Genomic DNA, 72,089 nt, shown 5'->3' on the forward strand with positions numbered 1-72,089 from the left:
CCCTTTCTTAGTGAGACTGGTGAGGGGTGCAATGACTGTGGAGTACCCCTTTATGAACCTTCTATAGTAATTCGCAAAGCCTAAAAAACACTGCAAGGACTTCAACCCCACTGGCTGTGGCCATTCCAGAACAGCGGAGACTTTGGCAGGATCCATAGACAGGCCCGAGGTGGAAATTATATATCCCAGGAAGGCAACAGATGTGACCTCAAAGGTGCATTTTTCTAGTTTCGCATAAAGCATGTTTTGTCTTAATTTATTCAGCACAAACTTGACATGGGACCTGTGCTCGGAGAGGTTGTTGGAGAAAATAAGGATGTCGTCCAGGTAAACCAGGACGAATTTGCCCAACACCTCTCTGAATACCTCATTGATTAGTTCTTGGAAGACGGCCGGTGCATTACACAGCCTGAAGGGCATCACTAAGTACTCGTAATGCCCGTCGGGCATGTTAAAGGCCGTCTTCCATTCATCGCCCTCTCTAATCCGCACCAGGTTGTATGCACCCCGTAAATCCAATTTTGAAAAAAATCTGAGCGTCAGTAATCTGCGTGAATAAGTCGTCTATCAAGGGCAAAGGATAGCGATTCTTCACTGTGATTTTATTCAAACCCCGGTAATCAATGCAGGGACGCAGGCCACCGTCTTTTTTTCTTAACAAAAAAGAAACCTGCGCCAGTGGGCGACTGGGACGGGCGAATGAACCCTTTGGCTAGGTTTTCACGGATGTATTCCTGCATGGCCACTTTCTCTGGCCCAGACAAATTATAAAGATGGCCCCTGGGAGGCATACAACCAGATCAGAGATCGATGGGGCAATCGAACGAGCGATGTGGAGGTAACTTATCTGCAGCTTTGGGGCAGAACACATCAGAATACTTAGAATACTGCACGGGTACACCCTCCAAATGAACCCTGGTTTGGCCTAACTTCACCTTCCCTAAACACTGCTGAACACAATGATCTGACCAGCTAGTTAGCTGACCGGTGGCCCAATCGATCTGTGGGGAGTGGAGGTGCAACCAGGGCATGCCGAGGATAACTGTGGAGGTTGTCATGTGTAGCACAAAGAACTGCAATCTTTCTCTGTGCAGCACCCCTATAGTGACTCCCACCTCTGGTGTCTGGGATAACGGATGATTCCTCTGCAGGGGGGAATCATCCACAGCTGTAACTTGGATGGGTGGTTTTACCGGGGTGAGTGAAATACCCAGTTTCTTAGCAAACTCAAAATCCATAAAATTAGCAGCAGAGCCTGAATCAACAAAGGCTTCAGTGACCTCGGGTTTTTCTTCCCATGTGACAGTACAAGGAAGAAGCAACCGTTTATCCTCCAGGGGTAAGAGTCGGGCGCCTAGGGTGTTACCCCCTACAACTCCTAGGCGGTAGCGTTTCCCGGCTTATTAGGACAGTTTGTACTCCATGTCCCCCTTCAGCGCAATACAGACACAGCTGTTCAGTCATCCTCTGTCTTCGCTCCACCTGGGACAGCTTAGACCGACCAATCTGCATTGGCTCAGGTGGAGGCGAGACGGGAGGAGGTGAGGCAGAAGGAGATGGGGTCACTGGGGTTGTGGCGTAAGACACTACTCTGACACGGTGACTACCCCTGGTCTGTCTTTGATAGCGCAGCCTGCGGTCGATTCGAATGGCCGCTGAAATTGCCTCATCGACTGTTCTGGGCTCGGGCTGACTTAGCATCAGATCAGAGACCTCATCAGACAGTCCTGACAAGAAACAATCTAAGGGCCCTTTTCCAACAGCACGTTTGCGCTGGCTGAATCGCAAAGACGGAAACCGCTAGCGATTTTACAATCGCTACGGTTTGCTTTTTAACATAGGAATCGCGGTAGGTCATTTCCACTACCGCGATTCGTTTTTTTACGGGAGCGATATTTGCCGCGATTTTGCTATGCAGTGCATAGCATAGCAAAATGGCCCTATCAGGGCATAAGTGTCCCACCGGGCTGTAACTGACCACCTCCTAAATTCAGCTGCATAATCTTCGACCGGACCAAACACTTGAGTTTCCGCTCAGAAGTCGAGGCAAGGTCCGGATCGTCGTAAATTACTGCCATAGCTTTAAAAAATTCCTCCACAGAAGTAAGGGCTAGGTCTCCGGTGGGCAAACTGTACGCCCATGTCTGAGAGTCGCCAGATAACAAGGTTTTAATCAATGTGACCCTTTGGGTCTCGGTCCCCGAGGATCCGGGTCTCAACTCAAAATAAGACAACACTCTACTCCTAAAATTCCGAAAGTCAGATCTGTGGCCAGAAAATCTTTCGGGTATGGGCATACGTATGTCGATGCTAGGAGGAGATCGCACCTCGTCCACTGACGTCTGGAAGGTTTGTAAAGACCCTGATAGGGCATCAATTAACGCTTTGTGATTACCCAGCACTTGGTTGATGTTATCCACCGAAGTGGCAAGTGCGCCCAGATGGTCAGTGCGTGCGTCCATATTGTTTTGGTCTGGCGTTCTGTAACGATCGGTGTAACACAGAGAGGGTCTGATTACCGGTGATCTGCAGTATCACCGAGAATGCAGAATATACCCGATTATTGATGATCTGCAGTATCACCGATAATCAGATATATATTCTAACCTCTGGACACCTGAGGGATAAGAGTGTTTAGGTGTAACAGTAATACTTTGAGTATTGCACCTTAGGAGGAGGTACAGAAGCAGTAAGGAGTACTGCACAGATGTAGGTTCCTTCCGTATGCCTAGACTCTCCTGGGGAGGAGCTAGGCTGAGGATAGGAAGGACAGAATGTGAGTGACACCAGAGAGAGGGTGTCACTAACAGGTCTGGGAACTGCCTCTAACAGTAAGGCCAGTTCTCGAGGTCGGGCAATCCAGGTAATTAACACACACACAGACAGATACGGTACAGATTCAGGAGACAGATACGGAGTCCAATAAACAGGCAGGGTTTGGCAACAGAGTATCAGAATAGTGGGGTACAGAATCAGGAGGCAAATACAGAGTCCAGGAACGAGCAGAGTTTGGCAACAGGATATCAGAGATAGCAAGGTACAGAGTCAGAGTTCAGCAGGATAGTCAGGCAGGCAGAAGGTCATAACAAATAATACAGTTCAATATTCCTAACGCTAAGGTGTGAGGTCCGTGATCGTCAACACCTTTGGAAACTATGCAAGAACACAGATACGGACAAGGTCTGAGTGCTACCACGTTGTGATTGCAACACCAGACAACCAGAGAATGACCAGCACCCAGTATATATCCACTTGTGCTCTCCGGCACCTCCCTAAGTGCTGGACCAATGAAATTTGCTGTAATTGTCAGCTGACCCTCCTCTGATTGCCATAAAAGTTCTGCCTCTCCGCGCGCGCACGCGCGTCATTCTGAATCTAGGTGGACTATCAGTCCCAGCCACACCAGTACTGCTTTGCAATGTCCCCGCTGACCCATGCGCGGGGTTGGTCGCACCGCTATCTGCACCAGCGGCCGCCTCCCCGCGCTGGGTCAAAGTGTCAGCAACAGGGGCGTGCGTGCTAACCGCCGCGTCAGACGCGGCGGTTTTTCCGCGTTTCGCCATACTCTCCATGGAAACAGCCGCCTCACGCTGAGTAGAGGCGGCTGATTTTCCGCGTTTCCTTACAGTATCATTTTGAGTTGATGCAAATGTTGCATTTGGTTAGGTAAGTTTCCCGGGTGCATATATTTGCATAAAATTTGCATCAACTCCGGACCATTAGCCATCTTTACTTGTCCTGCTTTATCTCCGGTTGGGCTGGGATAACTGGTTTGCCTCCTCTGCCAGCATGTTCATGTTACTCCGACAATGCAGGAATTTAATAATACAGAAATATTCTTACCCTCAGGCAGGAGTTAGGCCTCTTTTTCCACGAACTGTTTACAGGCAGTGAAATGCCTCTCAAACTCTCACTGCTGCCTGGTAACTGCTTGCTGAGCACACAGCTCAACAGTTTGTGGAAAAGAGGCCTTAAAGGGGCACTACAGCGAAAAACTACCATTTAAAATATGTGCAAACATATATTAATAAGAAGTACATTTTTACCAGAGTAAAATGAGCCATAATTACTTTTCTTCTATGTTGCTGTCACTTACAGTAGGCAGTAGAAATATGACATTACAGACAGGTTTTGGACTAGTCCATCTCTTTATAGGGAATTCTCAGCAAGGCTTTTATTCTTTATAAAGATATTCCCTAAAAAGGATTTAAACAATGATGCTGGCCAGCTTCCCTGCTCCCTACAGTTTTTTGGCAGTTGGACAGAGCAACTGCCATTCACTAAGTGCTTTTGAAAACAAATATATCCCTGAGAATCCCCTATAAAGAGATGGACTAGTCCAAAACCTGTCACTTCTGTCAGATTTCTACTACCTACTGTAAGTGACAGCAACATAGGAGAAAAGTAATTTACGGCTCATTTTACTCTGGAAAAAATGTACTTATTTGTATATGTTTGCACATCTATATATATAATAGAGTAAGTGCCTCAACCTTCGAGCAAGAAGAAGAAGTACTTTGCATAAGAAAATTTATGCGTGCTCAAACACCAAGTTTAAGGCTTCTTTTCCACGGACTGTTGAGCTGTGTGCTCAGCAAGCAGTTACCAGGCAGCAGTGAGCAGTTATCATGCAGCAACAAGCAGTTACCAGGCAGCAGTGAGCAGATACCAGGCAGCAACAAGCAGTTTCCAGGCAGCAGCAAGCTGTTACCAGGCAGCAGTAAGCAGTTGTGAGAGTTTGAGAGGCATTTTACTGCCTATCAACTGTCCGTGGAAAAGAGGCCTACCCTAGCAAGTCTGGCTTTGCAAATCTGGCCTAATTGGCTATTCATGAGGCAATGCTCATGCAAATTTGCTTTTGCATGCCAAACTAGGCAGTGTCAAAAAACCAATACCGCAAAGCGGTCGCCCTGCTACATGCCAGTGATGAGCGAAAATGCAAAAATTTATTTCGACAAATTTTTACCGAATTTTCACCTAATTTCGTTGTGACAGGCAAATTTTCCATCTAATTTTTTTGCGTTAATTTTCGCCTAATGCCAGTCATTTTCGCGTTACTTGCGTATTATTGCGGACATTTTCCGCATAAGGGCATTAGCGTCCGCATTCAGAGAAGTTTCTTGCGCATTATTGCGGACATTTTTCAGTATAAACGTCCGCGTAAACTGAATTTCCATGCGGATTATTGTGGACATTTTTCCGCATAAGGGCATAAGCATCCACATACAATGAATTTTCGATGCTGGTCGGATTTTTGATGCGAAAATGACTTAGGCGAAAATTCGCAAGCAACACTGCTACATGCTACATTAGCACTATCTAGGAGCGCCACGGGGAGGATTCCCAATGCCCCCTTTTTATACAACCGGGGGGACCGCGGGGTCCCAGGCTCTCTCACTGCCTGGGAACTACAGCGGCACCCCGGAGGGGGAGGCTAGGTGGCGCAGGCAAACCCCCCCCCCCCCAAGCGTGGCCAGCGCCAGGGAGAGCCGTTCGCACCCACCTCCCAATATTAAAAACAGGCACTTACCTTAATGTCCATTGCGTTCTGCTACATGCGCATTAACTTAGGGGCACCACATGAGAAAGGAGTGAAGCATGGGTCACCCCGAGCTTTAGAGCTCAGGGCTGGCTCACATACAACACTCCGGGGGGAGGACAGGCGCAGACAACTTACTCCAGGGCTCACACCACCAGAACAAGCCATCCACCACCTGCCTCCAAAGGATACAAACAGCGGGGGATGCCGCTGTGGTTCCCAGGCAGTGAGAGAGCCTGGGACCCCGTGGTTCCCCCTGGTTGTATAAAAAGGGGGTATTGGGAAGCCTCCCCGTGGCGCTCCTGGATAGTGCTAATGTAGCATGTAGCAGTGTTGCTTGCGAATTTTCACCTAAGTCATTGTCGCATCGAAAATCCCGTTTTCGTTTTTGGCGAATTTTCACGAAAATCTTCAGAAATATTTGCATTTTCGACCAGCATCGAAAATTCATTGTATAGTTTTTTGACCCTGCATAGTTTGGCATGCGAAAGCAAATGCATATTTGCATGAGCATTGCCTCATGAATAGCCAATTAGGCCAGATTTGGAAAGCCAGACTTGCTAGGGTTAAACTTGGTGTTTGAGCACGCCTACATTTTCTAATGGAAAGCCTAAAGGTGGGTACACACATCAGATAAATGTCTTTGGAAAATGAAAGATCACAGACCAATTTTACCCCCTTCCATGTAGTATGAGAGCCATACCTACACAGTCTATTCTATTGAGCTGAACTCCCCATCATATAAAATTTTTTGCATTTTTTGCAAGATGCTGCACACAAAGATGCTGTACACATGCAACAGATCAGTATCTGCAAAAGATCTGTTCCTGCAAAAAAATCAGTTTCTGCAAAATGCATTCATAGTCTATGATATCTGCAGATCTCATGCTGGGCATACACGGTATGTTTTCTACCATGTAATCGAGTCGCTGATGGCTCGATTGATAATTTCCCACGTGTCCGATACCCCGCCGGATCGATTCTGCGCTCGATACCGGCGGGGAGGACAAAAGAAGAAACGAGGGGAAAATAAGAAAGCGCTCGCGGGGACGAGCGGGAATCGATCCGGGCGCCCGCGGGGACGAGCAGGAATCGAGCCAGCGGCTCGATTACACAGTAGAAAACCTACCATGTATGCCCAGCATAATACACACCTTGTTTGACGGACATTCATCTGCAGATCAGACAATCATCTGCAGATCCAAAAATCCATCCTGGTTGATCTGATTTACAGATGATTCTCCGTTAAACAAGGTGTGTATGAGATCTGCAGATATAGACTATGGGCTTGATTCAAAAAAGAGTGCTAATTGTTAGCACGGCCGTTTTCGCGCAAATTTTCGCATTGCGCGCAATCGCGAATTTTCACATGAAATTATAACGTTTTCGAGCGCAAATGCTAATTTTCGCGTGAAATCGATATCGTTTTCTCGGAAAAAAATTAAGTTTGCTAGCTAAAACGTTATCGTTTCACGCAAGAATTCGCGATCGCGCGCAATGCGAAAATTCGCGCGAAAACGGCCGTGCTAACAGTTAGCACTCTGTTGTGAATCAAGCCCTATGAATGCATTTTGCAGGAACTGATCTTTTGCAGATACTAATCTGTTGCATGTGTACAGCATCTTTGTGTGCAGCATCTTGCAAAGATTTCTATCTGATGGGGAGTTCAGCTCCATAGAATAGACTGTGTAGGTAAGGCTCTCATACTACATGGAAGGGGGTAACATTGGTCTGTGATCTTTCATTTTCCAAAGACTATGGTCTGATGTGTGTACCCACCTTTATTCTTCTTGCTTCAAGGTTGAGGCACGTACTCTATTAGATAGATAGAAGATGCGGCGTATGCTACGACGCGGGTCGGCTAGTATTTTATAATTTACAATTTTTCGCTGTAGTGCCCCTTTAAACACGGATACACACGTACTGCAAGTGTCGTCCGGCAGGGAGCGGCTCTCGATCTCTCGGGCTGCAGTTTGGCCTCGCGTTCTGCATCACGGTCTGTTGCGGCAAGAGGGTAAGAACAATGCGCTTGGTAGAGCGATCAGTAGATTGAGCGCCAGTGCATTGAACGGAGCTCTGTAAAAATGCCAGATTCTCGGCTGGATTGCTCTTTCTGGAGCAATTTCACTGATGGCAGGAATCAACACTAGTAGAACACTGATGGTAAGAATAACTCTATAGTACAGGCTATCCAACTGGCAGGCTGGATGTGGCCTGCGGGCTGCACCCCCTTACCCAGACTATTAGTGGGTCAGTCCCCCTCCTCTGGCAGGCTCACTTCACCCCTCAAAGCCAGGACACTGAAGCCCTGCCTCCTCCTGCTGAAAAATCTGGTGCTAGGCACACCTCTGCCCATGAAGTTGTACAGCACTGCTATAGAAGAACACTGATGGAAGGAATTGTGCTATAGTAGTACTGCTGATTTCTTTATTGTGCAAAATAATTTTTTCTTGTAACCTATTACTCGGTAGGACAAAGCACAGTATTGCAAGAAGCGAAGCTGTACCCGATCAGGTCTACGTGGTAGACAGTGTTACCTCACCTGGAAATCCACCTTGTTGCTGCCCTCCATCCTTTGACACTTCCTGTCTCACAGCGGACGTTCCGGGTGGAAAGCAGGAAGTATCGGCAAGATGGAGAGCTGTGGCAAAAGGCGGATATCCAGGTAAGTCAATGTTCTCTGCCATGGCCCTACTCTCAGACATGAGCGGAAACAGTCATCCTTCACTATAAATACTCTGCTCGCTTGTCAACCACGGTAGAGGAGCCTGAAGACTATGGGTACCCCTTAAAGGGATACCAGAACCCAAATGAATATGAGAAACAGGGAGCAGCCATGTATGGTGAGCTGTCCTGATGCGCACAGCTCCCCCCGCTGTAGGATGCGCGCAGCTGGGCCGGCACAGGCTCAGTGTTGCCTGACCTGGCCATCCAGGGGGGGGGGGGGGAGTTGGGGGGGCATTTAGAAGGTTCAGAAAGGCATATTTGGGGGGGGGGGAAGCAATAAGCATCATGACAGCTCACCATTAATGCCTGCTCCCCCCCCCCCCCCCCGTTTCTCACATTCACTTGGGCCCTGGTAGCCTTTAAACTGTGATGAAACTCCATATTAACTGGAAAAAATACCATCCAATAAGAAATTGCTTATTTAGCTTACATATCCTGTTTTCAGTGTTCAATGTCAGATTTAGGAGAAAAATGAAATTAAAGAGAAAATATTTCTGCTGGTTTCCATCTTTACCGTTTCTCTGTGATGCCAAAACTGATATCTTTTCTGCCTTTTTAATTGTTTTTATTTTTTTTTTTTATCAACCCAGCTCCATGTTTATTTTTCTTCCTTACTGTCCATCCCACAGCAAACATCACCTAGACAACAGGCTTACATCACTGTGTAAACTCTTCAAAGGGAGGGGTTACCTTCTGGCCATAGTGTCCTTATCTGACATAGGAACCTTTTTGTCATTTGCATGCTAAGATAAGCTTATTACTTAAACAAATAAAAAAGAAAACTACACAGTTCCTGTATAGGCACCCAGATAAGGTAAAAAAAAATGTGGGACATATAGAGGCCTATTTTAGAAAAAGGGGGTTTACATATTTTTGGGGCAAGATTTTATTGTGGGAGGGGATGTTCCAGCCCCTTAATTACGTAGATGCTCAATGATAGACTAATCTCTGCTTCTGCTCTCTGCTTCTGCTTTGCAAATTGCATGCCGACTGGAACTGGGCCAGACAAAATTATCAGGAAGTAGGGACGGTCAATCATATGCAAATGATTGGGAAAGACATTAGCAAACCAAGCTGGAATTCATAGTTACATAGTTTGGTTGGAAAAAAAGACATTCATCCGTTAAGTTCAATTGGTCACTTCCGAAGCTGCATGTATTTGCATAGAAAATTTGCATCTCATTAACCAGCCTTAACAGGAAGTCCATCCGATTGGCTCAATACTGAGCTACATAAAACTTGCATGCAAATTAGCATCTCACTGACCATAGTTAGGACAGAACATTGCAAGGATGGCATATTACGCAAGACCAGCTTTAATTTGCCAAAAACTTAGTATGAAGAGGGAGAGGTGTCAGCACTTCCAAATGCAAGATCCACATATTGCATTCAAAACAGACGCACCAAATTAACATTAATGGAGGATGTTAGCTTCCAAAACAGTTTGCATGCAGAGTAGTCCGTACTGGACCCTTCCACCGCGATGAGGTGAGGCTATCCTCTTGGAAGAGACCCTAACCCAGGCATGGGAAAACGTGGCCCTCCAGCTGTTGAGGAACTACAAGTCCCACAATGCATTGCAGGAGTCTGACAGCCACAGTCATGACTCAAAGACAAATGCATTGTGGGATTTGTAGTTCCTTAACAGCTGGAGGGCCACGTTTGCCCATGCCTGCCCTAAACTCTAGCTAATAAACTTACCTATGTATACCTGGGAGCAGCTAGCCATAAAATGGTTTACACATTTCTTGTAGACAATTTTTCCCCTGTTGAAAACATAGGGGGACTTTCAGCAAGCGTAACAAATAAAGAAAATTCAATCATTTATACAGATTTATTGAATAGATAAAAAGTTCCATTTCATTAAACAGGCCATACTTTCATACTCCTAAAGAAGAACCCCGATCACACAAATTTTTATTTTTAAAAATGGTTTGTATCCCAGTCACCACTGCAATGTCCTCGTAGCCTGCGGTTACCGTCTGGTATCTAAGCGGCGGGAATCTCATGACTTTCAATTCGGTGAGCTGGAGAATGCCGTGACGCTGATAGTCCATGGGAGGCTTGATTAGATAGCGGTATGTTCTCACGTTCTCGTTCCTCATGGCTTGACCTCTGTGTGACGCTATTTACATCCAAAACATTTTTATATTGTCCAGTAACAGAAAAAAAACAGATATACCAAGTGTACCACTTGCGGCCCAATCGTGGAAGCAGAACGCGTGGTTGAGAGTGAAATTGCCACTACTGTTGGAAGACCTCAACCGCCTGATGAAGGCACAACTGGTGTCTGTAGAGTCTGATGTTCTGGTCCATTACACCGGCATTGGGAGGCTCAGCTTCTTTCCACGAAGCACTGCGGGTGGAGTAATATAGAGACATAAAACCGTTAGGTTAGGTAGGGCTGTCGTTCTTGAACTTCATTAACTTAAAGTGGTCCTTCAAGAGGTCTATAAAATATGAAAGTTCAGCCCCCCTCCCCGAAGAAACATTACTGTGGGCTACATTTGGGATGGACAGAGCCATTTTACTTGGAGAACTACCCCTAACTACAGAAACTCACATCTGTTAACTAGAGCTATACTAAGAATATGTGAGGAACTCCGATCTTTAGAACTTCAATTGGAAAACTGTGTTCTAGACCTACACGGGGTCCATTTGCATGCCAAAAGCCACAGCTGGCCGTACATCATTTGATATATGGCCAGACTGACCATTAGACAGATCCCTCTCTGATCGAATCTGAAAAGAGGAATATATTTCCTGGCCACACACTGTACAGAGATTTCCAATAGATTTCAGCGTGCAATCTATTGGAAATCGCCCTTGTACCGGGGCCCCCATGTGTAAAGTGTGTGTTCAGTGCTCTGCGTTTTAAACCTCTCTACCAATGCACCTCCTAGCCTACTCTGATGTCTGCCATCGGGACCGCGTGACTCAGCACTTTGTGACATCACACATGCGCAAGTGCCACATGGTCCCGCCATTCTCCGTGACGGCGGACACCATTGCAGTGTACGAATCGCGCCGGCAGAGAGGTGAGACTTTAAATTACAGAGCACGTGCGGGACACACTGGCCAAGGGTCCGCCAGTCATCGCAATATCGAATGCAGCTACCGCCACGCACCCGATGGAGCCTTTGCGACCGAGATTTTACAAGATTTCTCATAGATCCGTTCAACTGAATTCAGACACAAAAATCGATTGAAAGAACGATCATGTGGCTATTTTGCAATGCACATTCTCACTCGGTTCGACAAAATGATTGAATCGTAGGGTTGATTGGGCTGCAATATGAAGTGATGTATGGACACCCTAAGAGGATTTTGGGCACAGAGTGTTTACGCGAATGGACTCTGCCTACATGGCCAAAAATAAAGAATCTTTGGTTAATAGCTTTTATTTGAAAAAGGCCCCATTACGAAGCTCCCGGCACTCCTGAAAAGACCCAAACAAACGCTCCTATATGACCACTGGCGGAAACGGAAAGTGGCAAGCTGGTCAGCGGCCAATACAATTGGCCTTAAAGAGAACCAGAGATGAAGCAACCTCATGTATTTTACCTTATAAATCAGTGGGAACATGACAGTAAACACCTAATCTGCTCTTTGTTACATTGTTCTCTGTTTAATTTGCCTGTTATCACCTCTAAGATAAGAATCCCGACTAAGCAGTCGGTCTGGCTTTGCTACAGAATAATTATAGCTGAGACTGTGTTCTTTGCTGTCTTCAAGTCCAAGCCTGCCCCCTGCTGGCTTTGCTCAGGAATCATTATAGCTGAGTCATTATAGCAAAGCCAGACTCAATGCTCAGTCCGGGATTCTTATCTCAGCTAGATAACAGACACTTTTAGCAGTGAGGATGGAACAGAGAGCATGGTAAATGTTTTCTCTAATGTTCCCACTGATTTCTATGGTAAAATACACAAGGGTGCTTCGTCTCTGGTTCACTTTAAGTAAACCTGGAGCATTTCTGAAATAAAAAAACCCAGATACTTACCTAAAAAAAGGCTCTGTGTCCTATAAAGCTTTCCCTCTCCTCTACCGGTCCCCACGTTGTCATTCCCATTAGCAGTCTCTGGCCGATGCCAGAGTCTTCGGCAGTCTTCGAGAACTCCCGAAGATGGGCGTCTCCATAGTGTGCAACCATAAGCGCTCTCTCTCGCGGAGTACAGAGCTGCCCATATTTGGGAGCACTCGGACTCCCAAAGGCTTCTGAGGCCTCATGCGGCGGGAGATTTGAACGGGGTAGACTTCGTTGGAATGAGGGGACCAGGAGAGGAACGGGAAGTATCTATAGGACCCAGAGGTTTGCTTTAATATAAAAAATGGAAGCAAGTATTTTTCCATTTTCTCTCTTTTTTGTCCCACTTTATAAGGGGCTTCCTTTTGCGTCTTCTGGCGACTGGCCTCACCTTTAGTAATGTAGAGGTAGAAAAAGTCGAAGTAGAAGATGGTCTGCACGACTCCAGAAACGACAGCAATCTGGTCATAGAAGTTCTCGGTGTGGTATCGCCAGATCCAGTTGGCCAAGTAGAGCACACGATACAACCCCAAGAAGAAGAGGTAGTGATTGGTGATGGTTTCTGCTTCTCCCGTCTTGCTGATCATAAAAAGCTGCGGCAGAATGGCCACCGACTCCAGATAAATAGAGAACGTCCAGAGGATCTAGGAGGGAAATCGGTCAGAATGGGTCAAGACCACAAGGCAGCATGAAATTTACTTACCAGTTTACTCTAAAGCCTTTTTTACACTATATGCTTTAACTTTCCATAGCAGTGTATTGTGGAAAAGCTTTCAGTTAAAATAATGTAAACTGAGCCATAGAAGAACATGGATATTACCTTGCACATCAGTTATCCTTTCAGTTATAACTGACAACAACTGATATAGGTGGAAAAGGGCCCTAACCCACTTTATGATGATGTGATGGGCTCCACTGATTTGTTAAAGGGCACTGAACTTAGAGGGATATGGAGGCTGTCATATTTATTTCCTTTTAAACAATAGCATTTGGCTGGCATCCCACTGATCTCTTTGGCATCAGTAGAATCTGAATAACTCACCTAAAACAAAAGCATGCAGCTAATCCAGCCACACTTCAGTCAGAAATGTGATCTGTGAAAGAATGGTCAGTAAAGCTAAGGTCGTATCTAAGTCAGTCTGGCAGTCTCATTGAAATACATTCATTGAGTAATGAAAGTCGCATTAATATACAATGGCTGCTTAGTGTGACGCTGCACTAATCCTCAGGCTGAGTAACAAGACAAACAACAGACAGACGGAATGCTTTGCCAATCTAGTCGCTGCCCCAGCAACGGCTAACATTCACACTGACATAGACAAGACAAACAGGTAGGAGCGTAACTAATGGCAACCGCTGCTTCAGTTACGTCCTCAGGAACAAGGCAAGGAGGATAACTACCAGTCACCAGCGTGGTGAAGGCAGTCTCCAATTAGCAGGATAGTGGACTTCACTGACCCGCCGCGGGTGCAGCAAACATCCAGCAGGCATGGACATACAAAGCAAGGCAATACACAATATTTTCACAGCATGGACCCAGCAACAACTCAGGGAGCTGTACGCTATGTCGGGCGGAGTTTGAAATGGGAGGCAGACTTATGTGGACATCAGCCAATTGATGCAGGCATGCAAATTCCCACACAGCTGAATGGTAATTACTCAATCCTGAGCTAGCTTGATTACAAGCTGCTAGCTGACTGTGAAAAAAAGACTCATAACAAATACATGCAATATTATGCAACAACATACATGTAGGAAATCCAGGGCTATCTGCCTGCCTGCAGTTCAACTGCAGCAAGCAATAGGAGGATTCATGACAGCATCCTGAGCTGCTCTGAACTGCAGAGTGATTGCAAATGACAATGAGACTTATTGCGAATGCGCAACCGAATGCAAGCAGATAAGTCAGAACTGCCCGGTTGCAGTTCCACTGCAACCAACAGAACATGCTACAGGAGAGATCCTGACAACTTCATAGCAATCAGTAACTGATACTCCCTTTCCCATGAGAGATCTTTACCTTATCTCTAAGGGCCCGTCTCCACTATCGCGAGTCTGCATGTGTTTTCTGCATGCAGATTCGCATAACCAATACAAGTGGATGGGCCTGTTTCCACTTGTCAGAAATCCTGAGCGTTTTTCTGTGCAGAAAAAGTCTGCATGGCAGAGCCCTCAGAATTCGCATACCGCTATGCAATTCGCATACAATGTATTTAATAGGAAATTCGCATTCGGTTTTGGTATGCAATTTTTCATGCAAATTCGCATAAATTTTGCATAGAAACGATGGAAAAGCACACAGGCACTGCTATGGTTAAATTCGCATACATAGTCATCCATGCGAAATCGCATGCAAATTTGCATGAAAATTTGCATATATCTGCATGCAAATTTTTTTCCTCGGCGATTCCCACCACACAAGTGGAAACAGGCCCTAATACATCATCAGAGGGTTCTGTCTGTCAGATATTGTGGTGAACATTATATAGATATGTTATGGCCAGAACCGGAGTCTGGCCAATGGCCACTTCAGGTTCTAGATGGGCAAAACTACACACGCCTTCCACCCCCCACCCCCACGGAGTTGTTTGTCGCAGCAGGGAAGCAATGTCTGCAGTGTTCCCGCTCTGCTTCTCTGCCGCGACGAACGACTCTGGGGGAATGCGGGTGTCCCGGGCTGCCAGAGATGAATAGGAGGGGGGCAGGAGGAGGAGCTGGCTTCATTTCTCCCATTGAGAGTATAAGGCAGCCGTCGGGAATCCGGAAATCTTAATTCATTTCTCACATTGGAAGCAATGTAACGGCCACTTTTAGTTTTGCCCAGCCAGAACCCGGCCAGACTTCTGGCCGTAACATATACACAATTATTCGTGGATGGATGCATTAAAAAGGGAAATGGGGCACTAGAAAAGTAAAAAACATTTCTGTAAGACTTGGTGGGGGACTAGCAACAACCAGGCCTCTAGTCTCCCGTCCTGGTCCTCGGCACCTGCCTAAGTTGTCCTGTGGATCATTCGACTTTGACTTACACATTCTATAATTTTGTCCCAATCATCCCCCCCCCAACCTCTTTGTTCTTTCTTTTGGTGACTTGACTGTTCTTGTTATGGTTTTTATAGCTCTATTTGGTACATTGCCGGGGAGAGGGAAGCTTGTTACCTCCCCTCCCATATTCCTGCTCCTCACTGATTGGCTGGGGGCAGTTCAGTGTGACAGGAGGGGAAATACACCTCACCTCTTTGCAGAAACTGCTGAAATAAGATCTATGCTGTGCTCACATGTGTTTACAAAGCAAGATAGATATGTTTCTAGGAGAAAAAAAAAAAAAAAAAAAAAAAGAGTAAGGGAGGAAATGACTTTGGATACGTTATAATATTATTCTGATTCCTTTTTTTAATCCCCGTTTTTTTTTTATTTAGCCAATATGTATTTTCTATATCTATTGTATTTGAGATTCTCCAGTCCTCTCTCAGCCTTGCTTTTATACACTATTTCTGTTTTGTTTTGACACTTTGTCCTAAGAATGCAAATCAAATTGCTACAATATTTATAATGTTATCACTCAAAAGACATCACAGGTGAATATTTTGAGTAGCTGTCATTTCTGTGCGAGTTGTATTTGTGCTGCGGAGAGAGGCGTGCTTCTTACCGCTCTCTGCTACATGCTATATCCCATGTAATCATTTTGTCAGTTTTTCGTTGATGGCAGAGACGTTCAATCAAAAGCTTATGAATCATTCAGTTCTGAATGCAATGCATGTGCAGCTTGAAATGTGGCCAATCAAAAATCGCAAGGAAGTGTTTAGATTGGCCCAATTTACGGCTGCAAAAAAATTCCATTAAAGCTGGATTGTCAGCCATAAAATCAAATTCCATGTACCCACTGCTTTGTGTTTATTATGTAGTCTACAACCTGAGCCTGCATGGCAAGCATTCCAATACAATCATAAATGTTTCTGCTGTAATGAATCTTATCTCAGGCAGACTGGCTCTATTTGGTACATTGCCGGGGAGAGGGATGCTTGTTATCTCCCCTCCCACATTCCTGCTCCTCACTGATTGGCTGGGGGCAGCACAGTGTGACAGGAGGGGAACTACACCTCACCCCTCTGCAAAAGCTGCTGAAATAAGATATATGCTGTGCTCACATGTGTTTACAAAGCAAGCTAGATATGACGGTGCAGTTTCTAGGAGGAAAAAAAAAAAGAGAGTAAGGAAGGAAATGACATCAAGATTGGCTTCAGTCAAAGGCAGTAAAGAATTAAAATGCCGGAAACACTTTTCTCTTTACTATATACAATTTACTAAAATCAGAAGGTGGACTGTACAATACATATGTTAGTAGAACACGTAGTTATCTATTTAAAGAGACACTGAGGGTAAAAAATTGATAATGATTTGTATGTTAAGTACAGCTAAGAAATAAAACATTAGTAGCAGAGATATGAGTCTAATATTGTTTCCAGTACAGGAAGAGTTAATAAACTCCATTTGTTATCTATGCAAAAGAGCCATTGAGCTCCATGACTTTCAAAGTCCCAGAGAGCTCTGTCTTCTGAAGCTTGTCCTCTCAGCTGTCAGTAACTGTATTGTTTTTTTCTCTCTCCAGAAGATAGTTCAAAAGTTCACTAGCCTGTAAAATCATTTAGAGTGCTGAGTAGTGTGTAAACTGCAAATATTAGAGAATGATGCAATGTTATAAAAAAAAACACTATATAACTGAAAATAAACATGTGAGAATATTTTCTTTGCTACTAATGTTCTAGTAATTATCCGTACTAAACAACCAATTCATTATATCATCATTTTTTTTCGCTTCAGTGTCTCTTTAAATATGTGTTTTTTCCCCTGGGATAGTATGGCTGTCCGTGCTGCTTTCAATGCGAATTCGATGCGGAAACATTTGCATTTCATTGACCTTCCCTGGTTGGTAGTGAAGCTGGGAATGGCGCAGGCGGTCTCTCACCTCCAGAGGCGTGAACTCATAGTTCTCCAGGAACGACAGGCCAATCACGGGCAACAACAGGAATTCCAGGCGAAAGGTATCGTTTTCACTATCGTAAGTCTTGCGGAAGCTCATATAGATGAGATATATTGTGATGTATGCGCAGATGAGGAATACAACCTGAAAAAGAACCATCTCTGCATTACTACGGTATCATTAGAATTATATTAACCACATTGACAACACAAATCTATGAAAACGTGCAGCCATTGCAACCAATTTAAAACCTCTGCTCTGCAAATGACCACCTTCTTTTCTCTGCTACAATTCACTCCTCCCATTCAGTATACAGGATTTCTCACAGGCCTCCCACCTCCTCTGGAATTCCCTTCCTAAACACATCCGTCACTCTCCAAACCTCGTTTGCCTTCAAGCGCACCAGCAAAATGTGAGTACGTGTTGGACGCTGTTGCATCAGTTGGGCGCCGGGTGGTGCCACTAACAGCAAAATATCTGTAGAGTGGCTGGAAAGTGTAATGGTTAAGGGCTCTGCCTCTGACACAGGAGACCTGGGTTCAAATCTCGGCTCTGCCTGTTCAGTAAGCCAGCACCTATTCAGCAGGAGACCTTAGGCAAGTCTCCCTAACACTGCTACTGCCTATAGAGCGCGTCCTAGTGGCTGCAGCTCTGGCGCTTTGAGTCCGCCAGGAGAAAAGCGCTATATAAGTGTTTGTCTTTTGGTAATGGCCTCCCTCTAGCCCATATACGGTTCCCTGGTGTCTAGTGGTCCTCCTTCCTCCCCTATACAGTTCCCTAGTGTTTAGTGCCTTCCCCCTACCTCCCCCATATTGCTTCCATGGTGTTCTAGGGCAGTGATGGCTAACCGTGGCACTCCAGCTGTGACAAAACTACAAATCCCATCATGCCTTTGCCTCCCCGAGTTATGCTGTCAGGTTATTGCAATGCCTCATAGGACTTGTAGTTCCACCACAGCTGGAGTGCCAAGGTTAGCCATCACTCAGTATAGCTTCTCTGGTGGTCTAGAGTGGGCCAAACATAATGCATAGAGGGGAAGCCACTTGAGGGCCAAATTTAATGGCTCAGAGGGCTAAATTTGGCCCATGGGCCGGAGTTTGACATGTATGGTCTATTGGTCTACTGGCCGCCAAAATGGCTAGATGCATGGCTACCTTTAAACTTGTTGCACCTGCATATCACATCAGCCCGGCTGGTAACGATATGACTGATAACACTGATTTGGCCTTGCCAAAATTCCCCGCAGTGAAGATGACTGCTTTGTGCGTTTCACTCTATAGATCCGCTCTGCTAAATCCGTTAAAGGGACTCCGAGCAGTGCAGAAACTATGGAAAGATGCATATCATTTTAAAGCTCTCTTTCTCCTCTTTCCAATGATATATAAACCACCACCCTACGTCTTTTAGTTTTCGCTATTTTCACGATTGAAATTGCCGCGGCCGCGATTTCGATCGCGAAAATAGAGAAAACTAAAAGGCGTACGGCAACGATTTAGGTGTCGTCAGAAAGAGGAGAAAGAGAGCTTTAGAATGATATCCATCAAGCCATAGTTATATTGTATTACACAGGACGACACTTTCCCCAGTGTCAGCGGCTCCATTCTGCTGAATGCAGCTGCTGACTTTGACAAAAAGTCGCCCTGTGTAATACAATATAACTATGGAAAGATGGATATCATTTTAAAGCTCTCTTTCTCCTCTTTCTGACGACACCTAAATCGTTGCCCTACGCCTTTTAGTTTTCTCTATTTTCGCGATCGAAATCGCGGCCGCGGCAATTTCAATCGCGAAAATAGCGAAAACTAAAAGGCGTAGGGTGGCGGTTTATATATCATTGGAAAGAGGAGAAAGAGAGCTTTAAAATGATGTGCATCGTTCCATAGTTTCTGCACTGCTCGGAGTCCCTTTAAAAAGCAGTGAGAGCGATCTCCAGGAGTTTTAGTTACTATTTACTTACTACTGCATGACACGTCGCCAGGGAAACAGATATCGTGGCGAACAACCAAACTGATCTGAAAACACAATAATGAGGTTTCTATTTGGGATTTGCAAAGCACCTGAAAGTCTGATAAAGGCCTTGCTCACATTATAAATGGCCAGCGCTATCGCAAGCGCTGAGCGATTTATAGAGTGATTTTTAGGCCTGGAACCCACTACAAATCGCAAATCGCTAGTACAATCATAAGCGTTTTTAATAAGCGATTTGTAAGCGACTTAATAAGCATTTTGCGGCGCTTTTGGGATCGATTTTAGTGTAAGCTTTTTGCCAGCGATTGTGTAGCGATTTGCGATTTTAATTCTAATTGGTCCTTTCAATGTATCATAATTTTATTTACAGTTTGCAATAGCACACAAATCGCTATGTGTAGCGATTCGTGAGTGATTTGCCAGCACTTCAGTACATTACATTGAAGCGCAAACGCTCTCAAAATGCTGCATGTCTTGCGATGGAGATTTTGCTAATCGCAATCGCTACTGTGGAATTTGTTACATTGATTTACATTGGCAGAGCGTTTAGGGAAAGCGCTAGCGATTCAAACAGCTCCCCAAATGCTCACAAAATCACTCTAGTGGGTTCCAGGCTTTAAAGAGTTTTTCCAAACGCTTTCTGGGTAATTTTCACTTAGAAAAGAGCTTTTCTAAGCGCTTTTGAGCAGCAGTGATTTTTTTTCACTTCCTGACGTCAGTCAGGAAGTGAACTCTTTGACCCGGAAATGAATAAATACAATGTATTTATTCATGAAAGCGCTCTGGAAATCGCAATTCAAAGTGCTTTTTCAAGTGCTTTGCGATTTCCCTATACTTTCTATTGAATCGCAAACGCTCAGAAATGGTCCAGGAGCCGCATTTGTGATTGGATAGAAAGCTCATCGCTCATGTGAGAACACTCACATAAGCGACCATTGCACTAGCGCTTTTAAAGAGTAACTGTCAGGCTGCAAAAGCTAATTTAAACCTTTATTCTCCTGTGTTAAACGGTTTAGAAGGAAGCCAAAAAGGCAATACTGAATACTGATTAGCAAGGCTGTTATTCCCAAGCTCTTAAAAGTACGAGAGGCCGCATAACATACTGCAAAGCATTCTGGGGCTGCTTCTTCCCACCTTCGGTCCTCCCCTCGGCTGCTAGTGAGAAGTTACAGGCTCAAGTTACAGCAGCTTGTAATGCAGCCCAGCTCACAGCACTGAAAAATCATGGCATGTGTTCTGTTATACACTGCAGGAGTCCGCTATTGTTCCTAGCCACATGGCTAATTAATATTCACTGCACAGTAGTGTTAGACCAGGCATGGGCAAACTTGGCCCTCCAGCTGTTAAGGAACTACAAGTCCCACAATGCATTGCAGGAGTCTTACAGCCACAGTCATGACTCATAAAGGCAAATGCATTGTGGGACTTGTAGTTCAGTAACAGCTGGAGGGCCGAGTTTGCCCATGCCTGTGTTAGACATTAGGATCTTTTTTGTGAGTCGAATAATCAGGAAGCATGGAGGATATGACATGACAATTGGCTTCATAGGAGACAGACAAACATGGAACCTGCCATGAGCTGTCAGGAGCATCATTCTCTGCAAATACTGTATAAAAATTCTGTGAAATCCAAACGTGGACAGTGAAATGCATATGTAATGTAAGTAGAGCCAATATTTAGCTACTGATATATGTGTTTTTTTTCTCTGAGACCTTATACCTAACAGCTCCTCTTTAAAGGGGAACTGAAGAGAGAGGTATATGGAGGCTGCCATGTTTATTTCCTTTTAAGCAATATCAGTTGCCTGGCAGCCCTGCTGATCCTCTGCCTCTAATACTATTAGCCATAGACCCTGAACAAGCATGCAGCAGATCAGGTGTTTCAGACTTTAAAGTCAGATCTGACAAGACTAACTGCATGCTTGTTTCTGGTGTTATTCAGATACTACTGCAGAGAAATAGACCAGCAGGGCTGCCAGGCAACTGGTATTGATTTAAAGGAAATAAATATGGCAGCCTCCGTATACCTCTTACTTCAGTTCCCCTTTAAGGTGATTTTTTTTTCAATCGCCACCGCTAAAAAAAAAAGAGAGCAAAATCACTCTTCGTGTGAAGAAGCCCTTACACCTCATCGTCTGCTCCGAATTAATTGATTGCGTTTTATAATAAGCAGGACTGTAGCGGACCTGAACTCAGAACTTCCTCTCATCTCTAAAAGATAAGCTACAGCATAATAACCTTTAAACAAAAAACATTTTTTTGTTCCAGCAGATACAAATCCTGCAATAAACCTGCAGTGTGTCTACCTCCTGCTTTCATGGAAGCAGACAAAGGGTTAACAACCTGTGTTTACAAATTAGCTGTCTGCTGAGGACCGACACATTTCTGTGCTGACACAGCTGAGAGATCAAGTTACACTTGTTATTACTTACAGATGAGAAGGAATTAGACAGGCGGCTCTTCTCTCTAAAAACCCACACATCTGCCTGAACCAGCAGCGGCGGTGTCCCACATAGGCAAGGTCCAATGCTTTTCTGCTACCCCCCCCCCCCCCCCCCCCTCCTGCAGTCTTCATCCTCCCCCAGCCCCACTATGTAAAAGTACATTCATACTTTTTGTTATGTTAAAGTGAACCTAAATTGTAGAAAAAGTAAAAAATGAGTTTAACTTACCTGGGGCCTCTCCCAGCCCCCTGCACTGCCACAGAATGATCCTCCAGACCTTTGCAGCGACCCTAAGTCACTTGGATGCGTGGCTCAGGTCCGCGTGCGTCCTCGATCATGCTCCCGTGGATGGGAGCACTCTGCGCATGCGCAGTGCCCATAAAAACTCCACTGCTCGTGCTCAGAACACTCCCGTCAGCCGGAGCGTGATTGAGGACATGCACGACAGCCCGTCAACTTGCCCAGTCAGCCGGCCGGAAGAGGGTCGCTGCAGGGACTGGGGGATCACTTAGTGACAGCGCGGGCACAGGGCAGCTGCAGGGGGCTGGAAGAAGCCCCAGGTAAGTTACACTTTTTAGTTTAGGAGATTAAATAGGAGTAAATAGAAACCGTAACCAAGAATTGAACTTGATCCCAATCAGTAGCTGATACCCCCTTTCCCATGAGAAATCTTTTCTTTTTCTCAAACAGATCATCAGGGGGCTCTGTATGGCTGATATTGTGGTGGAACTCCTCCCACAGTGTGATGTCTTCCTGTGTGTGAACCTCGTTGCATTGTGGGAAATAGCTGTTTACAGCTGTTTCCAACTGCCAAAAGAGCAAGCAGCATCTCCTTCCACTGACATCACCTGCCAGCAGTAAAAATGTCAGTGTGGTAAACGTCAGCATGTAAATCAGGGAGAGGAAAGATTTTACAATGGGCCAACCCTGACTAAATCATTTATACATAATTATTGTAAAAATGAAGCACTTTTTTTTTTTGTTTCATTATTTTCACTGGAGTTCCTCTTTAAGTGTCTTATGGCTTATTGCGCGTCGTGGCTTACCTTCATGATGCTGTTGTAGAAGGATATGAACGTAGTGAACAGATCCAAGTACCGTGTGGTGAACACGAGGGCAAACAGTAGCTGACTCTTCCCAGATATCCCTGCAACACGGAATAATAAAGATTAGACTTCCCTACATCTGACCACGTTTTAAATATCACTAAAGTTTCCCCTCCCAAACAAGTCATAGACCACCATCACTGGCAGAATCCACGCAAATGTTGTGGGTACCATAAAAGTACATTTTTTGAGAATCTTATGGACGGTACAATTCGGGGCAACTTACCTAAAGCCCAGAACCAGACTGCTACATGCCCCTCCCTCAGGGCTGCTCTGTGGGTGGGGCTATGGCTAAAGTGTCACACCTGTGCTACCTGCCCCTCCCTCAGGGCTGCTCTGTGGGTGGGGCTATGGCTAAAGTGTGACACCTCTGCTACCTGCCCCTCCCTCAGGGCTGCTCTGTGGGTGGAGCTATGGCTAAAGTGTGACACCTCTGCTACATGCCCCTCCCTCAGGGCGGCTCTGTGGGTGGGGCTATGGCTAAAGTGTGACACCTCTGCTACATGCCCCTCCCTCAGGGCTGCTCTGTGGGTGGGGCTATGGCTAAAGTGTGACACCTCTGCTACATGCCCTTCCCTCAGGGCTGCTCTGTGGGTGGGGCTATGGCTAAAGTGTGACACCTCTGCTACATGCCCTTCCCTCAGGGCTGCTCTGTGGGTGGGGCTATGGCTAAAGTGTGACACCTCTACCTGCCCCTCCCTCAGGGCTGCTCTGTGGGTGGGGCTATGGCTAAAGTGTGACACCTCTGCTACATGCCCCTCCCTCAGGGCGGCTCTGTGGGTGGGGCTATGGCTAAAGTGTGACACCTCTGCTACATGCCCTTCCCTCAGGGCTGCTCTGTGGGTGGGGCTATGGCTAAAGTGTGACACCTCTGCTACATGCCCTTCCCTCAGGGCTGCTCTGTGGGTGGGGCTATGGCTAAAGTGTGACACCTGCTACATGCCCTTCCCTCAGGGCTGCTCTGTGGGTGGGGCTATGGCTAAAGTGTGACACCTGCTACATGCCCTTCCCTCAGGGCTGCTCTGTGGGTGGGGCTATGGCTAAAGTGTGACACCTCTGCTACATGCCCCTCCCTCAGGGCTGCTCTGTGGGTGGGGCTATGGCTAAAGTGTGACACCTCTGCTACATGCCCCTCCCTCAGGGCGGCTCTGTGGGTGGGGCTATGGCTAAAGTGTGACACCTGCTACATGCCCTTCCCTCAGGGCTGCTCTGTGGGTGGGGCTATGGCTAAAGTGTGACACCTCTGCTACATGCCCCTCCCTCAGGGCTGCTCTGTGGGCGGGGCTATGGCTAAAGTGTGACACCTCTACCTGCCCCTCCCTCAGGGCTGCTCTGTGGGTGGAGCTATGGCTAAAGTGTGACACCTCTGCTACATGCCCCTCCCTCAGGGCTGCTCTGTGGGTGGGGCTATGGCTAAAGTGTGACACCTCTGCTACATGCCCTTCCCTCAGGGCTGCTCTGTGGGTGGGGCTATGGCTAAAGTGTGACACCTCTACCTGCCCCTCCCTCAGGGCTGCTCTGTGGGTGGGGCTATGGCTAAAGTGTGACACCTCTACCTGCCCCTCCCTCAGGGCTGCTCTGTGGGTGGGGCTATGGCTAAAGTGTGACACCTCTACCTGCCCCTCCCTCAGGGCTGCTCTGTGGGTGGGGCTATGGCTAAAGTGTGACACCTCTACCTGCCCCTCCCTCAGGGCTGCCCTGTGGGTGGGGCTATGGCTAAAGTGTGACACCTCTACCTGCCCCTCCCTCAGGGCTGCTCTGTGGGTGGGGCTATGGCTAAAGTGTGACACCTCTGCTACATGCCCTTCCCTCAGGGCTGCTCTGTGGGTGGGGCTATGGCTAAAGTGTGACACCTCTGCTACATGCCCTTCCCTCAGGGCTGCTCTGTGGGTGGGGCTATGGCTAAAGTGTGACACCTCTGCTACATGCCCTTCCCTCAGGGCTGCTCTGTGGGTGGGGCTATGGCTAAAGTGTGACACCTGTGCTACCTGCCCCTCCCTCAGGGCTGCTCTGTGGGTGGGGCTATGGCTAAAGTGTGACACCTCTGCTACATGCCCCTCCCTCAGGGCTGCTCTGTGGGTGGGGCTATGGCTAAAGTGTGACACCTCTGTGCTGTTATGATGTATCAAATGTCTCCTAACAGCCCTTTGTAACAAGCGGGAGAATTATAGGTATCTTTGTATTCTTTGGTAGTAATGCTTCTAGTTACCCAGAGTGGCAGTTTTAACAAAAGGGTGAAAGGACTGGGAAACTGCAAGGTTTGTGCTTCCAGCAGGACATTTCACAAAGCTTACTTATAGTTCACCTTGAAGCGGACCTGAACTCAGAACATCCTCTCTGCTCTAAAAGATAAGCAGCAGCATAATAACCTTTAAAGAAAAACATCTCTGTTACAGGTGATACCCACCCTGCAATAAATCTGCAGTGTGCCTACTTCCTGCTTTCATGGAAGCAGATATAGGGTTAACATCCTGTGTTCACAAATTAGCTGCTCTGCTGAGGCAGCCAGCTGACACAGCTGAGAGGTCATAAACCAGTTGTGATTAATCACAGATGAGGGGGAATTAGACAGGCTGTCTTTAAACACCTACAGCGAGCATTTCTCTCTGTTTTCCTTCTGTTCCATGCAAGAGTTCAGGTCCACTCTAAGGAGCGCTAAATTGTGAGTTAAAGGACAACTGAAGCAAGAGGGATATGGTGGCTGCCATATTAATTTCCTTTTAAACAATACCAGTTGCCTTGGCTGTCCTGCTGATCCTCTGCCTCTAATACTTTCAGTCATAGCCCCTGAACAAGCATGCAGCAGATCAGGTGTTTCTGACATTATTATCAGATCTGACAAGGTTAGCTGCATGCTTGTTACTGGTGTTAGTCAGACACTACTGCAGCCAAATAGATCAGCAGGGCTGCCAGGAAACTGGTATTGCTTAACAGGAAATACATATGGCAGCCGCCATATTCTTCTCGCTTTAGGTTCCCTTTAATAAGTAAGATGAGATAATTAAACAGAAAAGCCCGTACTCTCCCCTGCTTCTATGTTGTTCTAATATTGATCATTTTCAGCATTCTTAATAGAATAATGATGGACACATTTTGTATTTTGACTACTTGCTGCTTTAATTATCCCGTCACAGTCCATAGCGGCGCGTTCAAAGACCTGTTCAGTGTATTGCGGAATACGGTGCAGACTGTAAGGCTCTGTCTGGCCTGTGGCAAGTTCTGATGTTACTGCTAACAATTCACCACTCCTGATAGTATTACATCTCAGCCTGGAGAAGCTTTAACATCCACCGACAAAGGCTACAATACTGTGTAACATCGCTGAGTCCTAAAATCAGAAACCAACTCAACCGGATAGCTCAAAATCTGAATCATGTAAAGGGGACCTGAAGGGAGAGGTATATGGAGGCTGCCATTTTGATTTCCTTTTAAGCAATACCAGTTGCCTGGCAGCCCTGCTGATCCTCTGCCTGTAATACTTTTAGCCATAGCCCCTGACCAAGCATGCAGCAGATCAGGGGTTTCTGACATTTTTGTCAGATCTGACTAGATTAGCTGTATGCTTGTTTCTGGTGCTATTCAGACACTGCTGCAGCCAAATAGATCAGCAGGGCTGCCAGGCAACTGGTATTGTTTAAAAGGAAATAAATATGGCAGCCTCCCTATACTTGTCTTTTAACCTTCTTGCTGGTTATCCTGAGCTCAGCTCGGGGTAAAGTGCGCAGGAGGATTTCTCAGGCCCCGCTGGGCCGATTTGCATAATTTTTTTTTATTGCACGCAGCTAGCACTTTGCTAGCTGCGTGCATATTACGATTGCCGCCGCTCGCCGGTGATTCGCCACGCCACCCCCCCCCCCCTCCAGACCCCTTGCGCAGCCTGGCCAATCAGTGCCATGGCGACCGGGGAAGCCCAGCAGGAAATCCCGTTCTGAACGGGATTTCCTGCTTACTCTGATCGCCGAAGGCAAATTGAATCAAATCGAATTCCGATCGTACATGTCGGATTGAATCGAATCAATGAATCGAATAAAAATTTGTACGGTGTAGATGGGGCTTAATTCTCCGTTCTAAGCACTTAATGAGCCAGTGTAATTTGAGCTCTCTGCCAAGTTCTGAACTAATATGTAAACACAGGAGGTTAACCCTTTCTGTGCTCCCAGGATACCAAAAAGTAACTACACTGCAGCATCTCTGTGGGAGCTCTATAAGTTGTAACAAGGAGATATTTTCCTTTATAGGTTATTATGTTGTTGCTTTTCTTTGAGAGCAGAGAGGAAGTTCTGAGTTCAGGTCCGCTTTAGTGAAATGGTGATAAATGTATGCTTATAATGTATAGTAAAGTCTCAGTTGTACTGTTTGCACTATATCCTTTGTTTGATTGCGCTAATCTTTTTGACGTGTACTTTTTGATGGCTTCACCTTATTCAAACACTCTGTAGTGACTTATCTGCTTGCTGACACGGCTGCAGTGATCTGCAGAGTGTGACGCACTTGGTGTTCTGACAGCTCTCTCTCACAAGCAGGATTACGCCTTTCACCATGTCCTGCTCCAGTAGCTCTTCTGTGTAGATTGGTCACACTAGGCTAACCTCCTCTCCCTGTGTGCAGCAATGACCCGGGACCTGCCGTCTTAGTAAATCAGTTTTCACTGTTTGCAATTAAACTGGAACTGTAGTAAAAATAACATCATGAAAAACAGGGGCTTAACAATAGACCCTGCAAGGGACGCAGGCGCAGGGGGGCCCAGAAACCACAGGGGGCCCCGCCCTGAGAGACTGACAACTAAGGGCACGGAGAGAAAAAAAAAACTTTTTGCTCTCTGCATAATTGTTCTAAAGACTGCATTTGCTTAGCCACTAATAACGAATCATACAAAGTTTTGTAGACAAAGTCACAGTCCCTATTCAGTGTTTAGCAGGGTCTTGTGTATAGCACTGTTCTACCCCCAGCCTTTCTACCCTCCCAGAGGCCTGGAACCCACTGGAGCGATTTTGTGAGCGTTTAGTGAGCGATTCAAACCGCTAGCGATTTCCCTGAACGCTCAGCTAATGTTAATGGATGGGCCAAATTCCACTGATGCGATTGCGTTTACCAAAACGCAGGACATGCTGCATTTTTAGCGTTTAGCGTTTCTGCAATGTAAAGTATATAAAAGCTGGCGTAATTGATCGTCAAAACCTACACAGAGCGATTTAGTTAGCGTTTTGCTTGTCTGTAACGCTACCCAGAAGGCCTTGTGCTTCCCAGTCTCCTACTTCCTGGTGACGTCTGCTGGATGGTCGGAAGTGCTACAGAGCTGCAAGCTCTGTACACAGAATACATCACTCCAAAAATACTGTGGGTTATGTGTGCTTCATACAGATACAAAGTTGTATTTGAGGTTGTTTTTCGCAAAAAAATAAAAGAAAAAAAGGTGCCAAACATTAAAAAAGCAAAAAGAAAATAAAAGTTAAGTAAACTACCACTATTGTTTCTGTGTGAGTACTTATTAGTATTATTATCATTATTAATTTATTGTTTGAAGTATGTGATGCTGCCACTCATACAGGTGTGTAGTCCCCTTTAAAAGCTCAAAATATCCAACACCGGCTAAATTTGTTAAAAAAAACAAAAACATTTGAAATAACCAATCATATTGCAAATCGCTAAACGCTAATCGCGAACGCTCACAAAACACTATGCACTTTTTGCAAAACGCTCACCAAAACGCCAGAAAACGCTGATGAAATCGCTAACAAACCACTCACAGAAAACGCTAGTAATTGCGATTAGCGATTGTGTTTTGTAGTGGGTTCCAGGCCTAAGTGTTGTGTACTGTAGTGATGCTTGAGGAGTCTGGGCATGGAGAACTTTCTATGCTCTGCACAATTGTTCTAATGACTGCATCTGCTCAGCCAATAATAAAGAATCATACAAAGTTTTGTAGACAAAGATTTGCAGACAGTCCCTATTCAGTGTGCAGCAGGCTCTTCTGTACAGCGCCCAGACAGTTCTGAGGCTGGGAGCACACTGTGCCTGTTCTCTGTATGCGTTTTCTGCACACAATGGGCTCGATTCACAAAGCGGTGCTAACCCAGTTAGAGACTTTAGGTGTGATAACCATTGCACCACGCTGGTAAAAAGCCAGTTTAGGCGTGATAAGTTTAGGCGTGATAAGTTTAGATCGCGCGCAAAGTCCCCACACGCAAAGCAGCGCCATTAACCACTTTCCCCACTGCTACAGTATATCTACGTCAGCTGTGGCACCCTCCAAGCCACAGCCACGTAGATATACTGACCTTCTTGCAGCCCTGCTGTGCACGGTCGGGTGCGCTGCAGAGCGCACCCTCCGGCACTGTCAGCTGCATTACTAATTGGTGGAAGGGAACATGTTCCCTTTTGGCCAATTAGTATACCCTCCTCCCATGAATGATCGCTGCAGTAGTGAACTGCAGCGATCCTTCATTTGTCCCTCTCGGCGCAGAAATAGTTAATAAAATGCACAAGCAAGCAGCCACACTCACCTACCTCGGTCCTGCGACGAGCCTGAAGCCTGATCCTCCGATCACCGCTCTGAAGTCAGCCGCATATTGCCGGAAACCCGGGTCCCGGCTTGATGACGTCATCAAGCCGGGACCCGGGTTACCGGCAATATGCGGCTGGCTGCAGAGCGGTGATCGGAGGATCAGGCTTCAGGATCGTCGCAGGACCGAGGTAGGTGAGTGTGGCTGCTTGCTTGTGCATTTTTATTAACTATTTCTGCACGGAGGGGGCTGCCTGGGGGGGGGGAAGGGGGGATCTGGCTATGGATTCTTGGGGGGAGGGGGGGAAATGCAATGGGGGGTATAAAAAGTTACTGGGGGACATATTATTAACAAAGGGGAGGGGGGTTACAAATTTTGCACATCTGGGCACCTGGGGGGGCCCATAATGTAATACTGGGGGCACATTTGGCTATAATGGGGGGCAGCACTAATCCTGGGGGTACATCTGGCTATAATGGGGTAATCCTGATCCCGGGGAAACATCTGGCTATAAAGAGGGGCACTATTCCTGGGGGTGCATCTGTCAATCTATTCTAGGGGTGGCAAACACAGGGGACTCATCTGGCTATGCTGGGGGGGGCTGATATTAGGGACACATCTGGCTGTATGGGGGGGGGGTTGATACTGGGGACACTTCTGGATATCTATACTGGGGCGACTTTAACTGGTGGCACCGTTTTTATGTCAATCGCAATTTTTATTTTTAAACAGAAATTGATCAAAATTGAGAAATAATGAATTTTTTTATTTTTCCCCCCTTTTTCCCATTAAAATGCATAGAGGGGAACATTTTATTTGGGACCAAATACCCCCCAATGAAAGCTTAGTTTGTCTTGAAAAAAACGATATATAGATCATTTAAGTGGCACGAGTACAGGTGAAGTTATTGGTGATTAAACAGGGACACCGCTAAAGCGTAAGAACTGCTCTGGTCAATAAGGGGAAAACAAGGTCTGGATGCGAAGTGGTTAAACTCTTTGCGAAGTGCACCAGACTTTGCTAGCGCAAAACTTTTGATCAGCTGTGCACTGCGGTGCTAACCCAGTTGGTGCTATAGTTATCACGCCTAAACTTATCACGCCTAAACTGAGTTTAGGCGTGATAAAGGGCTTTTAGCACCGCTTTGTGAATCAAGCCCAGTGTGTGTCTGCATGTGTGTAAACATGCACGTTTTATCACAGAAGCTAATGGAATTGATGCAAATGCGTGTAGTGCTACATGGTGAAAGCACATTCAAGCATGCACTAGCCAATAGAATAATGCTGAATACACACGTTGCGATTTCCCGCTCGATTCGCGGGATCGATTCAATTATTTCCAACATGTTCGATATGTGTTTCGATGGATACAGCCGTCGAATCGACGGCTGTATCCATCAAAACACGATCGAACATGTTGGAAATAATCAAATCGATCCCGCGAATCGTGCGGGAAATCGCAACGTGTGTATTCAGCATAACAGATATACCTGTGCAGAAAGGAAGGGGGGGGGGGGGGCATCCAAAGTTTTGCAGGGTGACCCAGTGATTTCTAGTTACTCCCCCTGATGAAATTTTTTTTTTAAAACAATATTCATTGATAGATTATTTAGTCAGTGATTGCCCATTGCAAAATCTTTCCTCTCCCCAATGTACATTCTGACATTTATCACAGGCTGCAAAATCTTTAGTCCTGTCAGGTGCAGCTCCATGGAATGTTTAGCCTGGTACACACCTTCAACTTTAATTGGCCAAAGATTTCCTGTTTTTATTTTTAACTTCTGAGATTTCCAACTATTAGCAACTGCCATTCAGGAAATGCTTTTGAAATCACAGAAAACTTCTGAGAATCCCCCATGAGGAGATGGACTAGTCCAAAACCTGTCGGTTCTGCCAGATTTAAAGGCTTTGTTCACATCTAAGGCTCATTTCCACTATAGCGAATCCGCATGCAGGCACCGCATGCGGATTCGCATAGGCAATACAAGTGGAGGGGATTGTTTCCACTTGTGCTTCGTGCGGGTGCGTTTTGGTGTGCGGGGGAAATCTGCACAGCAGAGCCGTCAGATTTCGAGTGCGGCAGGAATGCCGGCAAATCACCCATAATGCTTTTAATAGGGAAATCGCAGCGGCTTTGTCATGCGGTTTTCCCCGCTCTTGGTGCGCCTTTTGTGTCCTATGCGCTGCGGAGACCCCGTGATCGGAGCACTCCGCATCACGTGGTCCCGACAGCCAATCAGCGACCGCTCCAGGAAGTAAACACTGCAGTGCAGTGAATATTAAGTAGCCATGTGGCTGGCTACAATAGCGGACTCTCCCCGCCTCCTCTCCGGCCCCCAAAAATAAAAACAAACAACATTACTGAGCATGTGCATATAGTCTAACGCAGCTAAAACCGCGTAGAACGCATAGCATTCTGCACGTGTAGCATTACAATGTAACACAACGTGGGTACTGAGAACAGCCTATTGATTTTTCATTGCTGTGCGTTGGGGTGCGTTACAGGCTGCTCTAACCTGCGCCTGTAACGTCCCACTGTGAAAGCAGCCTAAAATCAGGAAAAAAATCATGCTGCCAGAAAGCCAGCAGCAGCTCCAGCACTCACTCACCTCCCTGGCCTCCAGCGCTGCAATTTTACCTCCATCCTCCAGGTGGCGCTGTAACTCTGTGGTGAGATCACTACTGCGATCGCTTGCGTTTTTAATTAGTGCTTTGCAAACTTTTTTTTATGAATGTTTCTGGCTATTTTGGGAGTGATTTTAAAAAGTGTAAGCTTTTTGCCAGCGATTGTGTAGTGATTTGTGATTTTAATTCTGAATGGTCCTTTCAATTTATTAAATTGCTATGTGTAGCGATTCATGAGAGATTTGCCAGCGCTTATATACTTTACAATGACGCTCCCAACATGCTGCAAGTCCTGTGGAATCTGTTACATTGATTTACATTGGCAAAGCGTTCAGGGAAATCACTAGCAATTTAAAGCGCCCCCTAAACGCTTACAAAAACGCTCTAGTGGGTTCCAGGCCTGAGAGGTTTTTCGGCTTCACCCTGCACCCAAATTTCCCAGCGCCGTTTTTGTATGTATGCCACGGGGCCCCCAGCAAAACTTTCAGGGGCCCACAATGTTGACACTGTTTCCCTAGCCGACCCCTGGTGCAAGGGTCATAAAACAAGTGTGGGCACCATCATCTTCACACCCATAACAAGTGTAGCCAGAAAAACACCTGATGCGATGTTAAAGTCGCAACGCAAATTACAACGCAATGCCCCGAATAAGTGGCAACGCAACTTAATGCCCCGTCACGGTCACATACAGTAGAGCATACAGGCAATGAAAAGTATGTTTCCAAGTCATTACTGAGCATGTGCAAACAGTCCAACGCAGCTAATAACGTGTATAACGCACTGCATGCAGCACTTTTACTTAAAGAGACTCTGTAACAACAAAAACCTCCCCTGGGGGGTACTCACCTCGGGTGGGGGAAGCCTCCGGATCCTAATGAGGCTTCCCACGCCGTCCTCTGTCCCACGGGGGTCTCGCCGCAGCCCTCCGAACAGCCGGCGACTGTGCCGACTGTCAGTTCAATATTTACCTTTGCTGGCTCCAGCGGGGGCGCTGTGGCGACTTTCGGCACGGAAACAGACGGAATTACCCAATCTCCGTCGGGTCCGCTCTACTGCGCAGGCGCCGGAAACTTGCGCCTGCGCAGTAGAGCAGACCCGACGGCGATCGGGTATTTCCGCCTACTTCGGCGCCGAGAGGCATCAGAGCGCCTGCGCAGGAGCCAGGAAGGTAAATATTGCGTCACGGCTGTACGGAGGGCTACAGCGAGACCCCCGAGGGACGCAGGACGGCGTGGGAAGCTTCATTAGGATCCTGAGGCTTCCCCCACCCGAGGTGAGTACCCCCCAGGGGCCGTTTTGTCGTTACAGTTCCTCTTTAAAGAGGAACACCAGTGAAAATAATGTAATAAAAAAAGTGCTTCATTTTTACAATAATGATGTATAAATGATTTAGTCAGTGTTTGCCCATTGTAAAATCTTTCCTCTCCCTGATTTACATTCTGACATTTATTACATGGTGACAATTTTACTGTTGGCAGGTGATGTAGTTGCTGAATGCTTTTTTGGCAGTTGGAAACAGCTGTAAACAGCAATTTCCCACAATGCAGTAAGGTTCACATACAGGAAACTGCCAAGAGTACGTACTTTTGTTGTTTCTTGGGGGGGGGGGGGGGAGGGGTTCACCACAATATCAGCCATACAGAGTCCCCTGATGGTCTGTTTGTGAAAAGGAATAGATTTCTCATGTAAAAGGGGGTATCAGCTACTGATTGGGACAAAGTTCAATTTTTGGTCGGAGTTTCTCTTTAACGTGCCCCTTTAGTGTGCACTGTGAACAGCCCATTGATTTTTCATTGCAGTGAGTTATTCTGCATTAAATAATGTTTTAACGTGCGACTTTAACGTGACACTGTGAAAGAGGCCTGGCATTTTAGAAGACAATCATCTATTTGACCATTAGGCCTTGTGCCCTCTACATGCATTTTATGTGTGTTTTCCCTGCATGGAAAGAAATGCATTAGATCTTACACCACATGAAACTCAATGGCCTGGTTCACCCCTGCTGTGTTTGTACACCTTGCAGCCTGTGTGCTTTTATCTCTCCTGGCAGACACTTATTTGTGCACACTTTATTTACTCTTGTAACTTGAGGAAATGAGCAGAAGTGTTACAATCTCCCCCAACAAACATTCCAGGCCCATTTGCAATTCACCTTTCCACCTGAGTTTTCTCCGACCTAGGAGATCATTTTTCAAAATCTTTTTAAAATTATTTTTCGGTTTTGTTTTAATTGAAAAAGTGCCACAAAGCAGGTGAAAAAGTACTATCCGAGACACTTTAACGAGAAAAACGTCCCCTGGGGGGTACTCTCCTCGGGAGGCAGAAGCCTCCGGATCCTAATGAGGCTTCCCCCGTCCTCCTCTGTCCCACGGGGGTCTCACTGCAGCCCTCCAAACAGCGGCCCAACAGACCTGACAGCCTGTTCAATATTTACCTTTCCAGGCTCCCGTGGGGGCGCTGTTGCGGCTCTTCTGACGGAGATAGGCGAAAATAGCCGATCTTCGTCGGGTCCGCTCTACTGCGCAGGAGACTTGCAGGAGACTTGCGCCTGCGCAATAAAGCGGCCCGATGGAGATCAGCTATTTCCGCCTATCTCCGCCAGAAGAGCGGATACTGCGCCTGCGCTGGAGCCATGCAGGTAAATATTTACGTCGCCGGCGCTCCGGGAGGCTTTTCGCCGCCACCGTGGGACACAGGAGGACAGGGAAGCCTCAATAGGATCCGGAGGCTTCCCCCACCCGAGGTGAGTACCCCCCAGGGGACGTTTTTTTCATTACAGATTTTCTTTAAGGCCAAGCTGCAGGGCAGATGAACTCAGCACACAAGTTATTCTCCCCCCCCCCCCCCCCCTTTTCTCCCCACCAACAGAGATCTCTGTTGGTGGGGTCTGATCGCTACATAGTTGTTTATTTTTTTTTCTTCAATAAATATTTATTTCAATTAATTTTGCTATTTTTTTTTTCCTGTCCTGCTCCCTCCCACCCCCCCCCCCCCCCCGCCCATCAGCGTGATCGGCTGTGATACGCTTCAGCCTATCACAGCCGATCACTCCCCAGCCTATGGAGGGGACAGCCGTGTCACACGGATGTCCCCAGTACAGCGCTGCTGCACATCACAGCGCTGTACAAAAAGTGATTAGTCAGCGGTTTCGCCGCCTAACAGTCTCCGCTCGGAGACTGAAGGCGGAGCTGAGCTCCGCCCCCTAAGCAGGAGATGCGTGCGCATCCTGCGCGCGATCTCCTGCTAGCCCCATAGAAGACTGTTCACGCCACGGCGTGGAGCGGTCCTGGGGCTGCCGCACTGCTCACACCAATTGGCGTGGAGCAGTCGGCAAGTAGTTAAGGTCCATACACACATCCAATTTCACCACTTCCATATAGTATGAAAGTACACCTATACAGCCTGGTCATCGTATTCAAAAGCTGTTGGCCCCCACGCTACATGCCAGCGGTAAAATTGGCCAGTAACTTTGAGCTGAAAGGCAACTGCTGTGCAGGGCTGTGGAGTCTGAGCTCGAGTCGGAGCAATTTTGGGTACCTGGAGTTGGAGTCGGTTTCATAAACTGAGGAGTCGGAGTTGGATGATTATTGTACCGATTCCTCAGCCCTGTTCCTGTGGTATCCCAGCAACAATCACCGTGTTCCCAGCAACAATCACTGCAGCAATTGGGGCGATTAAAGTACATCCAATGGTGCACGGTGGTGCAGTGGTTTGCACTCTCCCTGGTGCCCGGTTCAAATGCCAGCCAGGGCACTATCTGCACAGATTTTGTATGTTCTCACCGAGTCTTTGTGGGTTTCTCCCAGGCACCCTGTTTTCCTCCCATATCCCAAATACATAGATAAGTGTAACACAAAAACCGAGTACTGCATTTGTGATTTTTTTTTTTTGCATGCGCTTTCGAATGCGTACACTGCACATGAAGCCAGCACAAACGTGTACATGGAACCTGTTTTCCTGAGTGCAGAACTTTTACCTGGCTGGCCTGTCACAGCTAAGACCACCCTCCCCTCCCCCACATCTATTTCTAGTATTTTAGGAACATGGCAAAAAAAAGTTAACAATAACAACACTTTAATAGGGCCCTTTTCCACTAACAATCCTGATCGCAATCACACTGCATTGCGGTTGTGCAAGCTGATTTTTACACTAGCCGTGATTGCATCGCGTAGGAACAGAGCACGATCGCAGTGAGAATAACGCAAGACAGCGATTACGTGCATGGAAAAAATGGCGAGCACTAGCACTTTCTGAAGCGGATCGCAGCTAGCGGAAAAGGACGCTAGTGCTGGGTACACATGGTACGATTTACAGTGCGATTTTCCGACCTGATCGTTTTTTCCGCTCGATACTGCACTCGATTCACTTATCTTCGCTCGTTTTTATCTTCCCTTCACTTCTGTGAGAATTTGAGCGCAAAATCGATCGGGAGTAATATCGGACATCGATCGGATGCATCTGTCGCATGGAAAATAGTACTGTGTGTACCCAGTATAAGGGCGGCTGCCAGTGGCTCATTTTAGCACAGCCAAGCGATTTTGTTACCGCACAGAAAATCGCTTGACGTTGTTTATCGTTGCATCGCGTTTAGAGCCCCGGGGAGATAGAATGTAACTGCGAACGCCGCCGTCTCCAGAAGCTGCAAGAAAACTCAATCGACCGTGGCATTTGACCAATTGACGCAAATGACATGGCACGACCGCTCCCATTCATCTTGATTAGGAGTATACGCCACGGATAAACGTCAGCAGTCGTCCGTCCCAACCGACCTTACAAGACCCCTCCAGATGCCACAGCCTTACCTGCACAGGACTTGGTCTTCCACATCTTCATCAGCAGAATGATCATCGCTAATAAATGGGAGAGATCCCCTAAAATCCTAAAAATATTCATTTTCCTTTGTGCAAAAGTTAACAAAAAGTTTTCAAAAAGAGGAAAATAATAAAAAAAAAACCCTACAGGCTAAAACAAAGTCCCTACAAGTCAAAACAAACTCCAGCAACTTTCCTATGCAACGTCCACAGACTTGCAGAAGTTTGTCAGTCCATTAAAAAAAAAAAAAAAAAGTTCTCCCAATAAACACGCCGCTGAGTTTATGGAGCAGGAAAACTTTTGTGCGAGTTTGGCCGCTGCGGGGTGCGCTGGGGTGACGGGGTGTTGAGGGGTGAGAGCGCTCGCGCTGGGGGACAGGGTGCTGGGCTGAGGGGGGAGAGCGCTCGCGCTGGGTGACGTGGCTGCTGCTTGCATGGACACAGAGGAGGCTGTGCTGCGGGGAGGGGGAGGACCGGAGGCTGCCTGGGAGGAGGCGACACATCCCTTGGTCGGTCGCTGTGCAGAGGGGGGAAGAAGGGAGAAGAAGCTGAAGTTATCTCCTGCAAAAAAGGGAAGCTCAGTTTATTATTTGCACAAACAAACACTAATCTAAATAATAACGTTGCCCCACAGCTCTCCTAGAACCAAAGGCAGCTGTACCCATCTCTAAAAAAAAAAGGGAAAGTTTAAAACTTTATCATCTTTCTAGAACTTAGGAAAACTTCACCATCCGAAGCCTAAGCTCAGGTCAAAAATCACATAGGGCCCTTTTCCACCTGCAATCGCTAGCGTTCACGCTGAACGCTAGCGATTGCTGAATCGCAAAACCGGCGATTCCCCCGACGTTTGCGGCCGCGATTTTGCTATGCTATGCACTGCATAGCAAAATCGAGGCAATTATCGCTCCGCCGCGCGTTCGCGTTCCCGACAAAAGCGAATCGCGGTAGTGGAAATGACCTACCGCGATTCCTATGTTAAAAAGCAAACCGTAGCGATTGTAAAATCGCTAGCGGTTTGCGGTTTTGCGATTCAGCCAGCGCAAACGCGCTGGTGGAAAAGGGCCCATACTGAGGCTGGATCCACGCCTTGTTCACATTAGGCTCTATTCTCAAAGACTTCCTGCATGCGGTTAAGTACATGCGGGACGTTTCCGACCAAAATACCGTCAAGTTGAAATTCTCAAAATGTTCCGCATGTTTTTCCCGCATGCGGTAAAAGTGCGGGATTCATGCGGAAAAATTTCCGCAAAAGTCGGTATTTTCCGCAATAAAAAATCAATTCTCAAAAATGTTCAGGCGCATAATTTCGTCGTTATTTACCGATTTTTTTATCACCTACAAGTAGTAGGTGATATATTCCGCAGGACCGCATCCCATTGACTTTAATGAAGTCTGGAGGCTTAAGGGCTGTGCTTGCTGGACTTTAATTTTTTTTTTTTTAAACACTTTTTCATGCGACCTTTTTACCGCATGATTCCCGCATGAATAATGGCTGTTTCCGCATCTTTTTTCCCGCATGCGGAAAACATGCGGAAAATATTATTGAATGTGGAAAAAATGAGGCGTTTACCGCTGGCGGAAATATAGAGGTAAAATTTTGCGGTGTTTTTGCCTGTTAGTGAATAGAGCCCATTGCGTTCAGTGCTCGCGTGTTCTTCCACGGTGGGCTTTTTTTCCCCCGCATTTTTTTAAAGCGTTTTCTGGCGATTTCTACGCGTTCGCTCGTTTTTGTGGGCGTTTTTTGTAAGCGCTTTTGCAGAGCGCTTTCGTCTTTTGATCCCCCCCAAAAAGTCGGAAAAAATCAATACATTGGGCTCTATTCACAAAGAGCCAAATTTTCCGCAAAATGTTACCGCTATATTCCCGCCAGCGGTAAACTACGCATTTTTTCCACATTCACTAATATTTTCCGCATGTTTTCCGCATGCGGGAAAAAAGATGCGGAAACAGGCATTATTCATGCGGGAATCATGCGGTAAAAAGGTCGCATGAAAAAGTGTTTAAAAAAAAAAAAACAAGTCCAGCAAGCACAGCCCTTAAGCCTCCACACTTCATTAAAGTCAATGGGATGCAGAATATATCACCTACTATTTGTAGGTGATAAAAAATGGGTAATTAACGACGAAATGATGCGCCTGAACATTTTTGAGAATTGATTTTTTATTGCGGAAAATACCAACTTTTGCGGAAATTTTTCCGCATGAATCCCACACTTTTACCGCACTTTTTCCGCATGCAGAAAAAACATGCGGAACATTTTGAGAATTTCAACTTGACGGTATTTTGGTCGGAAACTTCCCGCATGTACTTTACCGCATGCGGGAAGTCTTTGAGAATTCAGCCCATTGTTATTTAAAAAAAAAAACAGCTCACGCAATCGCATACCAAAGCGATTTTTTGAGCGTTTTGCTTTTTTCCTATACCTTCCATTGAGGCAAATCGTCTCAAAAATGGCTCAAGCATTGCTTTTCAAAACGGTTCACAAACGACCCGCTCAGATATGAGCTCTCGCATAGAGAATCATTGCACAAGCGCTTTCAGGGTGATTTTGAAAATCACCCGCGCTTAAAATTTTACAAAGACGCCTGTAATATGAACAAGGCCTTTAAGCGCTTTTCTGAGCGCTTGCTGAACCCTTCTGGGCACTTTTTAAAAATTACTCCCATTCACTTTCATTAAAATCACGGTAAAAATCGCAGCAATCGCGCAAACTGCATATGTGTTTTAAAGTGATTTCAACCACTTAAAGAGACACTGAAGGGAGAATAAATCTCGCTTCAGTGCTTATATTCACCAGGGGCATGTGTGCCCCTGCTAAAACGCTGCTATCCTGCGGCTAAACGGGGGTCCCTTACCTCCCAAATCCCCCCCCCCCCCTGCAAAATCTGCGACCACCTTGGTCGCAGATCTTGCTGCTCTTCCGGCAGGGCTAACGGCTGCAGCCCTGCCTCTCAGCGCCGTCTATCAGCGGCGCATCGCCGCCTCTCCCCCGCCCCTCTCAGTCTGCCTGCGCTGAGAGGGGCGGGGGAGAGGCGGAGGTACGCGTCTGATAGACGCGCATGAGGCAGGGCTGCGGCGGTTAGCCATGCCTCAATACGGAAGTGATCCCCGCTGCACGGAGGGGATTTGGGGGGTAAGGGAACCCCGTTTAGCTGCAGAATAGCGGCGTTTTAGCAGGGGCACACATGCCCCTGCTGAATATAAGCACTGAAGCGAGATTTATTCTCGCTTCAGTGTCTCTTTAAGCCCTCGGTTGTTTTCACTTTATGCATCCGAGCAATGTTCACCTCCCATTCATTAGCAAATAACTTTATCACTACTTATCACAATGAGCTGATCTATATCTTGTTTTTTTCGCCACCAATTAGGCTTTCTTTGGGTGGTACATTTTGCTAAGAGCTACCTTACTGTAAATGCATTTTAACAGTAAGAATAAGAAAAAAAACTGAAAAAATTCATTATTTCTCAGTTTTCAGCCATTATAGTTTTAAAATAATACAGGCCTCCATAATTAAAACCCACGTATTGTATTTGCCCATTTGTCCCGGTTATTTCACCGTTCCCCTGCAGGGCCAGTAGCACGTTTTTCAGAAATGTATGCTATGGTACTCTAATATTGGAGCACACCAAACAGACTGGCTGCAGAGTCGTGACAAGGTCCTCCAGCACCCAAGGCTGAGACACCAAAGTGCGGCCCTCCATCCCTCCCACCCCAGCCGTCACACACTGATTACTACTAGACTAATGCTTCGTACACACTTGCGGTAACTATCGTTTGCAAAGAACGATAGTTACCAGACGAACGATATTGGAAAGATTGGTATGCAACGATGGGATGCAGCGATCATCATACACATTTTAACGATAGTTCTCGCAGAAAAGAACGATCAGAAGGAAATGTTGCGTACATATTTATATAAAATAAAAAAAAAAAACTACCAACATGGAGTTACAATAGATAAAAATATATGATAGTTAACTTGCAAACAAAGTTTATTTGAAATTTGTAATGTAACAATCTTTACGGGTCACACTACACAGGAAGTACAGAAGTTGGGCAGAATCCAACGCAGGCGCATTGGCCCTTGTAACAATCGTTCTCGGCCGATGTCTGTACACACTATAGTTTTGTAACGATTGTCGGTAGATACGATCCGTCAGGTTGGATATTTCCATCTTCCCGATGTCGTTCTTTTGTTGTTCGTGTTAATGATCGTTGGGTAAAGTTCTTACCCGATTGTCGGCGGAACGATCGTTAATCAGCTGTTTCAAACGACCATAGTCGCCAGTGTGTACGCAGCATAAGAGGTGCCACAGGCCCCCTCCCACCCCCAACGCCAACACCTTTCTCTCTAGTTACCTGGCCTGCAGTCACTGCCATGTATCTTCAAATACAATAGGGGAATGATAGCTGAATGAGTTGTGCGCTCCCTCCTACACTGCGCCCTGAGGCTGGAGCCTCTCTCGCCTCTGCCTCGGCCCTGACTGGCTGTAAGCTCCAATAATTGTTGGGTGTCCATAACCCTACTATTAGTTACCTGGTTGTCTCTCCTTGGACAATGTGTGTTAGGCATTTAGAAATCGCCCTGAAATCGCTCGTGCAATGTTTTCCTATGAGATTGTTCACATGTGCACGTTTCGATTTTTGACAAATCGCAGACGCGCTACATGTACCATTTTTTGAGAGTTTTTGCTCAGTGCAAGGAATAGGGAAATCGCAAAGCGCTTGAAAAGTCACTTTGTATTGCGATTTTTCAAGCACTTTGTTCTTTTTCGGGTCAAAGAGTTCACTTCCTGACGTACGTCAGGAAGTGAAAATCTCAATCGCCAAGCAAAAGCGCTTTTCTAAACTAAAAGCGCTTTCAAAATGCTCAATAAATCACTCAGCGCTTGCTATAGCGCTGGCGATTTATAATATGAACATGGCCTAAAGTTACATACACGCCTCAGACGAAAATTGGTCTAAATGATTGCTGATCAACGATCGATTGATCGTCGAAGGTTAACGATCTTAAATGACCGACCTGTAAACACACATGAACGATCCAAGAAAGAAAGAATTGACAGATAATGTGGAAGTCACATTATCACATGGTCTGAGGTGCAATTAACTGAAAAGATCGATATCTTTACAAATATGAGCAATTATAAACGATTGACTGTGGTGCGTGTACACAACAAGATGCCGTTTAATCAACTGCACTGTACACATTACTTTTAATGAACAATAGTTGGTTGAAAAATTTAACAGGATGGATCACGACCAACTCTTGGTCATTTATTGCCGTCGGGGACAATCGGTTGTGCGCACTGTGCAGTTGCTTACTGAAAATTGTTAAAAAACTTGTTAATCTGTCATTTTAATAGGGTTCGAACCAATATTTATCTAATGTGTGTATGTGACTTAGCCATTGCACACAGCCAACACACCCGACCCAATGTGCCTTTTTGTTGATGGCCATCTAGTCCTCACAATTGAGGCCTTGTAAAGTAGCACAGATCCTGATGCTGGACTATTTTTTATGCTTCTAACAGGATCTTCTAGAACTGACTGTTCACTTGTTCTCCGAGGAGGCGCAAAAGCCGCAGTGAAGCTCCGCCCACAACCACCTGAATAACCCACTGAAGCTTGTAAAGGCCAAAAGGGAGGACAGAACTATGGACTGTTTCAACAACAATTACACACAGTAAGCAGTTACCAGGCAGCAGTGAGCAGTTACCAGGCAGCATTGAGCAGTTACCAGGCAGCATTGAGCAGTTACCAGGCAGCAGTGAGCAGTTACCAGGCTGCAGTGAGCAGTTACCAGGCTGCAGTGAGCAGTTACCAGGCAACCATAACTGCTCACTGCTGCCTGGTAACTGCTTACTGACGCCTGGTACCTGCTTGCTGAGCACACAGTTCAACTGCTCGTGAAAATTAGCCCTAAAATGGGGTAGGGCTGGCCATGTCTCTGGGATCAGCCACTCCTAGGCATGTGCTTACTGTGCCTATTGATAAACCTGGCCCTGGAGGTGCAAAAAATGGGAGGGACACAATACTTCTTCCCTTCCCACACCTTCAAGAAACAAGCACTACAGGGGTGTAACTGTGCAACACCCCAATGCCTCCCATGAGAGTCGGGGGGCTATGGGGGGCCCGCACCTCCTCCTTTCCCCCTTGCAGAGTGAGTGCAGCAGAGCAGAGATGGATTAAGATGGAATGGGGGCCCTAGGCAAGGTAGTAGATTTGGGGCCACCTACTGGTATTTTTGGTAAACTGAAGTGGAGAGAAGTCAGAGAAGGTGGCCGGTGGGCCCCTTGACCCCACTAGGCCCCAGGCACCGGCCTAGGTTGCCTGGTAGATGAACCTGCTCTGCAGCAGAGCCTAAGTCCTGAAGCCAGAGGGGGCAGCATAGAGCAAGTGGCTGCTAGGAGGAGATACGACGAGAGGGCCTTGGGCAGGGGCGGTAGGAGCTTTTTTTTTTACCCCGGTTCGGGTTCACTTTAAGAATTGTGAATCCGGCTTCAGCCGGTACGAGAGAGTCATTTACATGAGCTAATTACTTTCATTCCTTAGGATCCCAGACGAGTTTACAACAGTTACATGTATAAATACAATGGCTATCTTTGGCTATGAGCTAATACTTGAATTAATTGCTTTCAGCTATTTTGGGCGTTTTGATCACATTAGCTTATTCATGTATTACGATTTTGCTCGAGTTTTATTTGTTTTTTTTCATATGAAAGTTTCAGATCTCAAAATTCACATTTGCCAAATATATGAAAAGATACACAGTCCACCCAGACATGCAGATTTTGTATTTTAAAGAGCAACTTCCCAGGGGGATGTTCATCAGGGGGATGTGTGTGGCTGATATTGTGTTGAAACGCCTCCCACTCTGTGATGTCATGACCATGGTCCTGACAGTTCCCTTTCTGTCAACCTTGTTGCATTGTGGGAAATAATGGCATTCCGTACAGATCACCTGGCAGAACTAAAGATGTCACCACCAGGGATGCATTTCAGAACAATGGGCAAACACTGAGGGCTCGTTTCCACTAGTGCGGTGCGGAATCGCCTGCATTCCACCGCGGACGAAATCGCATGCGGGTGCGATTCTGCATGCATTTTTGCCGCGATTTCGCATGCGATTCCGCATAGGTAAGGTATATGCGAATTTAACCATGTTACTGCCTGTGTAAATTAACATTAATACCTATGCGAAATCGCATGCGATTTCGCGGCAAAAAACGCATGGTCACCCCGCATGCGATTTCCCTATTAGATACATTAGCGGCGATTCGCGCACATTCCTTCTGCACGCGAAATCTGACGGCTCTGCCGTGCAGATTTCTGCCGCACCAAAAACCGCTCCCGCAGCCGCACAAGTGGAAAGGGCCCCATCCACTTACATTGCCTATGCGAATCCGCGTGCAGTGCCCGCATGCGGATTCGCTATAGTAGAAACGAGCCCTGACTAAATAATCTATAAATTAGTATTGTAAAAAAAAAAAAAAAAACAACAACTATTTTATTCATTATGTTATTTTCACTACAGTTGTCCTTTAACCACTTAAGGACCAGGGGATTTTCTAAGGATCTGTGCTGCGTGAGCTCTCCAGCCCGCAGCACAGATCAGGATTGAGCCAGGGCGCCCAGACTTCCCCCATTTTTTCCCCACTAGGGGGATGTCCTGCTGGGGGGGGGGGGGGGGGGGGTCTGATCGCCGCTGGCTATTTCTGCTTAGCGGGGGGGGGGGCTCCTCAAAGCCCCCCTCCGCAGCGATTTTCGGCCTCGCTCTGTTTCCCTCCCTCCCCTCCTTCCCCTGTGCGGCACAGGATGGCGATGCGTCCTGCGCCGCCTCTGATAGGCTTCAGCCTATCAGATGCCGGCGATCCCCAGCCAATCAGAGGCCGGGGATCGCCGATCTCCTTTACGGCGCTGCGTATGATGTAAACAGCGGGGATTTCTTCCCCGCTTGTTTACATTTAGCCTGCGAGCCGCGATCGTAGGCTCGCAGGCTGTTCACGGAGACACCCTCCGTGAACTGACATGGAACGGCGGCTCGAACCCATGGTAACACCACTTCGACCTGCCGACGCCTATCGGCGTTAGGCGGTCGTTAAGAGGAACAAGTGTGTAAATATATAGCTCTGTATTAGAGCGGCAATAACTCGCCTGCTTGCCCGCAATTAGTAGAGGCCTTAAACTCAGCCCCCCTACCACCACGGCCATTTTTATCCAAAGTCTTCTGAACCCCCCCTCCCCTCCCCCCATCTGCATTTCTGCGGTCCTCCCCTAGTTTGGCAGCAGCCTATCAGGCCGCAGGGGGCAAGCCAAAGCGTCAGAGGTGGGAGTGGCCACAGCTTGGGAAGACTTTAGAAAAAAGAAGCCGCGGCAGTTTTGCTGATTGCTTAAAAGGAAATTTAAAAGGATGTGGAAGCAGCCATCTTTATTTTCCTTTTAAACTATTTGCATTGTTTAAAAGGAAATAATGATAAGGAAATAAAGATGGCTGCCTCCAACATCCCTCTCACTTCAGGTGTCCTTTAACAGAGAGCCTTACATTACAGGCTTTCTGTTTATTTTTTTATTTTTTTGTCTTGTTCTTCAAACTTAAAGAGGAACTGCAGTGAAAATTATGTAATAAAAAAGTGCTTCATTTTTACAATAATTATGTATAAATGATTTAGTTAGAGATGCCCATTGTAAAATCTTTCCTCTCCCCGATTTACAGTCTGACGTGTATCGCATGGTTACATTTTTACTGCTGGCAGGTGATGTCACTGGAAGGAAAAGCTGCTTGCTTTTTTGGCAGTTGGACACAGCTGTTAATTCCCACAACGCAACAAGGCTCCCACAGTGTGATGTCAGAACCATGGTCCTCCTGACATCACACTGTGGGAGGGGTTTCACCACAATATCACCAATACAGCGCCTCCTGATGATCCGTTTGAGAAAAGGAATAGATTTCTCATGTAAAAGGGGGTATCGGCTACTGATTGGGATGAAGTTCAATCTTTGGTCACGGTTTCGCTTTAAGTTTAAAAAAAGCAGTTTTAATGACCTGGGGCTTCTTGCAGCCCCCTGGAATCATCCTATGCCCGCTCTGTCACTCGGAGACCCTCCAGCAAACAGCGGCAACTGGCCACGTGCACGGTGATCGCGCTCCTGTCACCGGCAACATGCGCAGAATGGGGAAATTGCTACTGTGCATGTGCAGAACGTTCCTGGCAGCGATCAGGGTGCGTACGGCCCAGGGCTGCGCATGTGTAGTAGCCTCTGACTGGCCACGGCCAACCAGCTATGGGGGAGTCTCCACTGCTTGCTGGAAGGAGGGCTCGGGCATGGGATGACTCCAGGGGCTGCAAGAACCCCCAGGTATCCCACACAGTGGGATTTAGTTAAGCACTATGGTCCCAACTTGTATTTCAATAAATCTGTTATAATTTTATACCTGACTTGCTGTTTGGCCACTTTTTATTTAGAATCTGATCAAGTCTCCCTCTAAGCCTTTTCTGTTGTGTAATATTGTGCCAGGGGGGTTGTCCATGTCCGTGGTCCACCAAGGAGGGAATTATATCAATGGGAACAATATGATGCTCTTCAATGGTGATGACTCACAGCTGGTTCCCCTCGACGTCCTTCCAACCTTCTGACCGAGCCACCGCTGACGGCATCAGAGATTTGCCTCACCTTAGGCCTCCCCCCATGTTGACTGGTGGGTTCCACCCTCCGGACTTTACTCCTTTATGACCTGCAGTCCGTTAGTTCCTACAATACAGCATAACAGAATATGCTTCCCTGTAGTTGATTTGTGGCGGCAAAAGTCTGACATTTCTTCATTGTGTCCAATTCTAACGCAACTCGAAGACCCTTTACAATTCAGGAATGCTCTCCATAATCAGGACACGAGTTTGGCCGTTGATGTTGAGACCTGATAATGAAGAAACAAAGCCAGACCTTTGCGCATCCTTCCAGTTTGCACATCCATTATTCTCTCTTATGTGGGAAGTAATGTGGAGTCCGGGAGGAAGGGCAGAACGCTCCTCTTTGTTAGGAGACATCAAAGCCAATCAGGAGAACTTCTTCAGCCCACCGGACTTTGTTCAAAGGTAGATGTAATATAGAGAATTTTTGGGCATGGTGTACTTTACAATAAAAGCTGGTCTATGACATCATTATGGCAGCCCTTCTTATGGCCACCAGATATGGAAGATTCATGCTCAAGAACACCATGTGACCCCTTTACGAAATACGACAGCTTGGAAATGGATCGGCAGGAGGTGCATTTGATTGCTCCAAAGTGACGTACAATCTGCATTAAAATTGAATGCAAGCTAGAATTATTGGCATCTTAAAGAGACACTGAAGCGAAAAAAAAAATTATGATATAATGATTTGTATGTGTAGTATAGCTAAGAAATAAAACATTAGGAGCAGAGACATAAGTCTAATATTGTTTCCAGTACAGGAAGAGTTAAGAAACTCCAGTTGTTATCTATGCAAAAAAGCCATTGAGCGCCACGACTTTCAAAGTCGCAGAGAGCTCTGTCTTCTGAAGCTTGCTATCTCAACTGTCAGTCATTGTATTTTCTTTTTCTCTACCGAAGACAATTTAAAAGTTCACTGTCCTGCTCTGTAAAATCATTTAGAATGCTGAGTAGTGTGTAAACTGCAAATATTAGAGAATGATGCAATGTTATAAAAAAAAACACTATATAACTGAAAATTAAAATATGAGAATGTTTTCTTTGCTACTAATCTTCTAGTAATTATCTGTACTACACAACCAATTCATTATATCATCATTTTTTTCCACTTCAGTGTCTCTTTAAAGAAGTTTAAAACCCTGACATAATATTCAATAAAAACATGTTTTCCTACTTTTTATATGCCATATGGTCATCATATTTGCATTTGTGCATAAGTATTATTATTCATTTAGAAGTTATAGGTTCCAAAAGTACAGTTTTTTTCTTTCAGAGCTGCCTTCACATTTTATTCATAACTGGTTTTATTCGTTATATATTGAAGGCAGAAATGCTTTGACTCTCTGTCTGTGTTGAGCTGCTTCTCCACAGTCAGAGAATGTGTCACATTCCTCACTTGATACATTTAAGTAAACACAAGATAACATAATCTACAACTTCGGATGCGTCCACATTTCACTGCACTGAACTTTCAAGTTCTGTGTGTAACCCTTCGAATGCTGGTCTAGTAAAAAAAAAAATGCTGGTTGCATTTAATATGCTGTAAATAATGTTTTAGAGCAAAGATGAAATGCAGGGTTATATTCCGCTTTAATGACCGCCTCTAAACCACCTCTAAATTCATTTCTCGCCATGCATGGCAACCACTTGGGTCATGAACGCGGAAGAGGCAGTGGAGAGATAACGTATTAAAGCAAGTGGAGGGTGGAGGGGGGGAGGGTTACATGTATACTAGGGGGGACATCAGCAGGGGGGTTCCTTCATTCGCGATTATCGCACCCCATGATTCAGCATGTTGATCATCAATACATTCACCCCATTTTGACCCAAAATCGGTTGCATCGTCTATCAGGTATGCTTTTGGCGGCACCGATTTGCATCCGATTTGTTAATAGTTATCAAATCAGATGGTTGATTGGCCGCCATATCGCCTTATGTATGGCCATCTTTACATTCTGAACTTCATCACAGGTGGTGACATCTTTAGTCCTGTCAGGTGATCTGGGCGGAATGTTCATTTAGTAGGAGTTTAGAAGTTGGGGGGGCTTGTGTGATTTAATGAAAGTGGGTTTAAACTTCCATGCAGTGCTTTGTACTGCTCTGCAAATCACTGCTAAATGGGTTCTATCGATTGTTCTGTCAATCCAAATTGTGCTCATGTTTTGGACTCGATGAGAGATAACATCTTTCATCGATTTAGTCAGAATCAACGAAAAATCATTTTTCAGCTGTTCGGTGTGGGCTTACCTGATTGATAACACCAGATTTTTGATAAGAGTTGTAGGGGTTGATTCACTATAACAAATAGCGTGCCTTATCAAAGTTAACACACCTTATCAGAGTTAACACACCTTCTCAGAGTAGCATAGGGAGAGTTACAAACTTATTCCTGCTAATTGGAAATGACGAGAGCTCCACTCGTCCTGAGCTCCTGCGGGTCCAATCACTTCAAAGGACATTATCTCTGCACTTTTATTGGCCCAATAGGCTGCCTGTTACTTGACAAGAAACTTGACAGGCCGCCTATTGGGCCAATCAAAGTGTGGTAATAATGTCCTTTAAATTGATTGGACCCGCAGGGGCTCAGGGCAGGACGAGTGGAGCTCTCCTCATTGCCAATTAGCATGCATAAGTTCGTAGCATTTCCTGTGCTACTCTGATAAGGTGTGTTAACTCTAATAAGGTGTGTTAACTCTGATAATGCACGCTAATTGTCAAAGTGAATCAACCCCCTAATGTCACATCCTATTAAAAGCATGGATTGCTTTTCTGCCAAAACCTAAACCAAAAAATGTCCAACACCAGGACTTTCTCGGCTGTCCTTCCACATAACCTACAGATTTAATGCCACTTCAGGATTACCGGTAGTGGAAATGCACTAAATTTGCATATGCTTCTTTTTCTCCTCCCTCTCGTGGTCTGTCAGAATATAACAGAAAACGCCACCATAGCATAAAAGCGCCCGATGAGTCTGGTAGGGAAGACGAAACCAGTTGGGTGGAGTCACTACATGGGTGGATCGGTGGGCTGTACAGCTGAAAGCACGGGAGGCGGGATATCTAGGTCAGCCGTGGTTGGTGAGGGTTGGTATTCCCGGGAGATGCCTGCCTGTTGTCCACAGATATGCGAGATGCTTGTAACCAAGACATTTTAAAGTACTCTAAGTGCATTTTTATTCGATGGGTGATTACATTTTTGCTGAAGTGGCGTTAAACCTGTAGGTTATGTGGAAGGACAACTGAGAAAGTCCTGGGAGCACTGAGGGCTTTGAACATTTTGTTCAAAAGGAGAAGTATCTGCATCTATACTTGAAAAGTATATAAAAAAGCAAACCTGAACTGAAAATTAAAGGACCACTGTTGTAAAAAATCTTAACATTTTAAATACATGTAAACATATACAAATAAGAAGTGCGCTTCTTTCTGAGTAAAATGAGCCATACATGACTTTTCTCCTATGTTGCTGTCACTTACAGTAGGTAGTAGAAATCTGATAGAACCGACAGGTTTTGGACTAGCCCATCTCCTCATGGTAGGTTCTCTGTTTTGTTTTGTTTTTTAATTTTCATAAGCACCTAGTTAATGGCAGTTGCTCTGTCCAACTGCCAAAAAGTGTACAGTGAGCAGGCAGGCTGGGCAGCATCTTTGTATAAATCTTTTTCAAGAAGTGTAAAAAATAAAGGCCATGCTGAGAATCCCCTATGGAGAGATGGACTAGCCCAATCGGTAATGTCCGATTTCTACTACTTACTGTAAGTGAAACATAATTCTTATTTGTATATGTTTAAATGTATTATAAATTTTACAATTTGTTTTCAATAGTGGTCCTTTAAAAGTCAACATAAACATACACACTTCATACTTACCTCCTGTGTAGTCTAATCATCTATCTCTTTCTCCTCTCCTGCATCCTGTTTGTCCTCTGTGATCAATGGGATTCTCCGTCCTCCATTTTGAAAATGGCCATTACCCCATAATAGCTTCCAGGTAAGCATAATGTTAAACTGTAATATCACCCAGTTGAGCCATAGGGAAACATGGACATTACCTTGCACATCAGTTGTCCTTTCAGTTATAACTGACAGTAACTGATATATAACTTACAACAACTGATACAGTTCAGTTCTGTCAAAATCTTTTCCGAAATAAAAAGGAATCGTTGTAAGAAGAAAACCGCAAGCTTCTGAGAGGAACTGACAGTGAGGTGATGTAATATTCATTTGCAGGTACATCTTGTGTTTATTTTAAAGAATTTTACTTGCTTCAGGTTCCCTATAAGCCTGGCACACAATTTCACTTATGATTGGCCAATCACTGACCAATTTTACCACCTCCCATGTAGTATATGGGCAACAGATATTGAATACTATGAGCAGATTGTGTAGGAAAACCCTCATACCACATGGAGGTCATAAAATTGGTCAGTGATTGACCAATCATATTTGAAAGTGTGTGCCAGGCTTTTGGCGAACCAGGAAACCGTATTAACTCTATCTTGGAACTATAAAAATCACTGTGTACATGGGAGAGATGCCATTACAACACATAACCCGGCATTATTGCATTCTCCACGAGAAAACGTTGTGTGCACCATCAGATCTCCTTCCTGCAAGTCAGGCGTTATTATAATCGTAATATCAGCCGACGCACTCACATCTCCCCCAGCATTCGCTATATAAGGGTCATTTATACATTTCAAACTTAGAAAAGTGAAGGGGGGGGGGCTTGACAACAGTTTCTCCTAATCTATATCGGTCCTCTCTCTCCACCACGCAGCGCCTGCGTTTCCACGGTAACTAGACCCTGCTTTAGAATTATTTCCACAGTGACCGAATTTGGCAAAAGATCTTGTGTGGTTTTTTTTTTTCTATTTTATTTTTTTTTCCTGCGATGCTAAATATAGGTTTACATCTAATTGAGAAGATATGTAAAAGCAAAATAGTTTATTTTTACGCCTCTAACAGATTGATTCTGAAATCGTTAATTTTACCGTGAGTTCTATTCAACGTTTATTCCCACTTAACTACTTAGAGGTGGGAAAATGAAAGGTAAAATATAGAATTGTGGTGGCCACACCTGTTACAGTTTTGCTGTTCGATTTTACCCCAATTCAATTAAAATGATCGATTGTGTGATAAAAAAACGAAAAAAAAATTCCTGATCGATAAATTTAATCAAAATTGTTTTTTTTTTTTTTGCTCAATTAAAATCGATCTGAAAGGTTGGAAAAATCAGATCAATTTTGTCAGAAATTGAATAGTGTGTGGTGGGTTGTAGTAAAGTCATTTGACCTAATACTTTTTAAGCTTACATTCAAGAAAAAAAAACAACTTTATTTGTCAAAGTGACACATTGGATAAAATGTATTTCGTCACTGTAATAAATGTGGTGTTGTTGATGAGGAATAGATTTGTTAATGTAAGGCCTCTTTCCTACCAAGACGTTGAGTTTTAGGGGACGTTATAGGTCGCATAACGTGCCCCTAACGCAATGCATGGTGGTGTTGTAGGAGGACGCTACCAAAAGCCGCCTTATGCAGCTCTTGATGCGCCTTTTTGTATGCTATGGGATGCGGAGAACACGTAATCAGCATCACGTGGTCCCGCCGGCCAATCGCCGCACAGAGCTGCCGCTCCAAGAAGTAAACACTGCACGTCACTGAGTGCAGTGAATATTAATTAGCCATGTGGCTGGCCGCTGAGGAGGAGGGGAGACCTCCTCCTCCAACATTACTGAGCATGTGCAAGCAGTCTAACGTGGCTTAGCCCGAAATAACGTAGAGCATGCTGCACTTTCTTTAAACGTGCTGCGTTACAATGTAACGCAACGTGGGCACTGGGAACAGCACATTGATTAATCATTACTGTGCGGTGGGGTGCGTTACAGGCGCACGACCGCTAGTCTTACTGTGAAACCAGCCTAAAGGTACATTTTCTAAAGTTGTTTGTGTTGCGCCTTTATACATATGAGTGATGGCACAGAGCACACCATACACATTTATAAATGAAAATTTATATATTATTACATCTAATTCATATCTTTTATTTGATCGTTTTTGTTGTGATTGTGTCAAAATTGAACATATACGTCTGTGATACATTGGTTATGTTACAAGAGTCTAATTTTTCATTACAGCAACAAAAACAATCAAAATTGTTGAATTGAAAAAGAAAAAATTGTAATGTGTGTGGCCACTATTAGGCTCCGTTGCTGCTTGCGCTGGCATACGCCTCCAAGATGGATGCCGATACTAGAGCCGATGCAAGAATGCATCCAAATCTCCCTCGCTCTTCCACTCACAGTGTCCAATATAGAAAGCTAAATCACTGCTTTAGATACTAAAATGAAAGTGAAAGTTGGGGGGGGGGGGATTTACAGTTTTTCAATGAATAATTTCTGCTTTATGTCACAGCAGATATCCTTCATTAATCTGGCACTTAGATTGGCTTTGGGAACATATGTTCCCATTCACCAATCTATCCCCTAATGGCAGCTGGCATAGATGAGCACACGCGCATGCCACTCCTAGTCAGCTGCAGACAGATATCTACGCCCCTGGGCCTTCAGATAAAGTCTGGTGGGGGCGTAGATATACTGCCCCCAGAACAGCCACTAGTTAATGCCATGCATGTTAGCCTGTTCCTGTTGTTGTTGCCACACCTGGCCTTTCAGAGGTTCTCATCTTAGCTTATCTTACTAATATTATAAATGTGAAGTTTGGATGTTTAGATGTTTGGATATTTGGATGTTTGTTACTCAATCCCGCAACAATGGCTGAATGGATTTGAATGAAATCTGGCACACACATATTACATTACCTGGAATAACATATAGGATACTGTTTATCCCAATAACCAAAAAGTGGGCGGAGACAAATACACATTTCACTGGGAAAATGTAAACTGCAGCCATTCTTACAATGTTAACGGTAGGGTTCTCAAACTTTGCACAGTTAGTCATTGGGTGACTGGGACTCATATTCAGAAAAGTGGGTGGAGCCTACAAAAGCCAATCAAAATTCACCTATGGATTTTCAAGGGGAATATTTAATGGCTGCCATTCTTGCACTGTTAATGGCACAAGCCTCAAACCTGGTACAGTTGGTCATTGGGTGACTGCGGTTAAAATTCAGAAAAGGAGGTGGAGCCACAGCCAATCAGATTTGTTTCATTTCAATGCAAATGATTGGTGCCAAAGACCGCAAAGCTCACAAACTAGGTCATTGAGTAATTGTGTGTTAGGGTTAGAAAAAGTGGGCGGGGCCAACACCAGCCAACTACATGCCCGGGCAACGCCGGGCAATCAGCTAGAATATAATATGTGTGGAGACCTTGGAACAGCTTTTACTGCCAGCCTTGTTCATATTTTATGGCTCTGGTTTGCATACTTTCTGGTTTTATCCAAATGTTTTGTTTGCAGAGCCAGAGCTGGGACAAGGTCCTCCAGCACCCAAGGCTGAGACAGCAAAGTGCGCCCCCCATCCCTCCCATCCCAGCTGTCACACACTGATTGCTATTAGACTAAGAAGCGCCACAGGGCCCAAAACCTCCCCAAGACCTTAATCTCTAGTTATCTGGCTTGCAGTCACTGCCATGTATCCCCTTTTCTTATTTATATCTGCTTCACACACAATTAGGAATGACAGCTGAATAAATTCTGTGCCCCCTCCTACACTGCGCCCTGAGGCTGGAGCCTCTCCAGCCTATGCCTCGGCACAGCCCTGTGCAGAGCTGCTGCTTATAGCTTCTCAGAAGTCTCTCTATTATATCAGACGTCTAGCTCATTTAGTTCTTTTATTACGCTTATGTTTACCTTCGCACAATGCCAGAGACTTGAAATCGCCTTGTAAAAAGATGAAAGCTTTCCTGGTCTTACAGCAGGCATCAGCCCAATGTCATCTGTATCCAGGAAATGCACCTCTCAAGAGAATCTGCCTCTGGCTTTGTCCACAAATCTTATTCTAGCGTTTTTTCCTCACCTTTTCTGACAGCTGGGGGCGATACAGGTCCCTTTTCACTTCCTCTTTTGCAAGTGCTGTGCAGCCAGCCAATCAGCATGCCGCTTCATTCCCATGTCATGTGACAGAGACAGAAGCTGCAAGGTGATTGGCTGGTTGCACGACACCTGTAAACTGAAGAGGAAATGAAGATGACCTGTATGCCACCGGGAGGAGGTAATGTGTAACACTCTGCTCTATTGCTACTCTGTACAGGACCAGCTCCTGCGCCCGAGCTCCCCCAGTCCCGGGCCCCCCTGTAATGGCGGGGTCGCAGGGGCTATTGTTATGCCTCTGTACTAAGGGTAGAGTTCCTGGTAAGGGTAAGGGGTTCCTGATATTAGGAGGCATGCTTCAAGATAAAAAGATTTGCATTGTGAAACTTAACGCCTCCTCCTCCTGATCCTCCCCCCCCCCCCCCTTTTCCTCGGCCTTTTCTTTATTATCTGGACTGGATTCTGGCGTTGAGCTTTGACACACACAATGGTATGGGGGGGGGGGGGGGGACTTTGATGCAGTCCTGAGCAGGGGGGCTGCTGAGGTTTCTGTGGCTCTAAGAGGCAAATCATTTGGCCATTGCCAATAACTGCTACCGCTTTCCGTACATGTAATCCTCAGCGCTGTTGTGTCACCTCAATCCTGCTGCTATAGCCTGCAGCCACCCAGTGCTCAGAAGGGTATACAGTGTCCACCACCAGAGGTCAAACAATATGCCAGGCTTAGTAGGATTTTTGCCACAGGGGGTTACAATTTTATTCCACAATTGCATATATTAAAAACAATACAACTTACATTGCGGGTCCATGCAAACTGGACCCAACTGCATAAGAATCGCTCATAAGGTTTTTGCACTGAATGGCATCAAAGTGAACCTTATCACATATAGGTGGTTGTTCAGAGATAGCCCATCTCGCCTTCCCTACCAGGTTTCGGCTCTATGCCGTCATCAGGGGATATGGAGAGCAGGCTTGGTCAGGGCTATTATATAACGAACATTGGAATTATAATTTAAACGTTTAATTACCTCCAGGAGTGAGTAATCCGCTTTCCGCTACCAATTTCTGCATTGCGATGCGGATTTTCGCGGAATCGATGTGCGGTGTGCCCCTGACTTTAGAGGTGAATAGCAAAGCCTCCGTAGGTGCCAGAAACCCCAAATTTTCAGGTGTTGTTAAGCAGAAGAGTGGGAACAAGAAGAAAAAAAACTTTCAAAAAGACCTTGTACTTTTTGAGAAAATCAATGTTAAAGTCGGCGGAAATTTCCAAGAAAATCCGCCTATCGTACTTTTATTACTGATTTCCAAATTCCGATGCGGAAATGCGAAAATTGCATTTTTACAAAATCCGAACGAGCATCCCTAAGTGTAGGTAGGTAGCCAAGGATACAACCTCGCCCTCCGCCAGTATAGATAGCTACTCCCAGTATAGGTAGCCAGGGTGTCCCCCAGTATAGATAGCCACCCCCAGTATAGGTAGCCAGGATATCCCCTACTATGGATAACCACCCCCAGAATAGGTAGCCAGGATATCCCCTAGTATAGATAGTCAACCTCAGTATAGGTAGCCAGGATATCCCTCTAATATGGATGGCCACCCCCAGAATAGGTAGCCAGGATATCCCCTACTATGGATAGCCACCCCCAGAATAGGTAGCCAGGATATCCCCTAGTATAGATAGCCACCCCCAGTATAGGTAGCCAGGATATCCCCTAATATGGATAGCCACCCCCAGAATAGGTAGCCAGGATGTCCCTCAGTATAGATAGTCAACCTCAGTATAAGTAGCCAGAATCGCACCCCAGTATAGGTTGCCAGAGTCTCCCCTAGTATAGATAGCCACGCCCAGCTTAGGGAGCAAAAAGTGTCCCCTCCTGTATAGGTCACTGGTGTCAGTGACTGTATGTAGCTTCCTGTTTCTGCCCCATCCCCAACACTTGTAGGCCTGCAGATGAGCGACGACCCGAAGAGAGGAGAGCAGCGCACAGTAACATGCAGCATACTTCAGGAAATGAGCAATGATGTCACTTCCGCATCTGAAGTGTACTCCATGGTTAGTGCCCCACTCTGCCCTCTGTTCTGAGCTTGTGTGTGAGCGATGGGGAGGCAGCGGCAGCCATACAAGTCACAGACACAGCGCCCCTGGCAGCATGGGAGGCCCTTCTGTTTTTTAGGCCCCAAGTGCTTGCTTGGTTCGCCTGGACCAAGCAGCACTCCTGGTTCTGAGAAAAAATATAGATGGAGCCAACCCCTACTCTAATTCCAATTCCCCCCCCCCCCCCCCCCCGAAAAATCACAGAGCTACTAAGATCCATTGTGAGCACACACACACTCTTGCGGATGTTTGGCAATTAACTTATAGATCTAATTTTGGTGAGCTCTGCTATCCTCTTAAAGCCAGCTAATGCTTGGCATGCGATCGTGTGCACAAGCACAGCGGCCACTACACAGCACTACTCAAAGATTGCTGCCGAGAGGACTAACTTTTATGTCCTGGAGGTGTCAACTAGCAAAAACAATGATTTGCTCACCTGACGTTATCACAAAAGCTCTTTGCGGTTGATTGTGGTGCGTTTAACACAGCATTTTGTCTGTCAATGTGAACCGGGCCTAACTCTTACACTACTTTATAGCTGTGTACGCATGCTGGACGTTATAAAGCACTTCATTCCATAAATATGGAATGTACTGTGATTTCTGCCCTTTAGAGATTAAAACACAATTCTGAGTCAGCTACGTAGTATTTGGTGGGACTTTTGCCATTGATTCCCCCACCCTCTCCGGCATGCCACGGTCCAGGTGTTAGGTCCCTTGAAACAACTTTTGCATCACTTTTGTGGCCAGAAACAGCTCCTCTAGGTGTTAAAATTCGTCTGCCCCATTAAGTCTATGGTGGTTCGCCCTGATTCGCCCGTTCGCGAAAAATATGCCCGTTTTGCGTAAAATTCGTGTTTTTTTATTTATTTTCAAACCGAAAATTTAATTTTCGCTACATCGCTACTACTAGACCCCTAATTTTTTATTAGATTGGATATTATCGTATATATATATATATATATATATATATATATATATATATATATATTAGTCTTTAAATCCCAAACATTTTGTTCCGTACATCGGCGTATTTAGAGGAGTGCAGGCATTGCTCATGCCAGGGGCACCATGCATGCCCCCTCCTCCCTCGTGCTGCACTGAAATACTGGGGGATATCTCTCACTACCTAGACTAGGAGGCTACTAATACAAAGGGACACCACTCATTAACTTTACTGGGGAGACACCTCTCACCCTCTATACTGGGGGGCAGCATGGTGGTGTAGTGGTTAGCGTGCTCGCCTTGCAGCGCTGGGTCCCCTGCTCGATCCCAGCCAGGGCAGCATCTGCATGGATGCTGTTTGTATGTTTTCCCCGTGTCTCGCAGAGGTGCCCGGCTTTTCTACATTGCTATTGCTCCGTTGTTATTGCCTGATGAAGCTGGATCAAACTTGCGAAACGCGTTGCATTGTCCCCCAGAGTATGTAAATAAACTTGTTCTATTTGACAAACACATTGGCAATTTTTTTGTGTCTGCTTGGAGGAGGTAAGTCCACCACTGCCTCTTCATGTTTTAAACTTTTCAAGGTACTTTTATCCTTTTGGTGCCCCGGTATCCATACTATGCTGTATTGGGCGGGCTATTTATACTAGGGGACACCACTCTTTAACTTTACTGGGGGGACACCTCTTACCACTTATACAGGCGGACATCTCTCACTACCTATACAAGGGGACATCTCTCACTACCTATATTGGTGGGAGGGCTACTTATACTAGGTGACATTGCTCACTACCTATCCTGGGGGGGGGGGGGGGGGGGGGGGGCATTTATACTGGGGGACACCTCTCATCACCTATACTGGGGGTACTTATACTGAGGGACACCTCTCATCACCTTATACTGGGGGACACCTTCCACTCCCTATGCTAAAGGGCGTTATTTATACTGTTGATACACCACTACCTACCTACACTGGAAGGCAACCTAAACTAGGGGGCTACCTATACAGGGTGGACTACCTCTGGCTACCTATACTAACTCTGGGTACTTATACTGAGGGACTAACGACTTCTACTGGGGGTGGTTCAATTTCAGTGTTTGCCATAGGCCCTATATTAACCAAATACGCCACTAGTTCCGTGTGACCAAATTGTTGCCGAATGGAACACAGGCAAATTCAAGGAACACTAGATATGAAATATTTTTAATCACTGGATATGAAATATTTTTAATCACTTGTTCCCTCCGTTAAAAAAAAACAGGAACCTGAGCTATCTACCTTTTTTTATGGTTTCCTAGCAATATGCGACAAGGATTTATTTTTGTAAATATATTTTTAGGAGCTCGGTTTGGGCTAGATTCGCTTGCGGACTGATGTTCCTGAGCTGGGAAAGGATTATTTCCATGGTGCCCGGACATGTATTTTTAAACTGTGAAAGATTTTAAAAATAGAAGCAAAATAAACGATGTCCACCGAGACGGTTACAATGGAAGAGTGAAAGTGATTAGCAAATAATTCTCTCCCACTCAAGATTTATGAACACAAGATGCAGAACTAAAATGCCAGTATAGCTGGAAAGTTTTGCTAGACTTCTATTTTTCTATTTAAAAGGAATTTAATTTTTTATACATTAAATGTCGTATTTGCTTATTGCGTTTAATACTAGAAAAATTACTTAAAAATATAATTAATCTATCTATTTATATATATAATAGACTAATGCTGCATACACACTTGAGATAAAAGTCTCTGGAAAAGGCAAGATCACAGACCAATTATACCCCATTCCATGTAGTATGAGAGCCATACCTTCACAGTCTATTCTATGGAGCTGCACTCCCCATCAGATAAAATCTTTGCAAGATGCTGCACACAAAGATGCCCTTACACATTCAAAAGATCATTATCTGCAAAAGATCTCTTCCTGCAATAGATCCATTCCTTCAAAATGCATTCATAGTCTATGAGATCTGCAGATCATCATACACACCTTGTTTAGCAGGCAATCATCTGCATATCATCTGCAGATCAGATCCACCAGGATGGATTTTCAGATCTGCAGATGATTGCCAGATATGCAGATGAAGTCTGTTAAACAAGGTGTGTATGAGGATCTGCAGATCTCATAGACTATGCATGCATTTTGCAGGAATGGATCTATTGCAGGAAGAGATCTTTTGCAGATAATGATCTTTTGAATGTGTAAGGGCATCTTTGTGTGCAGCATCTTGCAAAGATTTTATCTGATGGGGAGTGCAGCTCCATAGAATAGACTGTGTAGAGTATGGCTCTCATACTACATGAAGGGTGGTAAGATTGGTCTGTGATCTTGCCTTTTCCAGAGACTTTTATCTCAAGTGTGTATGCAGCATAAGTGCCTCAACCTTCAAACAAGAAGAAGAAGTACTTTGCATGAGAAAATTTATGCGTGATCAAACACCAAGTTTAAGGCCTCTTTTCCACGGACTGTTGAGCTGTGTGCTCAGCAAGCAGTTACCAGGCAGCAGTGAGCAGATACCAGGCAGCAGCAAGCAGTTACCAGGCAGCAGTGAGCAGTTGTGAGAGTTTGAGAGGCATTTCACTGCCTATCAAAAGTCCATGGAAAAGAGGCCTTACCCTAGCAAGTCTGACATTGCAAATCTGGCCTAATTGGCTATTCATGAGGCAATGCTCATGCAAATGCATGCACAAACCAATACCACAAAGCAGTCACCCTGCTACATGCTACATTAGCACTATCCGGCTTAGTGCACACCAGAGCGGTTCGGCAGCGTTTTGCGATCCGCTTGCGGGTGCGGATCCGCTAGGGTAATGTATTTCAATGGGCTGAAACGCATACTCCCGGGGTGAGGCATTTTTTGGATTGCGGAGGCGTTTCTGCCTCCAATGTAAAGTATAGGAAAAACGCAAACCGCTCTGAAAAACGGCAGTTCAGAGCGGTTTTGCAGGCGTTTTTGTTACAGAAGCTGTTCAGTAACAGCTTTACTGTAACAATATATGAAATCTACTACACCAAAAACGCTTTACAAAACCGCAAAATGCTAGCTGAAACGCTACAGAAAAATAAGAAAAAGCGTTTCAAAATCTGCTAGCATTTTGCGGATCTGCTAGCAGTTTTTGGTGTGCTCCAGGCCTCCAGGAGCGCCATGGGGAGGATTCCCAATGCCCCCTTTTTATACAACTGGGGGGACCGCAGGGTCCCAGGCTCTCTCACTGCCTGGAAACCACAGCGGCACCCCGGAGTGGGAGGCTGGGTGGCGCGGACGACCCCCCCCCCAAGTGTGGCTAGCGCTGGGGAGAGCCGTCTGCACCCACCTCCCAATATTAAAAACAGGCACTTACCTTAAAGGGGAACTTCAGCCTAAACAAACATACTGTCATTAAGTTACATTAGTTATGTTAATTAGAATAGATAGGTAATATCATTTTTTACCCATCCTGTTTTAAAAGAACAGACAAATGTTTGTGATCCATGGGGGCTGCCATCTTTGTCATGGGGGCAGCCATCTTTTTGGTTGAAAGTAGGTGACAAGGAGCAGGAGACACAGTTCCAACTGTCCTGTGTCCTGATTACCCCTCCCAGCTGCACACACTAGGATTCAAATGTCAAATTCAAAATGTAAAAAAAAAAAAAATTGCACCAAAACAGCAGAACGAGAGCAACAACATCAGAAATCCCATCATGCTTTGCACAGCATCAGGGGAAAAAAGCCCGGGCAGTTTTCTTCTGTGCAGCTAAAAATTAGGCTTGGATAAGAGAAACAAAGTTCTGATGCCGTGAAACTGTTAAAGAAACACCAGGCCTTTTCAGTGCTGCTGAGTCGATTTTTAGTCCGGAGGTTCACTTTAACGTCCATTGCGTTCTGCTACATGCGCATTAATTTGGGGGCACCACATGAGAAAGGAGAGAAGCATGGGTCCCCCCGAGCTTTAGAGCTCAGGGCTGGCTCACATACAGCACTCCAGAGGGGGGGGGGGGGGGGAGGACAGGCGCACTCACTCCAGGGTTCACACCACCGGAGCAAGCCATCCACCACCTGCCTCCAAAGGATACAAACTGCACAAAATGCTTTCCATGAGAAAATTAATGCGCATGTAGCAGAACCCAATGGACGTTAAGGTAAGTGGCTGTTTTTAATATTAGGAGGTGGGTGCGGACGGCTCTCCCCAGCGCTGGCCACGCTTGGGGGGGGGGGGGGGGGCGGCTGCGCCACCCAGCCTCCCACTCCGGGGTGCCGCTGTGGTTCCCAGGCAGCGAGAGAGCACTTTGCCGTATTGGTTTTTTGACCCTGCATAGTTTGGCATGCGAAAGCAAATGCATATTTGCATGAGCATTGCCTCATGAATAGCCAATTAGGTCAGATTTGGAAAGCCAGACTTGCTAGGGTTAAACTTGGTGTTTGAGCACGCAAAATTTTTCTCATGGAAAGCATTTTTTGCAGTTGTATCCTTTGGAGGCAGGTGGTGGGTGGCTTGCTCTGGTGGTGTGAGCCCTGGAGTGAGTTGTCTGCGCCTGTCCTCCCCCACCCCGGAGTGTTGTATGTGATCCAGCCCTGAGCTCTAAAGCTCGGGGTGACCCATGCTTCACTCCTTTCTCATGTGGTGCCCCCAAGTTAATGTGCATGTTGCAGAACGCAACGGATGTTAAAGTAAGTGCCCGTTTTTAATATTGGGAGGTGGGTGCGGTTGGCTCTCTCCGGCGCTGACCACACTTGGGGGGGGGGCAGCTGCGCCACCCAGCCTCCCCCTCCGGGGTGCCGCTGTGGTTCCCAGGCAGTGAGAGAGCCTGGGACCCCGCAGTCCCCCGGTTGTATGGGGGCATTCGGAATCCTCCCCGTGGCGCTCTTGGATAGTGCTAATGTAGCATGAACTAATTCCCGCAGGGCGATCGCTTTGCGGTATTGGTTTTTGGACCCTGCATAGTTTGGCATGCGAAAGCAAATGCATATTTGCATGAGCATTGCCTCATGAATAGCCAATTAGGCCGATTTGAAAAGCCAGACTTGCTAGGGTTAAACTTGGTGTTTGAGCACGCATACATTTTTCTCATGGAAAGCCTACTTCTTCTTGCTTCAAGGTTGAGGCACGTAATCTATTAGATAGATAGATGCGGCGTATGCTACGACGCGGGTTTATGGAAAATTTCAAATAAACTATTTATTTGCATCTTCCCCTGCTAATGTTTTACTGAGCAGAAGAAAGTGTCACTATTGCTAATCTAATTTTAAAAGAGCAAGGTCCCCAGACTTGGTGATTGTACTAAACCAATAAGATGACTTAAAGGAGTACTGTAGGGGGGTCGGGGGGAAAATGAGTTGAACTTACCCGGGGCTTCTAATGGTCCCCCGCAGGCATCCTGTGCCCGCGCAGCCGCTCACTGATGCTCCGGCCCCGCCTCCGGTTCACTTCTGTAATTTCTGACTTTAAAGTCAGAAAACCCCTGCGCCTGCGTTGCCGTGTCCTCGCTTCCCCTGATGTCACCAGGAGCGTACTGCGCAGGAACAGACCATACTGGGCCTGCGCAGTACACTCCTGGTGACTTCAGCGGGAACGAGGACACGGCAACGCAGGCGCAGGGGTTTTCTGACTTTAAAGTCGGAAATTCCAGAAGTGAGCCAGAGGCGGGGCCGGAGCATCGGTGAGTGGCTGCGCGGGCACAGGATGTCTGCGGGGGATCATTAGAAGCCACGGGTAAGTTCAACTCATTTTCCCCTGACCCCCCTACAGTATTCCTTTAAAAAAAAAACCTAAAAACTATAATCAATAAATGAAACAAACAAACAAACCTGTTTTAAAACATTATCTTTAAGATGCATGGTGTTCACCAAAGCGTCGAATTTGTCTGACTACTTCCTCTGCATCTGAGCAGTTCGATGACTATCCGCTCACCAAAGCGCTGCCTGTACCATTTTTGGGGCGATTTGCCTCAGTGGAAGGTATAGGGAAATCGCAAAGCGCTTGAAAAAGTGCTTTGTATAACGATTTACCCAGCGCTTTCATGAATAAATACTTTGTATTTATTAATTTCCGGTTCAAAGAGTTCACTTCCTGACTTGCGTCATGAAGTGAAAAAAAATCGTTCTGCAAAAGCGCTTAGAAAAGTGCTGTACAAAAAATCGCGGCATGCAGGTATGCGCCGGGAGGCGCTAAAAAAGATTGCCCACAAAACTGCAAAAAGCTGGCGTCAGCAATTGCGATTTTTAGATGGGAACAAGGCCTAAAACCTCATTTGAAACCTTATCTCACTGTTTCTAATCTGTTTTAGCTTCTATATACTTTTCTGTAAAAAGCAAGGACCGAATTTGACAAGCTGTTGACAAGCTTATTTGCGCGGGTAGCAGCTAAAGTTTTTTGTAACTCTCCCAGTACTGGAAAATAGAAAGGAATAGTTTTTTGGTTTTTTTTTTGCTACAGCTAGTATTATATATGCCTATATTTATCTCAATATGTCACATGTCATTTCAGGTATGGTTTACAGAAGATATTGCCGCCCTGGGTGTATTGATACATAGCATGGTAAGTGCAACCACTGCTAAATGAAACATTTTCTCCTTGGAGAAAACTCAGGAGAAAAAGTTAATTGGATAAGGGCCAAAATGATTTCACGATTCTTGGAAATCCTGTATTTTAGTGATAATAATAATTCTAACATTTGTATGGCGCTTTTCTCCTGGTGGATTCAAAGAGAGCTGCACTAACTAAGGGTGCACTCAGTAGGAGTCTTGCCCTAGGACTCCTTACTGAATAGGTCCCGGTTTACTGAATAGCTGCGTTTCGAACCCTGGTCTCTCATGCCAGAGGCGGTGTCCATAACCCATACATTACCAGCCGATGCAAGTAGTGCAGTCACATTTCCATGACTACTTCCTGTCTTGAATGAGTCTACTACCATCAGAATCACTCCCTCTTTTTGGTCCAAACCCCCCCCCCTCGATACATACCAATGGGAGGGGTTTAAATGTACACACCTTCCCCTCCCAGATGGCAATCTTCCTCTAAGGTGGAGAACAAGGAGCAGTGGCAGTAACATAATATTTTGGGGTCTTTATAAACCATTATATATAGAGTATGTTAATAAGCTGATTGGGGTCTAGTTGAGGTGGGAAGGGGGATAACTGGAGGGTGGAATGGAAATGGAAAAGCAATAATGGCAAAAGCTGGTAGCCTCAGCCTGGTACAAAACATCTGGCATCTGGATTTCTTCTGCAAACTCCGACCCCTTGAATAGGGAATAGTGATAATAATAATCCGAACATTTGTATAGCGCTTTTCTCCTGTCGGACTCAAAGCGCACAAGAGTTGCAGCCACTGGGACGCGCTCAAGAGGCCATCCTGCAGTGTTAGAAAGCCTTGCCTTGAACTCCTTACAGAATAGGTACTGATCCTAGTCAGGATTCCAACCCTGGTCTCCCATGTCAAAGGCGGTGCCCTTAACCAGCACACTATCCAACCACCTTCACAACATGATAACTTTTGGTGATTAGCAGATTGTGAGTTAGTGGAACAGCTAAAACTATGAATTGTAGAAAAGCAAAGATTAAAGATGCCCCATGGGGCATACTAAAACAGTGGTCCTCAAAGCAGGCCGAATGTGGCCCCCTGAGGCTTTTTTACTGGCCCCCCACTCACATAACGGTTTTTCAGGTGCCCAGTGAATGAATGGCTGCTGCTGGGAGTTCTCCTCTGTGTGTGCGCATGTGTGTGTAAGGGTGGACAATTTGTAGTTGAAGCGATTATTGGGGAAAGGGGGTAGTTTTGGGGGGAGGGGGGCTTTTAACTACTACAAGACCACCCCACCCCCAATGGGCGTGGCCGCGGCGGCAACCCCAGGACTACGGCAAGTCCTGGGGCTGCAGTTTGCAGAAGATTGCATCTCCTGCTCAGGGGGGGCGGAGCTCCGCCCCACCTTCAGTCTCCGAACGGTGAAACTGCCGTCTAGTCACATGTACAGCGCTGCGATCAGCCTATGACAGCCGATCGCCGGGATTGGCCGGCTGGGGGGTGGGAGGGGTTTAAAATTAAAAAAAAGAAGCAAGGGGGGGGGGGAGGGGGAAATCAGACCCCACCAACAGGAAGCTCTGTTGGTGGGGAGAAAAGGGGGGGATCACTTGTGTGCTGAGTTGTGCGACCCTGCAGCTATGCCTTAAAGCTGCAGTGGTCAATTAGGGAAAAAATGGCCTGGTCTTACTTTAGGAGGGTTTAGCACTGCAGTCCTCAAGTGCTTAAAATATGTATCTTGAACATTGATTGATTTGTGTTTTTCAGGCTGCTGAGAAAAATGGTTAACAGGTGGAGAGGATACTACCTGCTTTTGGTTAAGTAGGAGACAGAAGGGCTGCACGTGTAAACAGGTAATAGTTCAATGTAATGTTTTCTACATCACTTTATGTATACTCCAGCCCCCCAGCAGTCTAAAGTATGTTGACCCGGCCCTTGACCGAAAAAGTTTGGGGACCCCCGGTTTAAAGGAGACATTGGAATGGTAGTGCATACTATTTTTTTATTGCCTACCATCAGGGCCGGATTTACCATAAGGCACTGTAGGCATGTGCCTACAGGCGCCTGATGATAGAAAGACGGCTCACACCCTGAGTGCTTCTCTCCCTCCCTATGCAGAGTCCTGATGAGAGTGTAAATGAGAGGTTACTCACCCTGCTCTCTGTATTCCACTGACTGATGAAATCTGCCTTCAGTCAGGGGCACTGCTAGCTACTTAATACTGCGGTTCCTCTAGCTACCTAATACTTAGGGGCACCTCTAGCAATTTAATACTGAGGGTACCTCTGGCTACTTAATACTAAGGGGCACCTCTAGCTATTTAATATTGAGGGTGCCTCTGGCTACCTAATACTAAGGGTCACCTGTAGCTACCTATGACAGGCAAGGGAAGTAAGGGAGGAGTGACAGCTGGGCCAGCCAGCATGCTTTGAGTGCGGTTCAGTGGGGAGTTTGTAGATTCATGGAGGGCGGCGTCTAGGGTGCCAGGACATCTGTGTCTATAGGCTCCTCTAATGTAAATCCGGGCCTGCCTACCATACAATTGTTTAATTCAGCCTCAGTACCCTCCTGTTTTAACGAGACTCAGAGATAAGTCATAAGGCAGTTTTTTACTTACTCGGGGCTTCCTCCAGCCCCATAAGCACGGATCGCCGTCCTCCTGCTGTCTCTAGCCCCGGTAACAGGCTCAGTGACGTCAGTCCGGGTCTACTTGACATGCGCGGGAGATCCAGACTGGCTTTGACTGAGCCCATTACCGGGGCTCACCACAGGTAAACGTGAGACAGCAGGAGGACGGGGAGGGGCGTCTCCGTGCTTATGGGGCTGGAAGATGCCCCGGGGAAGTAAAACAACTGCCTTATGACTCATCTCTAATGGCCCGTACTCACGGGCTGCAGAAGTGGCCTGTCGCCAGCACACGTGAGCGTGTGGGCGACAGGCCGGCGACAGCTTCTCTCCAGGTCCCTCCACGTACACACGCGGAAGAGGGACCAGCGGCGAGACGGAAGCTGTCGCCGACGTTCCTCCTCCCCCCGCCGGAAGCTCCATTTACCTCTATGGAGGTTGCTGTCGCTAGTCCGCGTACTCACGCGGACTAGCGACAGTTGCGGCGGAGGTGCGGCGGCGACTGTTGCCATGCGATTGAAACTTTCAATCGCATGGCGACAAGAGCGACGGGCGACAGTTCGAGTGCGCGCGCGTGCAACGGCCCATACTCACGGGCGACCTGTCGCCGCAACACGCGCGCGCCGCGTGTTGAGGCGACAAAAGTCCCTCGTGAGTATGGGCCATAAGTCTCTTTAAGGCCTTATATGCATTCCTTTTCAGCTTCATTTTACGTCTAACCTTTCTATTCCATCCATAGTAGCCATTTTTTTATTTCTAGAAGTTTTGTTTCCATATTAGGTTTATTTACTACAATATTTATGGAGAAATTCTCAAAGTTTTCCATTTCCCTTCAGTGTCCTTCCCCTGAGTTGATTAAAGAGGATCTGTAACTTAAACCTGCTTCCCTGGGGGATACTTACCTCAGAAGGGGATACCTCTGGATCCTAATGAGGCTTCCCCCATCTATCTCATCCTCCGGGATCCAGCGATAGCAGCCCCCAAACAGCGGAGAGGTTAATATCTACCTACTGCGATCCAGCGCAGGTGCAGTAGTGGCATTCCGATCCGGCTCAGGTGGAAATAGCCGAACCCGATCTTATCCGCTCTCCTGCACAGACGCGGGTGACTAAAGCATCAGCCCCTGAATTGTTTCCCAATCACTGACGGGTAACAGTTATTACATGTGAGTACTTGGCTTCACTCTGTTCCTCCTGGTGTGTCCCTGGTTCTCATTTTCAAATGTTGGGGTTTATGGTAATGCTTTGTGTGTATGTGTGTGTGTGTGTGTGTATGTCTGGGTGTGTGTATGTATGTATGTGTGCTTAGTGTGTGTGTGTATGTCTGCGATCTGTGTGTGTGTGTGTGTGTGTCAGCAATGTGTGTGTGTGTGTGTGTGTGTGTGTGTGTGTGTGTGTGGTGTGTGGTGTGTGTGGTGTATGTGTGTGTGTGTGTCTGTGATCTGTGTGTATGTGTGTGTGTGTTTGGGTGTGTATGTGTCAGCGATCTGTGTGTGTATGGTGTGTGTGTGTATGTAGAGTTGAGCCGAACCTCCGATTTTAGGTTCGCGAACTTCCGCGGAAGGTTCGGTTCGCGTTAAAGTTCGCGAACCGCAATAGACTTCAATGGGGATGCGAACTTTGAAAAAAAAAAATAATTATGCTGGCCACAAAAGTGATGGAAAAGATGTTTCAAGATGTCTAACACCTGGAGGGGGGCATGGCAGAGTGGGATACATGCCAAAAGTCCCGGGGAAAAATCTGGATTTGACGCAAAGCAGCGTTTTAAGGGCAGAAATCACATTGAATGCTAAATGACAGGCCTAAAGTGCTTTCAAACATCTTGCATGTGTATACATCAATCAGGTAGTGTAATTAAGGTACTGCTTCACACTGACACACCAAACTCACCGTGTAACGCACCGCAAACAGCTGTTTGTGTAGTGACGGCCGTGCTGGACTGGTGCGCACCATGGCGAGAGTGCAGGTTTTGGTGGCTTTACAGCCCATATGGTCGCCTGGCTGATGTAGCTGAATGACAGAACAGTGACTGTCCAGCTGATCAAATTTGGTCTGACCACAATGAGGCAACGACCTTATTATCGTGGGTGTGCCCCCCGAGACACTCATCTAGGCGCCGGTCATTGCTTCATTGTGATACGCAAGCCCCTTCACCACGGCAAGGTAATGATCACGAAGGGGAATGGGCGCATGTACATGCCTTTTCTTTTGTTGTTGCAGCTGCCCGCAGTGCAGCCAGAAAAATTAGGCAGTCATGTTCACGCACCAGAAAAATTATTACAGCGGCCGCTGCTAGCAGCGGCCTAAAAAATTCAGCAATCCGCCTGGAGTCCCGGACCCTGTTGGTGGTGGCGGAGAAGGTAGTCAAGCGGCCTGCAGGCAGACATGCTGTGTGGAGGGACTGGGAGCGACTTAGTCTTCTTGGGGCAGGCCAGGCAGCCAGTCACACGGCGTGCAGGCAGAGATGCTGTGAGTGCGGGGACTGACTTAGTCTTGGGGCGGGCAGCAGCCCTCCGGGATCCATGCCTCATTCATTTTGATAAAGGTGAGGTACTTAACACTTTTGTGACTTAGGCGACTTCTCTTCTCTGTGACAATGCCTCCAGCTGCGCTGAAGGTCCTTTCTGACAGGACGCTTGCGGCAGGGCAGGAGAGAAGTTGGATGGCAAATTGGGACAGCTCTGGCCACAGGTCAAGCCTGCGCACCCAGTAGTTCAAGGGTTCCTCATCGCTGCTCACAGCAGTGTCTACATCCACACTTAAGGCCAGGTAGTCGGCTACCTGCCGTTCCAGGCGTTGGTGGAGGGTGGATCCGGAAGGGCTACGGCGAGGCGTTGGACTAAAGAACGTCCGCATGTCCGACATCACCATGAGATCGCTGGAGCGTCCTGTCTTTGACTGCGTGGACACGGGAGGAGGATTAGTGGCAGTGGTACCTTGCTGGCGTTGTGCCGTCACATCACCCTTAAAGGCATTGTAAAGCATAGTTGACAGCTGGTTCTGCATGTGCTGCATCCTTTCCACCTTCCGGTGAGTTGGTAACAGGTCCGCCACTTTGTGCCTGTACCGAGGGTCTAGTAGTGTGGCCACCCAGTACAGGTCATTCCCCTTGAGGTTTTTTATACGGGGGTCCCTCAACAGGCAGGACAGCATAAAAGACGACATCTGCACAACATCGGATCCAGTACCCTCCATCTCCTCTTGCTCTTCCTCAGTGACGTCAGGTAAGTCAACCTCCTCCCCCCAGCCGCGAACAATACCACGGGAAGGTTGAGCAGCACAAGCCCCTTGCGATGCCTGCTGAGGTTGTTCTCCTGCCACTGTCCCCTCCTCCTCCTCCTCCTCCCCCAAAGAAACACCTTGCTCATCATCCTCTGAGTCTGACTCGTCTTCTGCACACGACTTCTCTTCTTCCTCCTCCTCCCCCCTCTGTGCTGCCACAGGTGTTGAGGAAACAGCTGGGTCTGATGAAAATTGGTCCCATGCCTGTTCCTGCCGTAACGGTTCCTGGTCACGCTCATTCACAGCTTCATCCGCCACTCTACGCACAGCACGCTCCAAGAAGTAAGCGTAGGGAATTAAGTCGCTGATGGTGCCCTCACTGCGGCTCACCAGGTTGGTCACCTCCTCAAACGGCCGCATGAGCCTGCATGCATTTTCCATCAGTGTCCAGTTGTCGGGCCAGAACATCCCCATCTTCCCAGACTGTTTCATTCTACTGTAGTTGTAGAGGTAGTGGGTCACGGCTTTCTTCTGTTCTAGCAGGCGGGAGAACATGAGCAGGGTCGAGTTCCAGCGAGTCGGGCTATCGCAAATGAGGCGTCTCACCGGCATGTTGTTTTTGCGCTGAATTTCCGCAAAGCGTGCCATGGCTGTGTAAGACCGCCTCAAATGCCCACAGAACTTCCTGGCCTGCTTCAGGACATTCGCTAAGCCAGGGTACTTTGCCACAAATCTTTGAACCACTAGATTCATGACATGTGCCATGCAGGGTATGTGTGTCAGCTTCCCCATATGCAAAGCGGCAAGCAGATTACTGCCGTTGTCGCACACCACGTTGCCTATCTCCAGGTGGTGCGGGGTCAGCCACTCATCCACCTGTTTCTTAAGAGCAGCCAGGAGAGCTGCTCCAGTGTGACTCTCCGCTTTGAGACAAGACATGTCTAAGATGGCGTGACACCGTCTTACCTGGCATGCAGCATAGGCCCTGCGGAGCTGGGGCTGTGTAGCTGGAGAGGAGAACTGCCACTCAGCCAAGGAGGAGGAGGAGGACAGCGAAGAGCATGTAGCAGGAGGAGAGGAGGTGGCAGGAGGCCTGCCTGCAAGCCGTGGAGGTGTCACAATTTGGTCCGCCGCTTTCTGCTTGCCATCGTTCACCACCAGGTTCACCCAATGGGCTGTGTAGGTAATGTAGCGGCCCTGCCCGTGCTTGGCAGACCAGCCATCCGTGGTCAGGTGTACCCTTGACCCAACGCTCTTCGCAAGAGATGACACCACTTGCCTCTCAACTTCACGGTGCAGTTGGGGTATGGCCTTTCTCGAAAAATAAGTGCGGCCTGGCATCTTCCACTGCGGTGTTCCGATGGCCACAAATTTACGGAAGGCCTCAGAGTCCACCAGCCGGTATGGTAACAGCTGCCGAGCTAACAGTTCCGCCACGCCAGCTGTCAGACGCCGGGCAAGGGGGTGACTGGCCGAAATTGGCTTCTTCCGCTCAAACATTTCCTTCACGGACACCTGACTGCTGCTGTGGGCAGAGGAGCAGGAACCGCTCAAGGGCAGAGGCGGAGTGGAGGAGGGTGCCTGTGAAGGTGGAAGGGAGAAAGCGGCAGAAGCAGATAATGCACCTGATGGAGGAGGAAGAGGAGAAGGAGGGTGGCTTTGCTTTTGTGTGCTGCTGCTGCTTTTGCTCAGGTGGCCATCCCATTGCTGTTTGTGCCTTTTCTCCAGGTGCCTTCGTAAGGCACTTGTCCCTACGTGAGTGTTGGCCTTTCCACGGCTCAATTTTTGTTGGCAGAGCGAACAGATGGCTTTGGTCCGATCTGAGGCACACACATTAAAAAATGTCCACACCGCTGAGCCACCCTGGGATGTGGGCACTATGGGGACCTCAGCAGCTGATGCTGAAGGGCAAGTTGGCTGGCTGTACATAGGTGGCGATACATGGTGCCGGACTCTGCCACCAGCTGTTTCTGACGAAGAGCTGCCCTAGCTTCTTTCAGCAACTTCTCTCCTCCTACTACTCTCTGACTCCCCCTCTGAACTGTCCCCCTCTTTATCTCCTCTATTGGGAACATACAGAGGATCCCTATTACCGTCATCATCGTAGTCATCCTGCCCAGCTTCGCTTGCCTCAGACAAATCCAAACTTGCACCATCAGTAGGTCCTTCATCCTCCTGACACGTTACATCCATAGTGTTGCCGCGTAACTCAGACATATGAGCTGGTGAAAATTCATCTGGCTGTAACAACAATGGCTGTGCATCAGTGATTTCACCACTAAATAATTCTTGCG

At 46.5% G+C, this 72,089-nt stretch overlaps 1 protein-coding gene across 1 annotated transcript; it reads right to left on the reverse strand.

Moving 5' to 3' along the window:
- Positions 1-10,086: 10,086 nt before the first annotated feature.
- KDELR3 (KDEL endoplasmic reticulum protein retention receptor 3) lies at positions 10,087-37,170 on the reverse strand. The gene is made up of 5 exons (XM_068251422.1): positions 36,718-37,170; positions 22,729-22,829; positions 17,257-17,415; positions 12,682-12,934; positions 10,087-10,622 (listed from the first exon to the last, which is right to left on the reverse strand). The coding sequence occupies exons 1-5, from the start codon at positions 36,806-36,808 to the stop codon at positions 10,582-10,584; spliced, it is 645 nt and encodes a 214-aa protein (XP_068107523.1). The 5' UTR covers positions 36,809-37,170; the 3' UTR covers positions 10,087-10,581.
- Positions 37,171-72,089: the final 34,919 nt, after the last annotated feature.

Source organism: Hyperolius riggenbachi, chromosome 9 (assembly GCF_040937935.1).
Source record: "Hyperolius riggenbachi isolate aHypRig1 chromosome 9, aHypRig1.pri, whole genome shotgun sequence".
NCBI classification, from domain to species: Eukaryota; Metazoa; Chordata; class Amphibia; order Anura; family Hyperoliidae; genus Hyperolius; species Hyperolius riggenbachi.

Bases quoted from the DNA above. Each gene is read 5' to 3' on its own strand.
- KDELR3 (XM_068251422.1), bottom strand. From the start codon at position 36,808: ATGAATATTTTTAGGATTTTAGGGGATCTCTCCCATTTATTAGCGATG. The intron at 17,416-22,728 runs GTAAGCCACGAC...GTTCTTTTTCAG, and splicing joins TCTACAACAGCATCATGAAG to GTTGTATTCCTCATCTGCGC. The intron at 12,935-17,256 runs GTGAGAGACCGC...TTTCCCTCCTAG, and splicing joins ATGAGTTCACGCCTCTGGAG to ATCCTCTGGACGTTCTCTAT.